Source organism: Pinus tabuliformis, chromosome 1_1 (genome assembly GCF_031772625.1).
Source record: "Pinus tabuliformis cultivar Carrire ecotype Pingquan chromosome 1_1, CPIR1, whole genome shotgun sequence".
NCBI classification, from domain to species: domain Eukaryota; kingdom Viridiplantae; phylum Streptophyta; class Pinopsida; order Pinales; family Pinaceae; genus Pinus; species Pinus tabuliformis.
Window position 1 is genome coordinate 668633022 of NC_142297.1, and position 72089 is coordinate 668705110.

At 36.6% G+C, this 72089-nt stretch overlaps 1 pseudogene; it reads left to right on the plus strand.

The window, feature by feature from the left end:
- Positions 1–26923: 26923 nt before the first annotated feature.
- On the plus strand, positions 26924–27842 carry LOC149215176 (uncharacterized; annotated as a pseudogene).
- The last annotated feature ends 44247 nt before the right edge of the window (positions 27843–72089 follow it).

The following is a 72089-nucleotide window of genomic DNA, read 5'->3' on the forward strand; positions in this document are numbered from 1 at the left end:
GACAAGGTATCAAAAAAAATTATTTATTTATTAATCAATTTAGATTTGGACTTGTCAAAAAAAGTTATTTATATATTAATCAATTTAGATTTTTAACTTATTCCAGGTTCACTTTCTTTGGATTTTACTTTAGAATTAGAATTTAATGATATTGAAGAATTTTTTTAATAGAATAACATATTTTCTAATAAAATATTATAAAAATACGAGAATCAAACTTGACATAAAATACATTAAAATAAGTGGAAATAAATTACCTATGCAAATAAATTACACATATATTATAGATAATTTTAAAACATTCAAATACCTAAAATCAAATGTTCAATTAAAAAAAATCAATCAATCAATTTTACCAATCGGACAACGCAAAATTAAAAGTAGTTTTAATAAAATCAATCAATGTTACCAAAATAAAAAGTAGTTTTAATAAAATCAATCAATTTTACCAATCCGACGATTTAAAATAAAAAGGTAGGTTTTATGTGTAATAGTGAGATTTCAAATTTTTAGTCTTTTGAGAGAGTTTAGTTGGTCACTATGGTTCTTTGGTTTCGGTTTGCGTAGTTTTATTAGCCTTGCTCAGAAAGTTATGGAAATTTTGGTTATATTTGGAGAAAATCTGACAAAGATTTTTGTAAATCCAAGTTATAGTTGTTAAATTTCAAAATTTTAGGTGTCCTACACATTTTGATGGTGCTGAATCCATTTTCACCATCAAAAACACGATTCAAACACTATCTTTATAAGATTTTTTGAACTTTTTTTTACCCGAATTCGAGCCACTTTTAACCGTTAGAGCAATTTCTTACTTCGTTAAACAACTCCTTTCAATTTTAAATCTTATTCGATAAAAAAAAATATATTTAAAGTGATAAAAAATAAATAATATAATTAAAAGTGAATCATTATCATTATAATTATATATATATATATATATATATATAAATAATTTTTTATATACAAGAGTGGTAGATGGTTCTAAAGGTTCCCGATCAAAGAAACACACAATCGTGGTAAATGGTTCTAAAGATTCCCGGTCAAAGAAACATCATTAGTTGATACATGACCGAGCTCTATGATTGGTTGGTTAATGGAAGACCAATTAGTTAGAATGGTTGGCCATTTACATAAAGAGAAATGGTGGTAATAGTCCTATAGATAGAATAATATAATCTTATAGTAAATTGAATGGTCTTTTTTAAATGTATTTTTATCCTAAGTTAATTAAATTTTTTGAAATGGGAAGGTTAGATTATATAAGTTGTAAAATGAAGTTGTCAATTAGATTTATTTTAGGTGGTTGTAAAGAATGATTATTATTTTTTTCACACAAGTTCAATTTTTACAAGTGATATGATGAGTTTTGTTGTAATTGCTTCAAGTCTTGTTATTGAGTTTACCAAATTTTTCAAGGATCAAGGACCAAAACATATATATTCTTCATATGAAATACAATAATTTTCTCATGAGGAAAAAACAACGAATTGTAAGATCAACTTACATCAATAAAAATGAAAACCAAAAATTCACTATATAATGTCAAAATTTATAAAATTATAATTTATTATTATCAAATACAATTTCCATCATTGAATTATTTCAAATCACAATAAAAGAAAATATAATTGGCTACAAATTAGACAATCGCTCGCTCTATAACAAATTTCAAACTTCAAATCCAAAATATTTTACATATACAATGTTATTCCTTATCTAAACATTAAAACTTTCATTTTCCTTCCTTTTTTTCTCTCTTAGCATTCTATACATATATATTCCTCATATCAAATATAACAAATATAATCAATATAAGAAATATAACTAATCTAGATCCATCTTAACTCCAATCTACCAAAGTTTAAGAGGGATGTGCAAACCTCTTTTAGAGTGGAAAGAGATTTGATCTCCCTCAACACTTGGTAGATCCAGAGTTAAGATATATATATATACACACACCATTTGAAAAAGAGCCCAAAAACTGCGAAGGCTAAATTGACTATTTTACTTAAATTTTATCAAATTATGAATTTGTTTTCTTTAAAATTGATTTTAATTTTATTTTTACTTATATGTAATGGGACCGAGTTAGAACAAGACATTACAACATCTCTTCCATACTATGTGAAAGCGCCTCTAGTGCAAAGTTATTTCTCATGAAAAAAAATACAAAATGATTGTGAGATCAACTTACACCAATGAATAGCCTGAAGAGTTAGCTCAATACCAATGAATAGCCCCAAGAGTTAGCTCAATTGGTCCAGTCAAGTATATTCTCGATTGAGAGGTCTCGACACTCTCAAAATGAAACTCCATGAAATGAGATTCCATTATTAACTAATAAGTAAATATACCTGATACAAATATTTTGTAGATGTGGTGCTTACCAATATTTGAAATCCATAAACCGTATAAAAAAAACTAATACCAATAAAAATAAAAACCAAAAAACCATTATATAATATCAAAATTATAATTTATAATTATCCAATACAATTTTAATAGTTAAATTATATCAAATAACCATATAAAAAATATAATTAACTACAAATTAGATAATCACACTCTTTATAGCAAATTTCAAACATCAATTCCAAAATAATTTACATATGCAATATTATTCCTGGTTTAGAACATTAAAACTTTCCTTTTTCTCCCTCTCTGCATCTTCGCTTTCCATCTCGAACATCCGTAGTGGTCATCAAGAATAACTATGGTCAAATAGGTTGTCATAATTTTGCCGAGTTATACACTTATTATCAATCCTATTATCCAATGATATAATGTCTTGTGAGTTAGGATCAAGAATAACTATGGTCAAATAGGTTAGCATAATTTTGCCTAGATGTAGAATTAATATCAATCCTATTATAGAATGCTTCTTATTACATGTAATTCAAAGTTGGGCAGGTAGAATTTTGTCTTAGGAAATTTTGATTTTTTGGCTAAGTTATATTGTATGGTTTCTGTCCATTATAATATATAAGAATAAATATGATAATCATATTATTGTTTAAAAATCCGTATATTTTATTAAAATACAAAAAATTTTATAAAAATATATATATATCTTTAGGTTCTTAATTTTAAATTAAATATTTTAATTATATAGTAATAAATTTATAACATGTATAATGTGGTATTAAGTTAATTTTAGGTTTACAAATGTCTAATGTCTTATTAAATTAATTTAAGGTTTACAAGTTTTTATTTAGTTTTTTTTTATAATTATATTAAATATGTGTTAATTAGAAAATGTTATTAGTTTTTGTTAAAGTTTAAATTATGATGATTAATTGATCACTAATTTAGTATTTGTTATATATATATATATATATAGCTTTTGAAGTCTTATTGCAAGTTTTGCTATTTTATATATATATATATATTCAAATTTATAGATTAACCAATGTTGTGTGTGTTTCAAAATCTTACCTTAATATATGTTTTGAATTTTTTCTACATTTTCAATTAACTAGTACTATTATGATTAGATTACATCAATTAATTGTTGTTGATTGGAATTTAACATCAATAAAACGTCAAATACTTGTTCTGCTGCTTAGCCACTACTTACCTCTAACATGCAATTATGCTTGTTGCCTCCTACATCAACTACCTACTTCTGACCTACAAGTACATTTGTCACATTCTACATAGATGGATCACATTTTTTGTCTTCTACATTGAGGTACTTGTCTTCTAACTCGCACTTACTAACTCTAACATGCAACTATGCTTGTTGGCTCCTACATCGGCTGCCTACTTCTGACCTACAAGTACATTTGTCATATTTTACATCGATGGATCACATCTGTTGCCTTCTACATTTATGGATCTTTCTTCTGACCTATAATTACACATGTTTCTTTCTACATTAGATGTACTTTTGATCCTACCAAATAATTATAACATTTAATCACTCTCATAATAAGACTCGCAAGTAGGTCTTACGTCAGTTACATAGGGAAACTGCCTTTACTTTAAATTCTCGTAGTCAAGGTATTGGTGGTTATATCTCCAAGTAGTAAGCTATAAGATCTGACAAAGATCTTAGTGTACCTTATTGCTGACTTTCTAGATTTCCTCCGTTTATTTGGTTATTTGTAGTAGAAGGCAATATAGGTAATGATGTACCATGAAAATGAGTGCAAAACCAATAGCTCTTGAACTCATTTGAAATTCATGGAGATCGTGTGGACCTTATTGAAAGGGTCTCTTGGGGTGGGTCCTTACAAGTGATGTAAGAAACTTGGAATCGTTTGGTTGAAAACGAAGGCCACTAATTTGTCACTTTACTAATTATAAAGCTAAGTAAGATCAAATATAAATCTGACATATATGGCATAAAAACATGTGGCCAAATACAAGTAAACCCTTTCATCTTGTAGGTAACCACCTCACTCAATAATATGCTTTCTAGTTCGGGAGGCCTATTGCTTGTGGTAGAGCAAGTAACAATTAACTCTATTGTCCTAGTTAACAACATAAGATGCATTGTCACAATTAATTCCACTTCTCAACATCATAATATCTATATATTTTGAGGGAAAACTTAAATCTAGGCATGAAATTATCAAACCATCACAAAAACATCAAAATAATATATTTAGAGAAAATAAACATTCCATTTTGAAGTAAGAAATGAACGTAAACAATCATCTATGGGTTCACTTCAAAATATTTTCCATATATTCATGTTAAATTAAGAGCATAATAATGCTAAAAAAGGAAAGAAAACCATCTTAGCCATAAAAATATCATCAAATATAAAACATGCATATCATGAAAGCTATTCTAGTGTACCTTCATCATCCTATGTTAATATTCTCTATCTTGAAAGAGCCAAGTGATGGTGTGACCTCTAACAGTAGTGGCATAATCGATATTGTACATGTTGATGTATATACTTCATCATGTGGTGCATGTGTCATCTCTTCACCCTCAGTTTCTTTTTTCTTTGGATCGTAAGAGAGCCTAGCATATTTTTCCTTATATTTTTTCTTACCGAGATCTTTACAATCTCCTCTGCCAATAATGTTCAAGTTGTTATGGACCTATCAACCTTCCCTATAGACACAAAACTCCCCTCAATTCATAACATACTTTATTTACCTTCTGTGCTAACACATGCCCCATTATTTGACAACTATTAGGAGTTGTTGTAGCCTTAGCTCTACCCTGACCCAATGACCAAAAAACATGAAAAATTTATCCATTTTTAAGAGCTACATCCACATGAGGAAGTTGATTCGACATTCTTACCCCTAGTGGACAAAATCCAACAAATTATATATTTTATTGATCATCAATCATGTCCAACCTTTGGAGGAGCAACTACAATCCTTGGTCCATGATCAACTGCCTAAGATTTAATTAAAGAGACTCCAAAATGCATTCGTCTCAAGGCCTATCATGTAAATACTTTTCCAATCATATTGTTCCTGATTGGGGGATAGCTAAAAATTTGCAATATTTTATTTGAATTCAGGGGTTTCATTAAATTATCTCTCCCAATAGGAAAAGGGATGGTTACATTAAAACATCATATTTTTCCTTGTGAGTCTTTCGATGGTAGTTTCTATTTACAATTTTGTATTTTTTTTTGTGGGTAGCACATATTACATGCACAATTAATTGTATTCACATCACTTGTGGGAGTATGGAAGAAACCAAATTAATTCTGAGAATAATGATTATATCAAAATACTCTTAATAATTTCACTCTCCCTGCCACACCTTTAAGGGGGGTAAATCACGGTATGAACTAGTTTGAACAAAGGTAATTTTATAAAATAAGCAAAAATTAAAACTAATTTCAATAACCATTATAAAATTTTGGCAACTTTGTACAATATATTACAATAAAATTAAAATATCTAACAATGTACTTAAGCACAAGTTGCATGATACATGATAGATATAACTTTCGAAAGATTAATTTATTATTATTTATAACATGTTAATAATAAAGATTTATTTAATTTCTAACTTCCTAGATGCCAATTTATTATTATTATCTCTAGCATGCTAGTAACAAGGCTTCTTTAATTTGTATTGTAATCCATCTCTTTTTCATTAAAATTATCATGTTAATGTTAATTTTTAGGTGCCAGCAATATATTTGTCTTTACATATTTATAAAAAAAAAATTTGATAAAAACATTATTATTTCTTAGTGTAAACTTTTGTGATTCATAATGTTTTAAAGAACTTTTTTTTGGATAAATCACATTAAAGATTTTAAAACTAATGCATTTCTAACAACAAATTGTGGTTCATCATTAAAATATGTGGTTTCTAATAAATCACATTAAAGATTTTAATAGTAACACGTTTCGAATCACAAATTATGGTTTATGATCGAACTGTGTTGATCTTAAAATCCTTAATGTAATTTATCCCAAAAAAAAAAAAAAAAAAAACTCTTAAAATCCTTAATGTAATTTATCCCAAAAAAAAAAAAAAACTCTTACCAACATTATTATTGTCACGGATACTAATATATAATTAAATATAAATATAAATATCTAAAAAATTATTATAAAATAGAATATGAAAAATAATAAGATTAATATTAGTTTATTCAACAAAATTATCCCGCACATATATCACACTTAATAATACTAAATTAATAGAAGTTTAAAACGTGAAAGAGGAATATTGAATCAAATTAAGGGAGATGAACACATTGCACAAACATCTCGATGGTTTTTTTTTATAAACTACTTATCAGTGTTTCCTGTCTTTTTGTATGGTTGAGAGTGTATTACAAAAGTCTTTGGTTTTCATATAATTTAGTTTGTACGTGAATAATTAAGGAAGGCTTTTGATATATTTACGAATAGTTGTATTTATTATTAATTAAAAGAAAATAATGGTGGGTTAGTATGAATTATGAAAGATATAGTGTAGATTGATATGTAGTTAAAGTTAATCTTAATATAGTTTTTTTTTTTATATTTTCTTTTGTAAGTTTAGGTAGGTCTTTTTCTATTTATAAAACGTAAAACTGAGAATACATACTAGATATAGGTGGCCTCAGCTTGCCTAATGGGAAACCAAGCTTTTTGGCCACCTAAATATAACATAGGTCATCCAAAATTGGTACGTCTGTAGTCTTTCTAGCCATGCTATGTAAACCGAGTAATTAAAAATAGAGTTTTTATCTACTGTTCCTATGAGCATGCAAAAATATAAAGAAACTTTCCACAAAAAGGAGCACAATTCTAATCTGAGAATAGAAGAAACTCAGTCTACTCATCCTGATCTTCCTGGTCTGGTTCCACCATTGCTGGGTCCGCTGCTGATCCCCCATGCACTGGTCTCTTGTTCGCTGCACCTGGGATGTATCTCTCTATTCGGTCCAATCTCATATCCTGTTTGCAGAGTTGGAATTGTATGGTCTGCAAATCTTTTTTGTAGTCCGACATGTCTCTAGTTATTAGAGCCATGCCCATTGAGACTTGTTCAACTGCCTTACAGAGTAGTCTCTTCATAAGCCAATAAAGGTGCAGTGTCTGTTTGTATTGAGACATTCTGCCCCTGGTGTTACCCGGGTCTGAAACCATACCCCTCCATTCTTCCATTTCCCCTCAGACTCCTCCTCCTTCACTTCCGCTTCCATATCTTCAATTGTTTCTCGGATACCTTCATCTGTATCTCTCATATAAGCCTTGGCCGCTTCCTGTATGGCCTCGTCCATCGGGCGTCGGCCTCTCCGTTTGCCCGGGGTATTACTATTTTGTGGCCCCAGGCAAGTATTTGGTTGTCCTTGGCGTCCGCGACCACACCCTTGACCCCATGCACGTCCTGCCCAAGCCATCTCCCTGCTACCCTTTATCTGTTCACAGGACAAACAATATTGGGTTAGAATAAAATCTTCTTCAGTCCAAATACCCATCCACTCTGGGTTTCTCTGTTTGTGATTGCATTTGCGTATACCCAGGTCTCTCGAGGGGTGATCCCCTCCCCTCCCTCTTTTCCTTGCTGTTTTTTCCTCACGTAGATTTTTGGTGTCCGCATCTCCTGTGCCTGTCCGCTCCCCCACTATGGTTCGACTATCCCTTTCCTGGGTATTCCTCATCATGGTAAAGCCATTAGCCATAATCCCAGCACTCTCTTCCCTCCTCTTATGTAGATTGGGTACCCTCGCTGTCTTGTTAGAGGGATCCTCCTGGGGTGGCGTTATCTTCTTGCTTGGGTTCCCTTTTAGGTCGCACTCCTAGTCCTACATTCTTATTTGCTCCTTGTTAGCTTCCCATATCCTACTACTCCGCCTGGTACCTCTTCCCCAACTTGCCATCCTCATCTCCTCTTTGTCTCTCTCATTGTTTCTCCTCATTTTACAGGTTTTAGGCTCCTCCTTCCCCACTTTAACATTGCTTATGCCCTTGTCCCTCTCCTGGTTCAAATCCCAGCTCTCAAACTCTGCCATTTCCTGGGGCACGGACTGGACATTCTTGCTAGCTCCCTTGGCAGGCCCGTTTTCCTCCCCCTGCCTCTGGTTCTAACCTCCCCCCCAGCATACTACCAAAGGCTAAATCAATAACAGGGAGACGACAGTTTACATACCCGGTGACACGTTCCTTGCTCGCTGTTGTATTGTTTGGCTCCCTCGTCCCGCTCCAACTTCGCCTCCCTCGCCTTCTATCCTTCCCCTTAGCCTTACTTCTTCTATACTCCCACATGCCACCACCCTTCTATCTCATCGTTCCATCCTCACTGTCCTCCCGACCTCTCTCTGGCCGACCATACCTTCTGCCACCTTTCCTACCTGAACGACGATACCTCTCCACGTACCTATTAGCTCTCATGTGAGCTAGTCCGGCGTGTCCTTGCTCCTTCATCTGTTTGACATCGACATTATGGCGCATTACAGCCTCCATCACCCCGATTGGGGAAATTTTTTTATTTTTTATTTTTTTTTTCTAAATTTTTAATAATATATATCATTTTTTTTTATAATTTTTTAATAATATGATTTTTCTTATAAATTGAAGAATTTGCAATTTTATATGGGATGTATTTGTTTTAAAATAAATTAGTTTTTCTAATTTTATATTTTCTAACTTTTATGTAAAGATGTAGGATTTTTTTACACAAAACCCTAAAAATACCCTAAACGAAAAGAAAATCATATTAACAAATTCTTAGAATTTTAAGAAGGAAACTTGAAAATTGAAAAGTACCGAGAATGCTTCCTATTAGCCACCAGGCACTCTTCCTCTTTCCAACACAAATATTTATAATAAATGAAAAGTTATGTGAGTATAGGTAGCATGCGGAACCTCTGCATGTGGCCACTCCGCATCAGTCTGAGGCTTCTCCTCCTTAGGAATTAACAGTTCCTCTATAGCCTATAGTTGGAGCTCCCTCTCAAGGGAAACTCGCATGGCCTTCTTCTCATCAAACTTGAGATCTCTACTCGACTGTCTCAATCATGAAAGGAAGACTTGGTGTACTTTCCCAAGGTACAACTTTTGCATGTGTCAACTTGCTCAAGTTTACCTTTGGGAAGTCCTGTAGATATCTGTTGCATTATCTTCAAAGCCCCATGATGCAAATGGCCCAACTGCCTATGCCACAACTCACTAATGTCTTTGCTTTGCACCAATTCTGATTTCGTACTCAATGTTGCACAATCATCTACCTTTAGTTTATAGATATTCTTCACCCGAATCCCTATCCTCTTGGTCCAACCCATGGCTATGTGTCTTAGGAATGCCTTTCCTTTACTGAAGGCAACATCGTAGCCCTTGTCCTCCAACATCGCGATCGATACCAAGTTCTTCTTCAGTCCAGACACATACATCATATTTGTCAAGGTGGGAGGAGCTCCATGCTCCCTCTAAAAAGCAACTGTGCCCACCCCTGAAACACTATACCTTCCATCGTCACCCATCTATATGCGCATCTTGAGGTCTTTCTCCTCCAAGGCATTGAATAAATTTTTATCACCGATCATGTGGAATGAGGCTCCACTGTCAAGATACCAGACAGAACCCATCATCGATGACACCATGCATGCGATGAGGGTGAAGTCCATTTCGAACTGAGAGGCTAATGCCTCACCTTCCGATCCTTCTGAGGATCCCTTCTTGGACTTCTTCGATGAGCAATTACTCGCATAATGTCCCATATTGTGACAATTAAAGCATCTCACTTTAGACATGTCACCCTTCTTCCCTCCATGAGAAGAATTCGATTTGAAATGGGAAGCCTTCCCCTTCCCTTTCCTTGCCTTACCTGCTAAGGCCAGATTTTCTTCATCATCATTCTTGGATGAAAAACCATCTCGTGTGCTCCTCCTGATCTCCTCCTGCATAAGATTTGACCACAGTCGTTCCCAATCTGGCAGTTTTTCCCTTCCATTCATAGAATCCTGGTAGCTATTCCAACTCTTTGGAAGGCTAAGGAGAGCGAGGCTCACCATATCATCATCGACAGTAGTTATTCCCACACTACCAAGCTCATCTCTGTAGGTGGTGAGCTTGTTCAGATATGTGGAAATAATATCGCCCTTCTCCATCTTGATTCTTCAAAGCTTATCCTTAAGCACCAATTTCCTCTCGTCGCTACTGTTCTGGTAGAGGTCCTTCAATGTCTTGCACATTGAAAATGGAATATCCTTCCCATGGAGACTCGAGACAATATGGTCTCGAACTCCCTCAAGGATGATCTGCCTCATTTTTGCCACACACTTCTTCCACTCAGCCAACTCTTGTGCATTAGTTGAAGCTGTCTTTAGGATTTCTTGATCAATGAATTCCTTCAAGCCATTGTCTTCTAATACAACCTCCATTCTATTTTTCCATGCTATGTAATTTGAGCTACCTTCCAAGGCATACTCGAGTCTCAAGCCATAGAACGCCATTGGCCAACCTTGAAGTATGATACGAATTTGATTTGCACCTGTAACCCCGAACTTCAAACTTCGAATTCTATTCTCAGTGTACTGTTCATAACTCTGATACCATGTAGAAAATTTCTACAAATCCAGCTTTGATACCATGTAGAAAATTTGATGTAGGTTAACCTCATAATACAATATAAATTAAAGCAGAATATTATAACCTACTTCTACTATCAATTTGCGGAAGCTTAAAGTTTGAGCTGAATAATATAACCAGAAGAAGAAGAATCAATGCACAATACACATGAAAATACTTTGGGGAAAGCCTCAACTAAAAACCCCACATTATTGTATTATCATACATGGTGGAAATACATAGGAATCATACAAAGCCTTAGCTCTCACAGCTAGCCAGCTCTCAGTACAATCCTCACAGATGCTCATAGGCAATCTTGGCTTCTCTCTAGCCTTCCTCTCTGCCCTCCAAACTCCTATTTCCTTGCGTTGTTCCTTGTGGATGATTTGCTTTCAACCAAGTGGAAAACCTATCTCACACACTTCAAAACTGCGCAACCCTCAAGGATTATATCCTTGACTGCATGCATGAGTTTTCTCCATGAGAAAACACATGCAACTGATAGTACACTATCCTTGACTTTAATCTCAACTAGGTCTTTTTTAGAATATACATGCATGAGTTTCTGATGAGGGAATCTTCAGTTAACTGGAGTAGCACTAGTTGAGTGCATGCATGCTTCAACTGACTGTTAACTCACCATTAGTTTCTCAAACAGTTTGGAACTAATTTAATTGGACTTAACTCAATAAACTGAGTTAACTAGTTACAACTCAAATATAACTCAATTTTATCCCCTTCATTTAAGGGATAACTCTTGCATGACTTCAGAAAGACTTCTAACTTGAATTTCTTCAACTAATTAATTATTTGCAAGTAGCTGTTAAGACTAAATTCGATTTCAATTCACAATTTAATTTGTCCTAATTGGAATATTCTTGTTGCCATATTTCAATATTTATTTACCCTATTTTTTATTATTATTAATTTTTTTAAATGCCATATATTAGTTTTATATTAAGAATTGAATGAATTACATATTTCTCTTTTATTTTATATATATATATATATATATATTTCATATTATATATATATATATATATATATATATTTCATATTATATATATATATATATATATAATATGAAATATATTAATTAAGGAGAGGGATTCTCTTGAATTTCGAGGAAAACCAAGTAATAAAGTATTTTTGGGACCCTGGAAAGAAGATGAATAATATGGTTAAAATGTAAAAACTTTTGTTTGGTTTTCAACTAATTAAGAATAAAAAACTTTCCAAAATAACAATTTTGAGAGATTCTCTTTATCACCATTCAACATTTACACATTGACTCTCTTCCTAAAAATAACGATCTAAACTTTCTTTTCCAAATAATCATTAAGACCTTGGGTTTCTTCCGCTTTTTACCACATCCTAATACATCAAAACAAAGAAACTAATGAATAAGCAAATCAGGCTAGTGTATTGGAAGCAAGATAGAGCATCATCAATGACAAGTACGAGAGAAAACCATCCCATGATAAACACCATGAAGGTCCCAATTCATTGTTATTTCTTTGATATTTATAAGATGAGGAGCATAAAAAAATAAATTTGTGGGAGTCCTTAGGTTCTATCATAAGTCCAATAGCCCTTTCAGAAATTTGAATGATCGATTAACAGTCATGTGGTATGGGCCTGTTTTTATAGCTAAGGTGGTAAGGCTGCAGGCATGCATGCCATGGGTCTCCACGCTCCTCGCTTATGGCAAAATCTGTGGCAGGACATTATTTCATTTATTCTCATATCCACATACCCTGTTCATTCAAGTCTACAGGGGAATGAACGTTAACAAAATACAAGGTTGATAAGATTTTTTTGGTGTGTGAGGCTTGAGCTTCCTCGTCTCAAAATTAATGCCCTCCGTAGAAAAATTCAATAATATTGAAATAAAAATAATGAATGTAATTCATTCGGTTTTTAAAATAAAATTAATATGTTATATTTAAAAAAATTGATTATAAGTGTTATATTGTCATGTATTTTAAATATATTAATAACAACAATGTTAATAATGAGATTCACGTATTAAATATTTCAATATTATAGTTTTTAACAAAACGATTAAAAGTATTTTGCATTTTAATTTATTTTTTTCAATGTACTTAATGAGATTTTTAAAGTGTTGGATTCACTCTACACTGGTTAGATGAATCTGTATTGTAATTTTCAATATTATAAATTTTAAACGGTATAATACACACAATCCAATGCTTAATGAAAATTTTGAAGTGTTAAATTCATTGTACATTTGTGAGCTGAATATGTACTGATTTACGGGAAATAAAAAGAACTTGACATAAAACAATATATTTTTTAAATATATTTGAGTCATTAAAAGATAATTCTATTCATGTCCATAAAAAAAATTAAAACAATTTTATAAAATATGAAAATTAATCAATTAGAATAACCTTGAGTAAACACAAAAAAAAATGGAGTGAATAATAAAGTGATTGTTTTTGGACATTCTTTTCAATGTTGCAAAAGAAAAGAAAAGAAAACACCTAGACCTAAATCTTTATAATATTTTAGAAATTGACCGATTTTTGGAATATTTTAAAATCTATCCTGCAGATTTTCTCTTCTTTTAATTAAATAGCTGCAAGAAAAAACGGTGTTACACAAAGCAATGGACCATTTTCAGTGCAATGCAGTGATTCATAGTACTGTAGCCACAAAGATTCGACAAGCAGCAGCCTTTCTACAGACGCGTACCACCGCAGGATTTTTTCTTCTGTCAATCAATTAAAGTAATGGCGGCACGCCGAGTATTGGCTCATTATCGATGCAGTGACTCACATACATGTGCAACATCTCCCTGCTACCCTCTATCTGTTCACAGGACAAACAATATTGGGTTAGAATAAAATCTTCTTCAGTCCAAATACCCATCCACTCCGGGTTTCTCTGTTTGTGATTGCATTTGCCTATACCCAGGTCTCCCGAGGGGCATCCCCTCCCCTCCCTCTTGTCCTTGTTGTTTTTTCCTCACACAAATTTTTGGTGTCCGCGTCTCCTGTGCCTATCCGCTCCCCCACTATGGTTCGACTATCCCTTTCCTGGGTATTCCTCATCATGGTAAAGCCATTAGCCATAATCCCAACACTCTCTTCCCTCCTCTTATGTAGATTGGGTACCCTCGTTGTCTTGTCAGAGGGCTCCTCCTGGGGTGGCGTTATCTTCTTGCCTGGGTTCCCTTTTAGGTCGCCCTCCTAGTCCTGCATTCTTATTCGCTCCTTGTTAGCTTCCCGTATCCTACTACTCTGCCTGATACCTCTTCCCCAACTTGCCATCCTCATCTCCTCTTTGTCTCTCTCACTGTTTCTCCTCATTTTACAGGTTGTAGGCCCTTCCTTCCCCACTTTAACATTGCTTATGCCCTTATCCCTCTTCTGGTTCAAAGCCCAGCTCTCAGACTCTGCCATATCCTGGGGCATGGACTGGAAATTCTTCCTAGCTCCCTTGGCAGGCCTGTTTTCCTCCCCCTGCCTCTGGTTCTAACCTCCCCCCCAACATACTACCAAAGGCTAAATCAATAACAGGGAGACGACAATTTACATACCCGGTGACATGTTCCTTGCTCGCTGGTGTATTATTTAGCTCCCTCGTCCCGCTCCAACTTCACCTCCCTCGCCTTCTATCCTTCCCCTCAGCCTTACTCCTTCTATACTCCCGCATGCCACCACCCTTCTATCTCGTCATTCCATCCTCACTGTCCTCCCCACCTCTCTTTGGCCGACCATACCTTCTGCCACCTTTCCTACCTGAACGACAATACCTCTCCACGTACCTGTTAGCTCTCATGTGAGCTACTACGGCGTGTCCTTGCTCCTTCATCCGTTTGACATCGACATTATGGCGCATTACAGCCTCCATCACCCCGATTTGGGAAATTTTTTTATTTTTTATTTTTTTTATTTTTATAAATTTTTAATAATATATATAAACTTTTTATAATTTTTTAATAATATAATTTTTTTTATAAATTGAAGAATTTTCAATTTTATATGGGATGTATTTGTTTTAAAATAAATTAGTTTTTCTAATTTTATATTTTCTAACTTTTATGTAAAGATGTAGGATTTTTTTACACAAAACCCTAAAAATACCCTAAACGAAAAGAAAATCGTATTAACAAATTCTTAGAATTTTAAGAAGGAAACTTGAAAATTGAAAAGTACCGAGAATGCTTCATATTAGCCACCAGGCACTCTTCATCTTTCCAACAAAAATATTTATAATAAATGAAAAGTTATGTGAGTATAGGTAGCATGCGGAACCTCTGCATGTGGCTGCTCCGCATCAGTCTGAGGCTTCTCCTCCTTAGGAACTAACAGTTCCTCTATAGCCTATAGTTGGAGCTCCCTCTCAAGGGAAACTCGCATGGCCTTCTTCTCATCAAACTTGAGATCTCTGCTCGACTGTCTCAATCATGAAAGGAAGACTTGGTGTATCCCAAGGTACAACCTTTGCATGTGTCAACTTGCTCAAGTTTACCTTTGGGAAGTCTTGTAGATATCTGTTGCATTATCTTTAAAGCCCCATGATGCAAATGGTCCAACTTCCTATGCCACAACTCGTTAATGTCTTTGCTTTGCACCAATTCTGATTTCATACTCAATGTTGCACAATCATCTACCTTTAGTTTATAGAGATTCTTCACCCGAATCCCTATCCTCTTGGTCTAACCCATGGCTATGTGTCTTAGGAATGGCTTTCCTTTACTGAAGGAAACATCGTAGCCTTTTTCCTCCAACATCACGACCGATACCAAGTTCTTCTTCAGTCCAGACACATACATCACATTTGTCAAGGTGGGAGGAGCTCCATGCTCCCTCTGAAAAGCAATTGTGCCCACCCCTGAAACACTATACCTTCCATCATCACCCATCTATATGCTCATCTTGAGGTCTTTCTCCTCCAAGGCACTGAATAAATTTTTATCACTGATCATGTGGAATGAGGCTCCACTGTCAAGATACCAGACACAACCCATCATCGATGACACCATGCATGCGATGAGGGTGAAGTCCATTTCGAACTGAGAGGCTAATGCCTCACCTTCCGATCCTTCCGAGGATCCCTTCTTGGACTTCTTCGATGAGCAATTACTCGCATAATGTCCCATCTTGTGACAATTAAAGCATCTCACTTTAGACATGTCACCCTTCTTCCCTCCATGAGAAGAATTCGATTTGAAATGGGAAGCCTTCCCCTTCCCTTTCCTTGCCTTACTTGCTAAGGCCAGATTTTCTTCATCATCGTTCTTGGATGAAAAACCATCTCGTGTGCTCCTCCTGCATAAGATCCGACCACAGTCGTTCCCAATCCGGCAGTTTCTCCCTTCCATTCATAGAATCCTGGTAGCTATTCCAACTCTTTAGAAGGCTAAGGAGAGCGAGGCTCACCATATCATCATCGGCAGTAGTTATTCCCACACTACCAAGCTCATCTCTGTAGGTGGTGAGCTTGTTCAGATATGTGGAAATAATATCGCCCTTCTCCATCTTGATTCTTCGAAGCTTATCCTTGAGCGCCAATTTCCTCTCGTCGCTACTGTTCTGGTAGAGGTCTTTCAATGTCTTGCACATTGAAAATGGAGTATCCTTCCCATGGAGACTCGAGACAATATGGTCTCGAACTCCCTCAAGGATGATCTACCTCGTTTTGCCACACACTTCTTCCACTTAGCCAACTCTTGTGCATTAGTTGAAGTTGTCTTTGGGATTTCTTGATCAATGAATTCCTTCAAGCCATTGTCTTCTAATACAACCTCCATGCTATCTTTCCATGCTATGTAATTCGAGCTACCTTCCAAGGCATACTCAGGTCTCAAGCCATAGAACGCCATTGGCCAACCTTGAAGTATGATATGAATTCGATTTGCACCTGCAACCCTGAACTTCAAACTTCGAATTCTCTTCTCAGTATATTGTTCACAACTCTGATGCCATGTAGAAAATTTCTACAAATCTAGCTCTGATACTATGTAGAAAATTTGATGTAGGTTAACCTGATAATACAATATAAATTAAAGCAGAATATTATAACCTACTTCTACTATCAATTTGCGGAAGCTTAAAGATCGAGCTGAACAATATAACTAGAAGAAGAAAAATCAATGCACAATACACATGAAAATACTTTGTGGAAAGCCTCGACTAAAAACCCCACATTATTGTATTATCATACATGGTGGAAATACATAGGAATCATACAAACCCTTAGCTCTCACAGCTAGCCAGCTCTCAATACAATCCTCACAGATGCTCACATGCAATCTTGGCTTCTCTCCAGCCTTCCTCTCTGCCCTCCAAACTCCTATTTCCTTGCTCTGTTCCTTGTGGATGATTTGCCTTCAACCAAGTGGAAAACCTATCTCACACACTTCAAAACTGCTCAACCCTCAAGGATTATATCCTTCACTGCATGCATGAGTTTTTTCCATGAAAAAACACATGCAACTGATAGTACACTATCCTTGACTTTAATCTCAACTAGGTCTTTCTCATAATAGACATGCATGAGTTTCTGATGAGGGAATCTTCAGTTAACTGGAGTAGCACTAGTTGAGTGCATGCATGCTTCAACTGATTGTTAACTCACAATTAGTTCCTCAAACAGTTTGGAATTAATTTAACTGGACTTAACTTAGTAAACTGAGTTAACTAATTACAACTCAAATATAACTCAATCTTATCTCCTTAATTTAAGGGATAACTCTTGTATGACTTCAGAAAGACTTCTAACTTGAATTTTTCCAACTAATTAATTTAAAATAAATAAATTAATTAAGTGCAAATAGTTGTTAAGACTAAATTTGATTTTAATTCACAATTTAATTAAAAAACAAATTAAATTGGAATATTCTTATTGCCATATTTAACATTTATTTATCATATTTTTTATTATTATTAATTTTTTTAAATGCAATATATTAGTTTTATATTAAGAATTAAATGAATTACATATTTCTCATATATATATATATATATATATATATATTGAAATATATTAATTAAGGAGAGGGATTCCCTTGAATCTCGAGGAAAACCAAGTAATAAAGTATTTTTGGGGCCTTAGAAAGAAGATGAATAATATGGTTAAAATATACAAGCTTTTGTTTGGTTTTCAACTAATTAAGAATAAAACACTTTGGAAAATAACAATTTTGAGAGATTCTCTTATCACCATTCAACATTTACACATTAACTCTCTTCCTAAAATAACTATCTAAACTTTCTTTGTCAAATAATCCTTAAGACTTTGGATTTCTTCCTTAATAAAGCTTTTTACCACATCCTAATACATCAAAACAAAGAAACTAATGAATAAGCAAATCGGGCTAGTGTATTGGAAGCAAGATAGAGCATCATCAATGACAAGTACAAAGAGAACCATACCATGATAAACACCATGAAGGTCCCAATTCATTGTTATTTCTTTGATATTTATAAGATTAGGAGCATAAAAAAATCATTTTGTGGGAGTCCTTAGGTTGTATCATAAGTCCAATACCCCTTTCATAAATTTGAATGATCGATTAATAGTCATGTGGTATAGGCCTGTTTTTATAGCCGAGGTGGTAGGCTGCAGGCATGCATGCCATGGGTCTCCACGCTCCTTGCTTATGGCATAATCTGTGGCAGGACAATATTTCATTTATTCTCATATCCACATACATACATTGTTCATTCAAGTCTACAAGGGAATGAACGTTAACAAAATTCAAGGTTGATAAGATTTTTGTGGTGTGTGAGCTTCCTCGTCTCAAAATTAATGCCCTCCGTAGAAAAAATCAATAATATTGAAATAAAAATAATACATGTAATTCATTCGGTTTTTAAAATAAAATTAATATGTTATATTTAAAAAAATTGATTATAAGTGTTATATTGTCATGTATTTTAAATATATTAATAACAGAAAGATTCACATATCAAATATTTCAATACTATGGTTTTAAACGAAACGATTAAAATTATTTTGCATTTTAATTTATTTTTTTCAATGTACTAATGAGATTTTTGAAGTGTTGCATTCACTCTACACTGGTTAGATGAATATGTATTGCAATTTTCAATAATGAGATTTTTAAGTGTTGCATTCACTCTACACTGGTTAGATGAATATGTATTGCAATTTTCAATAATGAGATTTTTTGCAATTTTCAATAATGAGATTTTTAAGTGTTGCATTCACTCTACACTGGTTAGATGAATCTGTATTGTAATTTTCAATATTATAAAATTTAAACTGTATAATACACACAATCCAATGCTTAATGAAAAATTTTGAAGTGTTAAATTCATTGTACATTTGTTAGCTGAATCTGTACTGATTTACGGGAAATAAAAAGAACCTGACCTAAAACAATATATTTTTTAAATATATTTGAGTCATTAAAAGATAATTCTATTCATGTCCATAAAAAATAATAAAAAATTAAAACAATTTTATAAAATATGAAAATTAATCAATTAGAATAACCTTGAGTAAACACAAAAAAAATGGAGTGAATAATAAAGTGATTGTTTTTGGACATTCTTTTCAATGTTACAAAAGAAAAGAAAACACCTAGACCTAAATCCTTATAATATTTTAGAAAATAAAATTTATCTTGCAAATTTTCTCTTCTTTTAATTAAATGGCTGCAAGAAAGAACGGTGTTACACAAAGCAATGGACCATTTTCAGTGCAATGCAGTGATTCATAGTACTGTAGCCACAAAGATTCGACAAGTAGCAGCCTTTCTACAGCAGCGTACCAACGCAGGATTTTTTCTTCTGTCAATCAATTAAAGTAATGGCGGCACGCCGAGCATTGGCTGCAGTGACTCACATACATGTGCAACAGTATGGTACCCACATCAACTCCACCAGCAACAGCCTTTCGACAGAACAGCACAGTACCAACGTAAGGTGCACGACGTAGAACATGTGGAAGTGAAGAACCGTATCGTACCCACATATACTCCTCGAGCAGCAGCCTTGGGACAGAAGAGTACCAACGCAACACTCGCGAGGAACTGCAGCAAATGACGTATAATAACATGTGCACACCGCCATAGGAGAGGCCAGTCGATATTTAGGGACTTGAATGCATATTTTTCCTTGAGGAGATCTGCCTATTTATTTTAATAGTAGATTTTGGAAATATTTTGAAATTTAATAAATAGTAATATTTTATAGGTTTATTATTAAAATATATTTATTTTATTTTTAAAAGGAAAAACAATAAATTTATATTAGCATAGAAGTTGTTATATCTATTTAAGACTATCAACAACCTATCATTAATTTCAGAGATCACAATGTGGAAGTCACATTGTCTCGATCAAATAAAATGGAAAAAACATAACTCCCAACTACCATGAAGACCCTAGGAACTCCTCTGTGCATGTTGATCATATAAAATAGAGAATGCAAAGGTCAAAACTAAACCCATCTGCACCTCCTACATGACAAAATGGAATGCAAATATGCCCCTGCATAAGGAAACATGCAAAACAAAGAATGACAAGATCAAAAACAAAGTCTGACTGTGTCTCCAAAAGGACAAAGAGGAAAATTGTTCTTCATGCAAAAAACAATGATAAAGCTCTGTTTGAGGCACTCATAATGAAACAACACAGAATGTGTTGAAGTCCCATGCTTGGAGAGTTGTTCCGCCATTGAGTTATGCTCTCTAAAAATGTGGTGAAAGGAAACAGAGAGAAAGCTAGCCTTCATAGAAGTGATTTTCTCCAACCAGTGACACAAAGACAGAACAACTAGAGAGTAAGGACCCAATGCCAAGTCGATTGCCACTTTTGAATCCCCTAAGATAAAAATCTCATCCACAACTAGCCAAGGGCACAATGGAAGACTCCTCATGAGGGTAACACCTAAAACTGCATATTAGTGCTCAATCCACCAAACTAAAAGAAGTGATAATGTGAGGGGGAAAGGGAGATGACTGCTCAGCATCCGCACAGTCCACCCATAAAGGCACCATCGAAGAAACCAATAAGAAAAATATGGGCAAGGGGTTCGAAGGACCAACAACGCCTGGAGCAACTAATTTTGTGAGACCCAATCTCCAAAAAATAACCAACGATTCTTGGAGAATTAGTTCTCAAATCTGAAACAACATTATCAAATATGCATGCATTCTAACAATGCTAAATCCCCTAGAAAATTAGGTTGTTTATCACAACTTAGCCGAGTCTACATCAAAAGTGGTCTAAGAACATGTTTTAAACCTACTTGTTTGAATGATTAAAGAAATAGTGGTAGCACTAGAAGCAAACTAGCAAAGGAGATACTAGCAAAGGATCTATGGAGCAAGGTATTATAGTAGGATCATATTTGGAGGATTTTGAAAGAGATAATTTTCTTTTGTTTTGCAATTTTTATTAAGTTGAAGATTGAATACCACATGGTGAAATTTTGAGGAAAAAAATGGAGATTTTAGGAGAAATAAGAACAAAATGTTTTGGAATCAAGATTGCAATGATGAAGGAAAAACCAGCGAAATTAAAGATACAAAGCTCTTGAGAAGAAAAGGCAGTGTAGGTTTTCATTATGACGTAACAATTCAGAGGTATAACAAATGGTTGTAGGAGGTTGAAAGAGTTAATTCACTCTTAAGGAGGATTGTTTGAAGAGTACAGGGAAGAAGTACTTTGGAGGATTGGTTCAGAGGAGTGGACCAAAAGGAATTTTTTGAATCATAAGATGTTGGTATATGTCTTATAAAATAAGTATGATGTTTTTTCTTAACTCTGGTCATCAATAATTGTGTTTGTAGGTAACATAGAAGGAATATTGGTATCAAACAGTGTAGTGGTGAAGTTATGGAAGAGAAAGGGTGAGCAAGAAGAGCTCTCAAGTGGAGGAATTGTGACAAAATTCCAACAACAAGTTGAAATTTTTGAAGAGAGGACAACAAAGTTCTCAAGGGAGGAACAAAGAGGTGAGTGGATGAAGATGAAAAATCTTGACAACTTTGAAAGCTGGGGAGCAGGCGTGCTCTAGAACAGGGAAAAAGGAGAGGTTTTATTACAAAGAACCAGAAGAAGATAGCTTCCAATAGTTGAGGTTGGGTAGAAGTTGCAAAAGGAAGTTACATAGTGAGTCTGAGTATAATTTCCAAGAGAAATAGAAGAGAAGGATACCAAGAGGATAACTTGGTACTATGACAAATGGCAGAATTGTTGCAAATATGGAGAAGGCTTGTTGCAGCTCACAAGTGGATAAAGAGAGTTCACAGAAGAAGGAAAGAATGGATACTAATGGTTATGTTAAGGTTTCAGAGAGAAGAGATCATAATCAGAAGAAAGGAAATTCCAAAGAAGTTGGCATAAAGAGGATGAGTGACGAGGAATTTGAGAAGGATATGGTTGAGTTCAGAATAGAACTCAATCATTTGAAACAGTTGCTACAAGAAATCCAGGAAGACTAGAGATATGGCTAGATAATGAAGTAGAAAATGGTGAGATGGCATCCATTGCAAAGGAAGTTGAGGAATAATATGTATGACAGGTTGAAGGAAGAACTCAGAGCAGTTGAGTATAAAATGATTATTTTTTAACACAGTTTATTTCTTGATGCAGAAGAAGTCAGAAATGTTGACGAAGAATTTATAGACAACTTGATGGTCTATGGGATTAGTTTGGATCAACATGAAGATGAGGCAATTGAAGCATCAAATGAAGAGCCTTATATTTTTGAATTTAACATTTTGTGTATGAATGCGAGATTGGTAGGTGATGGTCAACATTTAAATGATGTGCTTATGCAGATTGATGAAGAAATAAGACTTCTCGAGGAGATGGTTGAGATGGAGAAATTTTGTGAGAATGTGCTTATTTACTTTGAAGATGATGGATTTAATAGGGAAGTTGTTATGATAGAGGAAATTGAAGGAGAACATACCTTAATTCTTGTTGTAGAGGAAGATGAATCAACATCACCTTGTGGAAATTATGTAAGTATAAAGATGAGATAAAATCATAAAGTAGATAATTACTTCATGAAGACATGCTTGAGCAAATTTCAATACTAATTGAAAATCTCATTTCAGAGGGAGAAAGCATAGATGGAGATGAGATAGAAATTTTGGAGGAATGGTTGGTAGGAGATCCAAGCAATGGATATTGCATGGAGGACATAGGCACAATTCAAAGTGATTTAATTGAATTGTATGAGGAGTTGAATTTCTTGGAGGAGTTGATAGAAAGCCAAAGACTTCATATTTAGCTTGGAAAAATAGAGTTAGAGGAAATTGCATTAAAATACAATGAGGAGAGGCTTACAAAATATGATCAGTGGATTAACAAGATTTTTATAGCTCTTATGACAGAAGAGGATATGCAGCAACTTGAAGACAGTGACAACAATGAAGTTCAGCCAAAGGCAGAGGTTGATAGAGTGATTAATGAATTATGGATTCTAATGAGGAATACATTCAGGATAAGATACTACAGGTAGAGGAGGATAGATAACAAGAAGATGCAATTGACTAAAGAAATTTGTATCAGCAAAGCAAATGGGTAGCAACAGCATAAAGTGTGGAAGCCTGGAGAATTAAAGGCAAACGAGAAAAGTAACAGATCAGATAGGCAGCTACGAACTAAAGTTTGGGATCTATGAGGACTTCATCAACATATGAAACACACATGGTCAGGAGACACGGTATATGAAACACACATGGTCAACACCATAAAGTGATTAATGAATTATGGATGCTGATGAGGAATACATTCAAGAGAAGATACTATAGGTAGAGGAGGAAAAATAACAAGAAGATGCAACTGACTAAAGAAATTTGTATCGTCAAAGAAAATGAGTAGAAACAGCATAAAGTGTGGAAGCCTGGAGAATTAAAGGCAACAGAGAAAAATAGCAAAGCAGATAGGCATCTACGAACTAAAGTTTGGGATCTAGGAGGACTTCATTAGCATATGAAACACACATGGTGAGGAGACCATGAATTTTTTTCACCTTGGGAGTATGATGTAGGAGCATCTTACCTCCAAGTCAAAATACATTTTGATTAGACTTAGGGGTATTTTGTTTTCATGGGAGTTTGTTCCTAAGTGAATATAATTATTTTTATTTCTTATATTTTTGAGGAAAATTAGAAGGAATTGTGAATATTGTAATAAAATATACTTCTAAGAAGAGATATCGAGAATGTTGAGTGAATTTTGAGTTAGTTAGAGGATATGTGGATCTAGAGGATCCTAGAATAAGGGTTTGTTAAGGATTTCATGGATCTAAACTAATTGTAGGTTAGAATCCTCCTTTATATAGTTATGTAAATTGAAGAAAAAATGTATGTAGAAGGAGGAGTGTTAGAGGAGAGTCGAGGAGATTGATGAAGCCAAGGAAAAGGATGACCATAAGGCAAGAAGGTCCAATTGTATTGTAAATCGGGCTAGAGCACTAAAAGGCCTCACATGTAATGATTATGCAAAAATTGTGTGAATATTAATGAAATTAGTCACTTTGTTTGACTATGAAAAGACTGTGTGAATCCTATATTAATGTATGGATTTGGGCATGTGTATTATATTATATACGAGTGTGTGAATTAAGAGTGTTGCATGTGAATCAAAGCTTACGAAGGAGAGCATTCAAGAATGCAATTTAAATGTAGAGGAATTGATTTCGTAGAGGAAGTATAAATCCTTTAGAGAAGGGCCAAGAATCCCTTTAAAGTTGTAGAAGTTATCAAGTTATCATTGATCAACATAGTGGATCGAGGATCTAATCCAATCATAATTGTGCAGTGGGAGTGCTTAAAGACACAATGAAAGCATGGAGATCTAGAGATTATAAACGATTAGAGGAGGAGTGCTAGTGTAAGCTTGAGTTAGAAACTAAGCATTGAGTACAAGCAAAAAGGAAATCTTAAAGACATAAGGTCGAGATCAGAGTACAATGTACCAGAAGCCGAGCATGAAGTAAAATAGAGAAGAGTGAAAGACCTAGATTTTTTAGCCTCGACGAAGAGAACGTCAATTGACGAAAGCCAAGAGACAAAACTTAAGTTATGTTAGAAGATTCCATCACTTGATAGTGTTAGGCTAGAGGTTCCATCCTGTAAGGTTGATAGATGAGCGCATAAGGAAGCATTCAAGCTCATTAGACACTGGGTTGACGTGGAGGTCAACCAATAGGAAAAGAATCGGGATGACTTGGAAGCCTGATGTATGTAACAAGAAAAGTAAAGTGTGACACTAGTACTGTTGACTCATCCTGGAGGAAAGGGCATGCGCATATTGATGGGAAATGGGATCAGTGGTTGACGAAAATATTTCCATTTCCCATCATCCATCTCCTAGAGAAGGAAGCATTTACACAAATAGGAGAGGACCAGACCACTAAGGACCGAGTAGATGTAGCATGTGGACCAAGTAAAGTATGGGAAGGTGACTACAAAGCAAGCCAAGTGGTTTGGGGCATGCATACATGCTTACATCATCCTGGAAAGGAAATCCCGGAAGTAGTGCTTGAGTGCATAGTTTAGGAAGGTCGAGATGATGTAGATTTGGGCTTATGCCTAAAGTGGCAACAAACTCCCGACAGGAAATATAGAAGTATACCATTTGATTAATGGGTTATCTCGAAGGATAAACGCTATGTGCAAATGCTAAAAGGGCTGGGACCTGGGTTGTATAGGAAGGTCATATGAAGGACCTTTTACTTGTGCTATGTTATCAGAAAGCTTGGCTACAATTGCTACTACAAAGGAAAAGTGATCTGAATGGAAAGTGACATCCACCCTTGGTAGTTACCCATTGCCTTTACCCATGGTATTTTCCCATGGTATTCACTCATGGTATCTGCCCATGGTAATTACCCATGGTATTGTAACTAAAGAAACCTATAAATAACAAGAGTCACTTTGTAAGAGGACATATTTGTCCACACAATGTAGATGGAGTAGTTTTCTTTATTTTAATTAAATGTTTCTTTATTTTTTTCCAGTGTTTTTGTCTTCTCTTTGGGTGTTTTCATCTCTAGGCTCCCCACATCCATATCAATGGTATTAGAGTGAGTGATGAGTCCATGGAAGTCATGTTTTTTAGGGTTTCTAGTGAATATCCTCAGATCTAGATCTAGATCATGTTTTCTTGTAACTCCTAAAACTCTTTTCTATGTTGCAAGCATCCTTCGGTGGTGGGAAGCTTTTTGTTGGGTCGCATCATTAAACATCACCGATTCTGGAAGAATTTGCATCTGTTTACATGTGAGGAATTAGGAAGCTTAATTTTATTCTCTATGATCTCACTCTCTATGATATTAGAGGCACGCCTAGAGTCACAGTTAATGTTGGTTACAGGAACCATCTATTTTTGTCAAGTTCTAAAACTAGGACTAGGTTTCCTCCTCCACAACACCACGCCAAATAATCCCTCATTTACATTGATATATAATCAATTGCGACGATGGATCTTATATTTTGAGTTTCTAGGGAGAGAAATTTGGCCCTTGGATTGTCATTGATATTATCCTTCTTCTTTTTTTTTCTAGTTACAATGGTGACCAATTGTCAGTGGGGCTAAGCAACAGGCAACTATTTCTTCTTTGGTTCTCCAATCCAATAGGCATATTCTTGTAGACTTTTAAGGAACACCTTCGTCATTTCTACTTTCTCATATGATTGGTTGGCTTTATTTCATCGGTAATGTTTTGATACGATGGACGAAGATGATAGCCTATGTATGGCAGTTCACCACCTTCAATTCAAATTCAATCAAGAGTGGCTTTGTTGGCTTGTGAAAATAGGGAGCTATATTTGCAGGAGAAGCAACTAGACCATTAATCGAAGCCTCGGAGTGTGGATGATTCGCAAGGGTCCCTTCAATTAGACTATTGGATTTACCAGTGCCAGAGGCGAAAAGGGGATTCGAAACTGGGTCGGGGAATATTGTGAAAATGAAATTTCATGTGAAGTCAAAGTCAGAGTTGAAGGTGATGAGTATGGGGGCAACATCATTGTCAATGTCATGGAGGCCTCTATACTTTGTATAGAGCCCAACGTTGAGGGACTCGTTTCCTGATGGCGACAATACACCCTTCTCCATCACTAAGATAATTTCACTATGCTTGGCTCACCTTCATACTTGTCGGTGTTGCCGTTGTTGTCGGGGTGCCACTCCAGGACTTCCTTGGGCACCCATTTTTGGTGCAAGGACATACCCAATGAAAACCATAGTAGAACTAAATAGCCTTATGTCAATGCCGTTGCAGAAGAAGTGTTTCACAATGATGATTCTAGCGAGAGAAAGATCTGGCCACATTATTTTCATGTCGTTCTCTTTGTATCATATTTTTCTCTTATTTTTTCCATATTTTGTCTGCCATTGTGGGATTCTAGTGGTACCTACAATCCCCATATTACTATGAAGAGTATTATCTTTAATGACTTCCATTTTGACAAGGGATTTGATTAGACTGGTTTTCCCACGATGATAATGTCAACAAATTCCACTCTAAATCTCAGCGTCTACAACCCTACCAAGTTTTTTGGAATTCATGTGGTCTCCTCTCCTATGTATCTTATGTGCAATGAGCCGTCGAATATTATAGTGGAAGGAGAGAAGGTTCCTCTATATGGGGCAACTAGGAACTTGAGAAGTTCTAATGAAAATGGGGAGATTCCATAGATCTTGTATTTATCATATAGTCGAAGGATTATGTTTTAGGTAAACTGGTTAAAAAAAATTTCTATAGACATATTCACTGTAAAATTGTACTGGATTCACTTAGACTGACGAGTATCATTCAAGCTTTGGAGACTTTGGAATGGTCAATATGTTTCAGATATTTGGAAATTAAAGAAAAAGTATTGTGATACATGTATGTGGTATCATCTACCACAATGTTCCCACTACTTTATATGCAATAATTGTATGAAGCATTTGAATCACCATTTCCCATGCGTAGGGCAGTCCATTGAACTGTGGAACTACTATTCTTGATTTATGTATGTTAAGAAAATTATGGTAGTAAATGATGTTATAGTCTCAAAATCCATGTCAAAAACACCTGCATCAATTATGCTCATATTGTACAGATTAATTTTAGTTTGTTTTGTTGGTGGACTTACAGTAGTTTATCTCTATTTGATCATTACAAATCAAAATTTTAGATATCAAAATGATAGAAGAGAAAATCATTACAACAAAGGAGTAATACACAATTTTAGAGAAGTATCTTTTACAAGCATTTTTCCATCAACGAATTTTAAAGTTTTTACAACATCTCATTGGATAGTGATAATTTATAAACATAAGCCACAAGATTTTTGCAAGGCAGACAAACAAGAAAACTATTTCATTATGGTTATGGGTAAATGACACAAAACCCTTGCCACCGAAGTCTATTTTCTAGGTTGCACATTGTCATCATCACAATTAGCCACAAGCATTACATGTTATCCCTAATGATGAGCCCCAGTATTGTAACAAGGATGTTGCAACTCCTAGGGTGACCAACTTTACTTTATCAACCCAAGGTTCGTACAACCTTGGAGGTGGTAGTGTTATATGCATACAGATGCAACAATCTACTCTTGTCACTTCTCAACTAGGGCGATAGACCACTAGGGTTTCTCAAACCAGTCTTCTATTGACTAGAAGGAGGATGACTACTGACAGTGAATGTATATCTATCTTTAATGCATAAAGGAAACGCTTTCCTATGTTAATGAAAAGAAAGTGCTGAATAGAAAGTGCTTTGAAATGACATGAAATTACCTAGCTAAGAATTAACACACATTACTTGCAGAAGAGACCTAATTTAACCTTGCATTTTATCATCTAGTTCTCTAGACTAAGTAAGAATGGAAATTATCCTAACATTGTTAACTGATGTATGCATGAAATAGCTAAATATTGTAGAAGAGATTCTTTCGGTTTTCAATTTAGAAATGTAAATGTTAAGCTAAACAAATTGATCTTTTGCATGGGAAGAAGGTAAGGAAAAACTGGTCGAAAATGGCATTGAGGGGCATGGAGGTCAATTTGAATGCCTAACCTAGGCTATGATCATCATTTCTGCCCAAAACAATCTAAAACAGGCTGCTACAGGGTTTCCTGTAGTTGCTACAAGATGTCCTGGTTTACTACAGGAAACTTAGCTGAAAGTTGTAGGAAGGAAGGGAAGGTGAAAGGAAGTGTTGGGAAGGTTTATGATGGTGGAATAAGGTATGGGTAAGGTGCACACTACCCAAGTATCAACCCAAATATTCAGGACGGTTGGATTTGCTCAAGGTAGTTGTCCATGGTGGCTTCAAAACATAAATCAGAATTGGTGATTGGTAGGATTTGGAAAGAGGTGTAGAAGACTTAGATGAGGCTGGTGGAATGAGTTCCTCCCTGCAGATCAAAAACTATTGCAACAACACATATCCATTCTTCATTTATGCACAACTTTATGTAAATGTGGAAAATATGAGTTGAATTTGAGAAACTGATTTATTGATGGCTAATGGATCAAATCTATGGAATGGAATTCTTTATAATCTACAAAAAACTCAAGAAACCAAAATGACAATTGCAGGTACTTCTAAGAAATCATTAAGAATGATATACTAACAAGAAATCCTAAGCTATATAATAACCAAAAGATAGATTTGTTTTTGGGGTTGTGGAAGTGGGGCCATCAAACCATGATCCCATGACGGAGATGAGGATGAGGCCACTGTCACAAGATTTTCTGAAGTCTTTTCTTTCACTACTGTAACACTAATCTACTTCTCCAACTAATGGAAGCAAAACTAACCAATCATTCAAAGACTTGTAAATTAAACAAAATAGAGATAACTTTAGCAGCTAATATGTGCTTGTAATATAAGGATACATGTACAAAAAGAGGAACCTCTGTTGCTAGGGTTGGGCCCTAACCCAAGAGCTTCAACCCTCTGAGTCAACTCAGTGCTGGATCAAAGAAACCCTTTTCATTATCACCAAAATGTCAAAAATAACATGAGAATAACAGTCACAATATCTTAGCTCGAAATTGCCTCTTGGCTACAATAAAAATTCGAATCCTAATGAGGCCCTAGGCCTTCTTATTTATACAACTGAAGCTACCAACAACTTCCTTAAAATTAGGGAGGCTTGGCTTCCAAATTTGAGATTGACTTGTCTTCAACTATCACTGGCTTGGTTGCTAATGAACTCAGTGGGCTTGGCAGCTTATAACTTTGAGCTGATGAGATCTGGTGGAGGAATCTTTGAGTGATTGAGGAGTTAAGGAGCGAGACTCGATCTCATAAAATCCCTCTTGCTTGTCTACTTCGATTTCCTTCTCTTAAATTAGCCCAAAACTTCTCCAAATCTTGCAATTAATGCACATTAGGCTACATAACATAACATCTCACCTTTACCCTTCTCACTAAGAAAAATATAATAAAATATGTAAATAAATGTGATAAAAGTTTATTTTGATAAGTTGGAGAGTGGCATTAAGGCCCATATAATTTACCTATTAATGAGCCTCATCATCACCCCCTACTAAAAGTGTTGCTCATGTTCTGAGCAACTTAGTCTATGTCCATATCTTTCATAGATATTGTGGCCTCTCTGACATCCTAAGCCTATGTTGATGGAGTTTCCTCTTATGGATAAAACCCTGCATGTTTCTCTATTTCCTCCCACTACTTTCTTTCCTCTTCCTCCTTTCTACCTTCTAGCATACCCAATAGCAAGGGTGGACTGAGTTTCAAACCAATCCAATTGATTTTGAGTCTCTGCAGTGCATTCTTATATAGTGGGGTCCTTTCTAGTGCATCTCTCATCCTTTCAGGGGAATGATACTCCCTGATCCTTAGGCTATATGGTAGGGTGCCCCATCTCCTTTTGCATGCTTTCTAGATTTCACTCTCTAACAATCTCAAGGTGTTCTCAAAATGTGTGATTGCTTGCTCTTGTGTAGCTAGGTATCTTGGTGCAAGCTGGGGATCATTGGTGATGATGTTGTGGGTGCTAATGACAACCATTGAATTTATTTGTTCTTATCTGATGTAAAGGGACTCCCTTTCTTCTCTTTCCAACACCCTCTTCACCTCCTTAGCCCTGGCCTCCTCATGACTCATCCATGACGCAAGGGCCATTATTTGTAAGTCCCCTAACTTTGTATTCGGGTCCCACACTTTCAAGTATGCTAAGGCCAAGTTGTGCAAGTAGAATTGAGATATATTGGCCTTATTCTCTAGGGTGCTCTTGTCACATAGTTCAATGAACTGCCTATAGTCTTGGAAAGGCAGAGTCCCATGTTTTTCTAGTGTCTTTATCTGGAATTGTAGCCATTGATATTTGAGGTACAAGGCATATGATTTTGGTGGCATCTTGCACTAGAGTGCCTCCATGGAGAGGCTTTCCATGGTGGCCAATTGGCTTTCCTTTTCCTATAACTATCTCCTTAGCCATGTGTTTTCTACCTCTAGTTGAGATCTCATAATTCATTCCATATCTCTTATCTTACTCAATTATCTGACCATCTCTAGTATCTTTTCTTCCATATGACCCACATCCTCTACCTTCTTTGATTTGGTCCTTTGCATCCATCAAAGTTTCCTTCCTCACTCTTTATCAAGCTCAAAGAGGAGAGGGATGGCAAATTTTTGTGGTATTACTCTGCCTCCCTCAATGAATCTGTAATAAGAGCTCATATTGGGTTGTGGGCTAGGTTCTTGCAGCTCTTGGAACTCTCTTTTAGATGTATTTGGAGAAGTTTCCCCCTCCTACACTTGTGTGGGTTCTTCCTTGCCTTCCCTATGTCCTTGTTGTCCTTCATACTTATTTTTCTGTGTTTCCTATAGTGTTGATAGAGTTTCCTGTAGGACTGTTTGAGGATCCTGTAGAAGGCTTTTTCCTTTCTGAAATGGGGTCAAAGGTGCCTTGTCTTTATTTGTTGATTCTAACTTGGTGACAAGCCTCCTAACATAGGTGATGGGAGACTTTGGGGAAGCTTTCTTTGATGTGCCCTCTTCACCTTTTATTTCTAGGGAAACTAGCTTTCCTTGCTCTTTTAGTGAGTCCTCAATTATGATTGGAGTCCTGGTGGGTGTTTGTGGTTTCCCTTCTTTGATACTAGTGCTCCTCCTTATTTTAAAATAGAGCGGGGTCTGCCTCTGTCTTTTCCCTTTTGACTTGATAGGTGTGTTTAGGGAATTTAAGGCAGCAGTTGCCTCCCTCTCAGTGGGTTCCGGAGACAACCTTGGAGATTCCTCCCTTTCCTTGGTGTTTTCCTCATGGTTTTCTTCATCCTTTTGTTCTTTCTCTTCACTTTTCTCCTCTTCTCCTTCTTCTTTTCCATCTTCTTCCTTTGTTTTACTTTTTTCTTCCTCCTCTAGTTCTTCTTCTTCCTCTTCAGGTTCTTCTTCATCTTCTTCTCCCTCCTCTTCACCACTAGAGGTATTACCCCTATCATATTCAAGGGCTTGTATTTCAATCACAACCTCTATGTCCATGTCTCTAAATGTGGACCATTGAATGGGGATTCTTAGCTAGCTCAAGGCATCCTTTAGTATTAGCTTAATAAGTCCATGGTGTGCCAATTACTGAAGTTTTCCCTCTTGGACCTTTAGGCTCATGTATATTATTGATTGTAATAATAATTTGCGTACACTGAGTCTTTTTTCAGTGGGTATCTCCTCTCCAAATATCAACTCATGAATGAGTCTAAATTTATAGCCATAGATTATATTGAGGCTCCCTTCGCAAGAGATTTATTTGAGAATATGATAGCTCACGTAATTCCAAGGGTAGGGAAGGATTTCCCTTCTTATCCCATTTTTGTCCTCAATTGGGTCTTCATCCCTTAAGAATAATTTTTTCTTTGCAAAAGTGCTTGCAGCCTTATCCTCCTTTCTCCATGGCATCCCCTGAGGAAGTGTAGTGATTCTGATAATTATTTCAGGATTAATTGTAATTAACACTCCTCTAACCACAATAGTAGCACTAATTCTAGCCCGAGGGTTAAGTGCCATGAAAAATTCTTGAGCTACATCATCATCATACCCTCTCAGCAGCTCAAACAATCCCAACCAGTTACGCCTCCTAAAAATTTCTAACACAAGGGGATGGAGGTGTATCCTGGATGTCTCTGTGGTTTCCCTTCTATTAAACCCTCCTGTCATGTCTCTTTTCTGGTTGGCTGACTGTAGGGAGTTTGGTAGGCTAGCCTTAGTTTTTAGGGTGACATAGAGTTAATAATAGTGGTGAATGGCTGCAATTTCTTTCTATCTCCACACAACTTTTAAATTGTTCACAATTCTTTTAAAATTCCCAAGCCCACTGTAATCACTTAAAAAAACTCATATTTTTCTATTCTTAGCTATCAATTCAAAGATTGGGCCACCTACCTATCACTATAATGCTTTGGATGAGGAGAATTTTTGAGTAGTTGGACCCTAGGCACCCCCTTTCAGTGTTCTCTTTGAATTTTCAATGTTTCCTGTAACTCCCTACATTTCCTGTAGTTGTTATTGTAGTTTTGTTTCCTGTAGGGTGGTTGAAACAACTTTTCCTCCTCGATGGCTCTCCAAGGTAGTCCAGATATCCTCTGATATCAAAATGAACAAATGGTGCATGAGAGTTTGGAATGTTTTATATTTATGGTCAATTCCTTGAAGAGTTGAATTGGTTGGCAGTGTACGAGATTTCCTCTTTGGGATCATTGGCCCATTGTTAGTTATCATGCAACTTCCCCTCGTAATCATCACCCAATCTCACAAAACTTAACTCGACCATTTTTTCAACTCATTCTTCTTGATGTGATATTTCCACGTGTCATGCTAACTAAGAGTTCACTTTCTTTTTTTCAAGCTAAGGGTGTGTTATAGACATTTTTGTGCCTTACAGATATAAGCATGAAATTTCCATAAACCAAGGGATCCTAAGTCCCTAAAGATGTTGTTCCAGCTCCTAAAGAAACAAGGTCAACAAATTACAGCTTCTCCCAGAAGTTCTCCACCAGAAACTGCTCAAAACTAGTCAAATCAGGATCAATTCAGATGCTCCACTAGCTGCCTGTGTTGCAAAGCACCCAAATACACTGACTAGGTGCATTGCAACACAGGTGAATGCACTACCAGGGTGAATTGAGCGGGAAATGACAAATGGCAAAGTCATTCAACGAGGTGGAAAGACAATGGAAGCTTCCAGAATCTTCTCCAATGACACTTGCCTCACTGAATTCAACCAGTGATGAGTAAGAGGCTCTCAGTCTCCAAGTGGAAGCAAGAACTGACAGAGAGAAGCCACAAGTCAAAACATAAGCTGACTCATCCTCTTTGCATACATCTATATATGGATCCCTCATCCCAGAGATCCAGAGGCTGGAATTTTGTACTTTGCAGAGAATTGCTGTTGGTTTTGAGATTGAGATTAGTGCATTGGGTGATTTATGCTTTGTTGGAGGTGAGGAAGGGATTCCTTTGCTGGGAGGTAGATGCTGGATCGGGACTCACTTGGTTGTATCTCCTCTTGGATCTTCTTATTATATCAATAAAACTATTTGAGTTTCTCCTACATGCTTGTGTATCAATGATGTTTTGTTATATTTGCATGTTTAGCTTAAATCTGATCCTAAGCTATTTATGAATGTAAATCTATGTCTTTTGTGTAGTTTTCCTCTTCTGTGATCTTGCAGGAACTTGGTGAAGCTGGGAAAGTAAGGGAGAAGGCAGCGGGAAGCGAACAAAGAGGAGAGCGATTGCATCAACAAACTAGCGCAAGACACAGGTTAGTTACATCCTTCCTCTTCGTTTACATTTCATAAAGAAGAATACGAAAGTAGTTTTCCTTGTTTGTTGCTAAGGCACTGTCACACCTTAGAGTGGGATAGGGGCGTTATGAGTAGATACTTTTCCCAACAACAAAATGGCGAATCCACTGGGGATCGTGTCTAGTTAGTTTATTTGTGTTTCTATTGTTGTTCATCTCATAAACGAAGGAGTGGCGAATCGAACTGCATTTGCCATTTACAAATGCAAAGTAGAGATCTGCTACTCTAGTCCATTCACTGGGCCTGTTTATGATCTGAACAATTGATCCACAAATGCTCTAATTGCCCTTTGTGATAGCTCTTAGTCCTCCTTTAAATCATCCCTCTAATTGTACCTTACTGATAGCTTTTATCCGGCCAAAAACCATAGATTAAACTGCAAACCGTGACCCAGAACCCAGAGAAAATTCTCGTTTCTGCTTCAGCGCAGGCTCTGTGAAGAGACTCTGCATTTCAACGCAGGTCCCGAGAGGGCTACCTGCGCTGCAATTCAGTTTCTCTGTGTAGCAGGTGCGTTGATCAGCCTAGCCCTGCCTAGCTGAGGTCCTTTGCTCACTTTTTCCAGTTTTGCCTCTGATTTTTGCAGCCTGTTATCAGTGTGTGTACCTATCTGAAAACCCCTTTTCTTTGCCTTAATTCCGCCTCAGTTGTATAAAAGAAACTGTATTTGTTTTTGTGTATTTGTTACGTCATTTACAGTTTCCCATTGCAAAAGTAAACTGATCATACTGTCGCCCTTAGATCTAGATCTGTCGTAAGTGTCGTTTTGATCTTAGGAGAAAGTTTGTTTACTGTTGACAGTTGATTACGCTTTTACTTTTGTATTTGGTTTGAATTTGTGAATTTATAGTGTCGAAACAAGTGTTTACTTCAAAATCATAAAGTTTCGTAATCGTCTCTACTTTTTGATTTCGAAAAGAAGCTTGTTTGTGTTTTTCACTTGAAATCGAATTCAAATTTGTACAACAGCGTTCTTTTTAGGCATCAATATTAAGAAAGTGAAAAACAAATACATGCATATGTGCATTTGCATTTTGACAGTTTGTATGGTTTGATTTAGGAAAAGTGCATTTACAGTGTGCTCTTTGCTCGTTGAGAAAAGATTGTGTCTTTCTTTTCCCCTTGTAGCTAGGATTTTCATTGTTGAAAAGAGATAAAAGCTTGCTTATCATCTTTAGACTGCATTTAGGAATTACATCTACATCTCGTGGTGATCCAAAAAGGAAAACTTCTAAGAAAGATCAACCTAAAATAAATTGAATGAACTTAACAACGCTTTGTAACTTAACGCACAACATAGAGGTCTAGGCTAGAGACGTGTTCCGGCGTCGTAAAGCCTGGTAACTGTTGTCCTCACTGTTGGTTGGGTGATTCCTCCACTGTGAGACGATAAGTGCCAGTACGGATTGTGCTCCCATGTACCGTTGAGTATATATTGGGAGACCCCTATAGGCTTAAAACCTTTATCCATAGGAAGCCGTGTCGGCCGCCCTACTGATCGCAATGCACTGAACACAGCATTCGGGAAGATTGACCGCCTGTACCTTAAAAAGTATTATGCGGTTTTGCGATTGGTTTGGCACACCCTCTACCTAGATCTCCAGAGCCGTCCCTTTCGTTCCTTTTCAGACTCCTTAACGGAAAAGGTCCATCTGAGCACTTGTCACTTCAGGCTCATTAAAAATTGAAGGAGACTAGAGTCATCTTTTGTTTTTTCTCGACTCTTAAAAACTGAAAAAACAAGTTGTGTCTAAAGCGTCTAAAATTCATTTAATTCGGAAACATATTTCCCCTTTTGTATTTTAGTTGATCGAGTAATCCGCAATCGTGGAAGAAAGTCAATTGAAACCCCGTCGTTCGCGGAGGCTTACGAGTCAACCGTCTTTCTCTCCGGAATCGAAAACAGTACGGACAAAGCAAACTCTTTTAACCGGTTCGAAATCTCCTATTAAAGTTAGAACAAGTGTTCCAACAACATCCGAGATTCCGGTTACTCCAAACATTTCTGGAAACCCTGCCTCTACAGAAGAAGTTCAACAGTCACAGAGGGACAGTGATACTGATCCTAGTCTGAGAGTAAACACTTGTGTTACTGAACCAGTTCCATCTGCAACCGGTTCGGAAAGTCTTGCTCTTCGAACATCTGTCGCTGTCGATTCAAACCCTTCTTCGACACCAGAAATATTTTACGGACCTGACGGTCTTCCCCTTCCACCTGGTTTGATTGCGATAGAGGAAATTGTAGAAGATCCGCAAGCAAGTACTCCATCACACTTTGGAGTCGGGGTCACTCTATTTCCTTCTTCGTTAGAAGTTGGTCTACCACCAGCGAAAGTTCATGTGGAATCACTAGGAAATCTTTTGGATAGACTCCAAATGTCTGAACAACCGTCAACATCTAGGACTGTGTCGACTGACACAGCGAAAGCAGAACTCCCTGCTGTCACTCCGACAATGTTTGCCGGCGTACCATCTGTCCCGACTAGCTCACAACCACTAGAAGGAGTCCATCCAGGGGCTATTTCGATAGTATGGTCCATTCCTGTTTGTTCCTCCGGAATAATATCCGGCAACTCTTATGTTGAGTCTCGACAAATTGATCCATTTGGAGGTCAATTTGGGCAATCCAGTCCCCAAGGGCAGACAATCCCCTTGAGTTCCGGATTACCACCGTATGGGGGGCAGTATGCCCTTTCATTACCCCCTCCGGGAGGATATCCATACGGGAGTTCACAACAGTATTCAGGTTATACTGGAGTTACATCAAGTGGTTGGGTACCTATACTACCCCAACAACCAAGGGTTGTATATTCGATGCAACAATGTGTACCTGTGTCGAATATACCTACTACACCGGCTATTTTGACAGTGTCACAAGTTCAAACGCTGCCTGTTGTATGTCAACCTCAGATTTCTCAGGTTGTAATGCAACAGCCCCTTGATCCTGTGACTCAACCACAATCGCCAACTGGTGGGGCGACACAAGTCCAAATGGGTACAATTACCCCACACTTTGGTCCAACGGTTAGTATAGCGCAACAGAACATGGCTTCATAACCGTGGCTGGTGCAATACCAACAACCACAATTCCAACAAGTATACCAAGGTTCTGAGCAGCAGATCTTTGCGAACAGTGGACAGCCGTACATTCAAAACGGTCAAAATCAACCATTTTACAATGGTCATGTCCACCAACCGTATCAGTCATACCAGCATCAACTGCATTATGCTGGTATGCAAAGGCCAACTGATCAGGCGATTCCATCGTATCCTGGGTATGCTTCACCTAACCTGAATCAACAATTACCATTCGTGGCAACTTTAGAGTTACCTGATTTACACCAGTTAACAAACGATCCAATTGCTTACGCCCCTTGGTGGCTAGCGATTCCGCATAAACTTCCATCAGATATTCCTAAATTTAATGGAAATCCGGGTGAAGATCCATCGAATCACGTGATGACATTTCATCTATGGTGTTCATCAAACACCCTAAACGATGATTCGATAAGGCTTCGCCTTTTTCAGAGGACGTTAACGGGTCCAGCAGCAAAATGGTATATTGAATTGCCTAGAGCTTCGTTCGACAACTTCAGTACCTTAGCCACAACCTTTTTAACCCATTTTCAATTACCGATAAGGTATGAAACGGGAACGGAACTCCTCACCAACTTCAAACAGACAACGGCCACTCACATATCTGATCATATACATGAGTGGCGACGTCGTCGTAGGATGGTAAAAATGTACGTTCTCGATCAGCTATTAGCTGAATGGTTTATCAAGTCTTTACTGCCGTCCATCACGAAAGATGTGGCAAAGGGGGGAGTCGTAATGGAAGAGCAAGTTATAGCTCGTGCACAATATCTGGACTTGATCTATACTCAGTCCGGCACGCTTTACGACAAAATACTCGACGCCCCTAGGTCGGAATCCTCAATTCCTCCTCCTCCTAAATCAAACAATGACTCTCACGCCGGCGATGGCGTGATTGCCACGACAAACGCGAAATCAACAAAGGCTACGTCCAAGAAAGCCCGTAAGATTTCAGATCAAAATGCAAAAGACGAAATTCTTGCTTCGGAAGTAAATGTCGTATCAACAGATAAAGGCAAAGAAACCAAACAACTAGGAAGCAAGAAGAAACAAGGTAAAGGGAAGAAGAAGAAACAGGATGAGTCATCTCCTGAAAAAACTTCTTCAAACCCTCTTGGAAATAGGAAACCCCCCTCAGGGTGTCAGATATGTGATGAGAATCACTGGACGAGAGAGTGTCCATACAAAGCTGAGCTTAAGAAATTCTTTAAAAGTTCGAAAACCTCAGCAGTGTTAACCGATCCGTTTCCGAATCTAGGAACAAATCTGGTTGATAGTGGAAATGCTTCCCCGTCTCAAGTGCTAATGTTGTCAATTTCAAAACAGTAGAATGATGCTTTGATTTCGACAAGGAACAAAGATTACGGGAATCCGCAGCTGTCGAACGACAAGGATAAAGATCAACCAAGTAGTTCGACAACAACTTCGACAGAAGTTGTACCACCCATCATTCATGAATTAACAATAAAACCGCCAAAGAGAGTAGTACACAAGTCGACATTTAATCCTCGCGCTAGAGCGGCGCAGCATTATAACATAGTGGAATATTTGGCCCAATCGCCATCCGCTATGTCGACTCTTGAAGTACTACAAAATTGTCCATCCCAAAGGCAGGCTTTGTTATCAGCCATTGGTGGGGTTGATCCAAAGGATTCCAATCTTGTATCCTTTGACCACAAAGGGTACAATCCTCAGTTACCAGCTCAATTAGCTTTCCTTGTTCAAGTGAAAGCCCTCAACAAAACTGTTCACCGAACAATTATTGATGAGGGGGCATCTACATGTATTATGTCGATGAGCTGTTGGAAAACTTTAGGATCTCCAACCTTGTCGCGATCTTCGACGACGTTAAAAGCATTCGACGGAAGGACATATACCACGTATGGTATCCTAAATAACTTGAAGGTTGAACTAGGGGGAAAACAGTGGAAATATATGTTGAAGTCATCAATGGGAATCTTGATTACAACATCCTACTAGGAAGACCATGGATATACGCCATGGCAGCTGTTGTGTCGACCTATTTTAGAAAGATTGCATTTCCCTTTCAAGGAGGGATTACAATCGTCGATCAACAAAACTTCCTCCCTAATGGTTCTCAAGTTACAGGAAGCATTCCCATGATCCATGGAAGCCCCCATTCGCTTCAGAATATCGGAGTAGGCCTACTAAAAGATCCTATACTAATGGGAACTTTCGCTCTTCCACCTCCAATCAATTTGGCGGAAGTAGCGTCGATAGGAACCTGCAATATGATATCTTCCATAAAGATCTCAGAAAACAATATCAACATGGATCATACAATGGTTTTTCCCCCAAGCCCGATAGAAGTATTATAGCAATCAATGTTTCTAGCATGGGAGGCAAACCCAAATCAACGCTCATCAAGCGTTTGGGTAGATAGGTCTAGAGAATATGGTACCCCTTCAGATCCTTGGTCGCGAGTGCATGGAACCGACGAAGGAATTGTACAATCAATGTTGATTGAAGGAGCCCCATGGAGTGATTGCCACCATCTTTCCCTTCTTCCAAATTCTGAAGAAGATACTCATAATGACCTTTATCATCCTTCAGTTTTTGAATTCCTCTCAAATACTGTAAATATGGTGGATTCCTAGCGAAACTTATCCAACATTGAAGAGACTATAGCCATAAATATCTCGACTAAAACAGATGTTGTAGAGAATATTTATGTTGGCAAATGTTGTTCTCCTTCAGAACTGGAAATATATAACGCTCTTTTTCGCGAATTCAGAGATGTCTTTGCTTGTTCATATGATGAAATTCCAGGCATTGACTCGAGTATCGTTGAACACGAAATTAAGATGTATCCAGATGTCAAACCGGTACGACAACGGCTCAGGCAGGTGCACCCCAAGAAAGCCGTTGCCATTAAGGCAGAAGTTGAAAAACTTCTCCATGCTGGTTTTATCTACCCGGTTCCATTAACCGATTGGGTATCGAATATTGTCCCTGTTATGAAGAAACAGGGGACAATTAGAGTGTGTGTCGATTATAGGGATGTAAATCAAGCTTGTCTGAAAGACAACTACCCTACACCCTTCATCGACCAGATAATTGATGAATGCGCCGGATGAGAAATCTTTTCATTCATGGATGGATTTTCCGGGTATAATCAAATAAATATCCACCCGCAAGACCAGTCAAAGACTGCATTCATTTTTCCGTGGGGTACATTCGCATATCGAAAATTACCCTTTGGTTTAAAGAACGCAGGGGCGACATTTCAGAGGGAAATGAATTATGCCTTCCATGACATCAAGAATATCGTTCAACCATACCTCGACGACCTTCCGGCTCATTCGCGAAAGCAGACTGATCATCCGCAGCATTTAAGAGCGATATTTCTACGTTGCCGACACTACAAGATATGACTCAATCCGCACAAATGTGTATTTTGCATCGGTTCTGGTTGTTTACTTGGATTTGTAGTCTCCAAGGATGGGATTCGTCTCGACCCGTGCAAGGTCCAGGCAATCATAAATTTGCCTCCACCTTCAAATTTGCTTTAGATTCAGAAACTCCAAGGGAAAGCAAACTTTCTGAGGAGGTTCATTCCAAATTACGCCGAAATTGCTAAAGGTTATACAAGTCTTTTGAAAAAGGAGGTACCCTTCGTCTGGGATCAGGTTGCGCAAGCTTCCTTTGATTCTTTAAAAGATTCCTTAATAAAAGCATCATTAATGTACGCCCCCGATTATCAAAGAGATTTTAACCTGTATCTGGCTGCAGCAGATACAACCATCGCAATGGTTTTAGTTCAAGAAGTCGATGGAATTGAACACCCTATATATTATTTAAGTAGAAACTTAAATGATACAGAAAGCAAATATTCTTATGTTGAAAAACTAGTGCTTGCAGCGGTTCAAGCAATACAAAGATTTCGACACTATGTCCTCTTTCGGAAAACTACCATTCTGTCAGATTGCAACCCCATGACTTATATATTGTCGCAACAGTTGCTGGGGGGCAAATATTCAAAATGGATAGCAATCTTTCAAGAGTTTGATCTGGAATTTGTAAAATCCAAGTCAAAGAAAGCTCTAGTTTTTGCAGAATTATTATGCGATCTCCCATCGTTGTCCAACGATGAAACATCAGAAGAATCAATCGTGGATGAGAATTTGTTTCTGATATCTACAAGCAATGAGTGGTATGGAGATATAATAATTTATCTCCAAACCCAAAAGTTTAGGCCTAACACCTCTCACTCTGAACATAAACGTATACGATACCAAGCAAAAGACTACATGATCGTCGGTGACACGCTTTACCGTCGTGGTATCGATATAGTTCTGAGAAGGTGCCTCACCCATGAGTAGGCCGAAAAATCCCTGAATGAGTGTCATTCAGGGGCCTGTGGGGGGCATAAATCTGGCTATGCTACAGCACAAAAAATCTTACGAGCAGGATACTTCTGGCCAACAATGTTCAAAGATTGCATAACCACAGTCAGAAGTTGCCATGCTTGTCAAATTTTTGATAGCAAAACCAGAAGACCACCCGAACCGTTACAACCAATAGTTGCTTTTGGGCCATTCGCCAAATGGGGCATCGATTTCATGACATGTAACCCCACCTCGACCGGGGGGCATGGGTATATCATAGTCGCAGTTGACTATTTTACCAAATGGCCGAGGCGATGCCTACATTAGATAACACTGGTGAAACAGCTGCCCTTTTCTTTTTCAATCATATAGTCGCTAGATTCGGCGTACCACAGGCTATAGTCACGGATCATGGATTGCATTTTTGCAATCACATGATGCTCGAATTAGCTGCCAAACTAGGATTGTCTCACGACAACTCTACTCCGTATTATCCACAAGCCAACGGACAAGTTGAAGCGATCAACAAGGTCCTGAAGCGTATGTTGCAAAGGATGATCGGAGTTCACAAAAGAAGGTGGCACCTAATCCTGTACTCAGACTTGTGGGCTTATCGAACATCGGTAAGGAATGTGACCGGGTTCACACCCTTCCAACTGGTATACGGCCTGGAAGCAGTCTTACCAGTCTAGTGCGAAATCACGTCTCTTAAACTCGCAATCGATCTCCTCCCTGGAACTTCGGAAGAAGAGGCCCATTTCTTGGAATTAATCCAATTGGATGAAACCCGTCGTGATGCCGCTTTGGCTAACGAAGCCCATAATAAACGAGTCAAGGCGCAGTTCGACAAAAATGTCAAACCCCGTGTCTTCTCGGAAGGTGACTTGGTCCTGCTTTACGACCAAGAATCCGACAAATTGGGAGCGGGTAAATTTAACTCTTTATGGATGGGCCCCTACATTGTTAAAACGGGTATTAGCAAAAGGAGCCTACGAGTTGATGGATTACGACGGAATTCCACTGGCGCAACCTCGTAATGGGTTGTAACTCAAGCGTTACTACGCCTAGTAGTGACCAGTATGCTTTTGTTATATTTTTGTTTTCGCTAAGAGTGTTTGTTTTGGTCGAGTAATCCACCTTTTTTTTTACATTTATTGCAAATGTCGAACCCATTGGGACCATGTGTTGGATATGCCGACGGAGCGAGTCGTAGTTCGCGGAACCTGTCCTCCGCAGCCTGGGCCATTTTCGATCCAAGCGACGAGTTAGTAAGTTTCAGAGGTGTATGTATTGGTCAATCAACAAACAATATCGCTGAATATAGTGCGTTGATAGAACTTCTCTCTGATGCCATCACTCATGGTATACGCCGGCTAATCGTCAGGCTAGACTCACAGCTCGTAATACTACAACTCAATGGTATATATTTCGTCCGAAACCCAGCTATTTGTCGCATGTTCCTAAGGGTTAAGATTTTGGAAAGATAATTTGATCTTATTCAATACCAGCATATTTCCAGAAACTTAAACACATTAACCGACTCATTAGCAAACTATGTGTTAGATAGACATTTGCAGCATTTATAAAAAGAGACACATCATCAATGTTCTACATGTGGATCACATAACTCAATCAGAATAAAACTCCGAAAATCAAAAATACATATATAGCTGTTTATGGTTTACATATAATGTTCTGTAACCAAGAAAAAATCGGTCACATGACCTGAAAACTCAAAATGCTAGGGGTCACCCTAGTCTAATGATGCTCGTGATAGTAAGTCACAGCCTGTGCGATCATGCGTAAGAGATGAGTCCATCGTCTAGGCACACCAGTAGTATGTCATTGTAACTGTAAAGGTAGCTCGTCGATCCTCACATCTGGAATACCGAGAGTAAGGCTCTCAACCTGCTCTTGCACAGCTGTGAGAGTCTCGGCCACATCAAGGTCACGAAGGATAACCCTACCGGCGGCCTCTCCTGCTGGGGCAGCGGCTGGCACTCTCAGGCGAACTACTGGACGAACAGGACCAACATCTGCATGCACACATGAGTTTGATTAAAGTCTTGATAGAATAAAGCACAAGGAAATTATAAATAAAAACAATAAACAATGATATGGTCAAATATTTTACCAATAACGCCCCACTGCTCGCCATCCGGCAGTACTAAATCCGGATCACCCCGGAAGTCCATGCCGGCATATGGATACTCAGAATAGACCATCTCCTGACGATCAAACCACCTGAAGAAGGTATCAGAAAAAGAAATCTGAGATTGACCAGCATGCTTAGACATATGGTCAACCCATCTCTGCATGCGTGGTTCAGTAGGAGAAGGTAAGTCGAGTGCAATGTACTGCGACTGCATCAGTGGTATCTTCTCCAAGGCAAAGGCGGTCAAAATAGAACCGAACCCAAAGTTCTTCAACCTCCCGTCGTTTATCTTGGTCAACTGATTTTTCATCACAAGAAGTACTGCATCACACCAGTTGAATATTTTCGGTTGGAGGCATTCCAAGGCATGCTGCATATAGGATCTGTTGGCTACATGAAGAGACGCACTACCGGCCATCCTACCAAAAGTAAACAGGATAGATCTAAGGGACCTGTCAGTGACATCACGGATGATGATCTTGCCGTGTTTACTCGGCTGAGATCCTTCCCTGCAATACTGGCGGACATAATCTCTCACAGAGTCACTCCCTCGGGCCGAACCTGACAAAGAGATGGGGGCACCCCGCCTCGACAAGCCAGTTAAGAAGTAAATGTCTACTGCAGTCAAGGGGATAGATTTTCCCCTAATCTGGAAAACTTGATTGATAGGATCCCAAGCATCGAGCAAATACTGCAGTAGGTTGATCTGCTGTCTCATGCTAGAGATGCGGAAGAACTTTAGCAAGCCACAGTTCCGCAGCGCATTCACTGTAACCGGATCATGTAGGGCAATCATGTCCTCTTCTTCATGTTCTCATTCTCGCCATGTAAGGGTCATTTTGCTCCAAGATCTCTGAAAAACAAACATGAGAGGAGTTAGATCCTGATTTTGATGAGAAACAGGCAAAATTTTTTATCAAAAAATGTGCAACAAATCCCTTTTCTGTGCCCAACGCACCTGCACAGTGTTCCACCTGCATTGAATGTCAAACTTCCTTCATACTGGTTAACATTCAGCGCAGGTTTCGATATGAACAGGGTGCGTTGATGGCAGAACGAACCCATCAAACCCCAGGGGTTCAGAAAAGCAGAGAATGAAGCACAGAATGCAGAAAGGAAACCATGAAATGAAAGAGCTCATGTTTAGCTCCTACCTGGTCCAGACGGCGCCGAGAATCGTCCACAGAATCTCCCGAAATTAGCTGATGAAAATCAAGGGGGAAGAGGCACCTCCAAAGCTCCAACAAACCAAGTTCGAATGAAATGGTAAAATGAGAGGTAAAAACACTTTTTAATTACTTTTTACGTAGTTCAAAGTAAAATATTAGCGTTTTAATCTCATTCTCAAGAAAATGTTGTTCATTTCTAACTAGTTTGATGAAGCAATTGAAAGTACAGTACTATCTTTGAAAGGACGAAGCTATTTATGGTAAAAAATCAGAACTAGACCATGTTATTGAGCAGTTTTAGCGCATAGTTCAAGCTCGTTAAAAAATAAACATAAGATCGAGCAAATGTTTCCACCTGCATTTAAGCTCGTTAAAAAATGAACTACCCTCCGGTAAATAACCACCGTGAATGAAGCATTTTCAGCCATTAAAGCCTTGGTCGTGTTTGCACCATCACCTCCACTTTTCCATTGGCCGATCATGCACCTCCATTTGATTGTTTACCCATTTTTAGGAACAGCTGCGAAGAGTGATTTCACTAGCCATCCTTGTGACACTGTCGTGATTGGAAAATTCCAAACCTTACCTGGAATCAGCTGCTACCCATTTTATCACTCGTTCCTCAAAAGACGAGTCTTCTTTAAGCTCTTTTCATCTGACTCGTAAAATATGAAAAGATTGCCGAGTTTTGGCCTTCCAGCTCGTTAAAGCGACAGGAAGTGCTATCCCTCCGCTAGATTTTAATCTTTTTGGACCTGAGGGATTATTGCACAAAAAGATCGAGCGCTTGTTTTGTTCGGCTCGTTAAAACTATCGAAATTTCATCCCTTCTGTATTGTTTTATACTTTTTCGGACTTAAGGGATTAGATGACGAAAAATGAATTCCAGAGTTACCTTTACGTACCTTTTCAGACTCCCTAAAAAGGAAAAGGATCGAGTTATCTTTGTCGTTAAACTCGTTAAAAACATTAATAGCGACAAACTTGTCTTTAGACGAGAACGAGTTTCACTATCGCTAGGCTCGTTAAAACATAGCGATGGGTTTGCCCGAAGGGAAAATTATAGAACAAGCATATGTTATCCTCCTTAAGCTTGACAAAAATAAAGAGGTACTGGTCAGCAACGACTGGGGAAAAATTGGGAAGAAAACTCAAAGAAACTTTATTGGTAGCAAGTCGGTCTTGAACATAACACTTCCACTCCGTTCCTGAGTCGGGTTGGGTTGTTTCATTCACCGGTCACATCACCATGGTCTCGCCATACCATCCACTTTTGGGGTAAATGCTACCAATCCATCATATAAGTGTCGCCGACATGTTCAAGAGAAGTCATCCAGAGAAGTCACCCGTGTCCCATCCACTACCATACATTATACTTCATTCTTTCATGACCGCCATCCTGAACCATATATCATCAGATTGTTTTCACCTCCATCAAAATCATTTGCTCCGTTCCGTGTCACTGATGTGGGATTCATCAAGGCCCTCCTTTGACGGATCGCTTCTTGTCGACATTAGCTCATTATCCAAGAAGTTGATCTAGGAACACCCCTTCAGTACTTTGAAGCTTGCATGCCTCAATGGCAAGTTTCTCACTTCCCGCGACAGGTATACATCAATGACCTTCGACCGAAAGATTTTGCGTGGTGTTCGACGCCAAGTCCTTTATTCACACCACGTGAATTGTACTGCAGTACCTTGAGGGTCATTATCATTATCGGTGATTCCTCTCGCGCTTGTTAACAGTTTACATCATTGACTGGTAATCAAGCGATGTCTTTCCATGTTCGACTTCAAAAAATTTCTCACATGGATCGACTTGTACTTAGAGTGAAGATCGGACGAGATTGAAGACCCCGGATCTAGTTTCATCCATCCGGGCTGCGATATATATTCAGAAAAAATAAAAACATTGACATGTACAGCATTGCAACACAGATAATCATCCTACCAAAAGGATGATGACTTCATCAGAATCATCAGTCTACCATCAGACGATTGTCTGTCCTATGTACATAAAAATGGATTTATAAAGATGAGCATGGGAATGCCCGCCTCAGCTAGATCATGAAAATAGTATGAAGATGATGTATTGTATTGTAACTTATTACAGGTCTCCTCCCAGTATTTAAAGAACTTCGGATCCTCCTAATAAAGCATTTCACCCGATAAACGGCCTCATACTTTAGGGGGCAACTGTTATAGAAATTTTTGTGCCTTACAGCTATAAGCATGAAATGTCCATAAACCAAGGGATCCTAAGTCCCTAAAGATGTTGTTCCAGCTCCTAAAGAAACAAGGTCAACAAATTACAGCTTCTCCCAGAAGTTCTCCACTAGAAACTGCTCAAAACTAGTCAAATCAGGATCAATTCAGATGCTCCACTAGATGGCTGCGTTGCAAAGCACCCAAATACACTGGCTAGGTGCGTTGCAACACAGTGAATGCACTACCAGGGTGCGTTGAGCGGGAAATGACAAATGGCAAAGTCATTCAACGAGGTGGAAAGACAATGGAAGCTTCCATAATCTTCTCCAATGACACTTGCCTCACTGAATTTGACCAGTGATGAGTAAGAGGCTCTCAGTCTCCAAGTGGAAGCAAGAACTGACAGAGAGAAGCCACAAGTCAAAACATAAGCTGACTCATCCTCTTTGCATACATCTATATATGGATCCCTCATCCCAGAGATCCAGAGGCTGGAATTTTGTACTTTGCAAAGAATTGCTATTGGTTTTGAGATTGAGATTAGTGCATTGGGTGATTTATGCTTTGTTGGAGGTGAGGAAGGGATTCCTTTGCTGGGAGGTAGATGCTGGATCGGGACTCACTTGGTTGTATCTCCTCTTGAATCTTCTTATTATATCAATACAACTATTTGAGTTTCTCCTACATGCTTGTGTATCAATGATGTTTTGTTATATTTGCATGTTTAGCTTAAATCTGATCCTAAGCTATTTATGAATGTAAATCTATGTCTTTTGTGTAGTTTTCCTCTTCTGTGATCTTGCAGGAACTTGGTGAAGCTGGGCAAGTAAGGGAGCAGGCAGCGGGAAGCGAACAAAGAGGAGAGCGATTGGATCAACAAACTAGCGCAAGACACAGGTTAGTTACATCCTTCCTCTTCGTTTACATTTCATAAAGAAGAATACGAAAGTAGTTTTCCTTGTTTGTTGCTAAGGCACTGTCACACCTTAGAGTGGGATAGGGGTGTTCTGAGTAGATACTTTTCCCAACAACAGGGTGGTCAAGTTAACGAGTCACCTCCAACTTATAAAATTGAACTTTTTCATATTCCTACGCTTTTATGATATCGTACTTAGGGAATAATTCAGATGAGGTGTCATACCTGTGCCTTCCTTCACTTGGTTGATTCATGTTGGAGTGTGACTCTGTTGTGCTTCTTTTTATTTAGGTAAGTGCTTTTCCTTGGTCACTTTCCTGTATATTTCTTCCTCTTGATGTGGTTGTCTTCTTTGTTATTGTGTGTAGGTGCTTGGTCTCTGCTGCTACTACTAAGCTTTGGATAGGAGTTATATTGTCTGCAGGGGTGTTGTAGCTCTTTGGTTGCATGGTTGTTGAAGGAGAATGCATGGAGAAGCTTCTTCTGTGAGAACACAAGATGTTATAGGGTTTCCTACAGTTACTACAGGAAATCCTATAGCTGCCTTTTTCAACATTTTTTTGCTTTTTTTTTTCACTTGGAGGAGGAATGGGTGGTGATGTAAGAGTGGAAGGATGGAAATGGAGGACATGGAGAGGTATGTGAGTGAGGCCAATTATGGCATGACCTTTGGACTCTCTTTTCTATTTTTTTTTTTTATTTAGTTTTTTATTTTTCAGAGTGGTTTTTGATGGACACGAAGGTTGGTATGGTCATGAGCTGGTGTTAGGTGAGAAGTGGTGAGGTGTATTGTCCCTTATTTCAACCTAGAATGGGCATGCATCATTATTTCCCAATCATAATTTCATTCCTGTAGTGTTTCAGGACATCCTGTAGTACTACAAGAAACTCCTATACTACTTACATGAAACCTAGTAGAAGTCAGAAAATTGCATAAAAACTAGTTTTTGATGCCTGGAAGTGAGGATCGATGATGGAGACATAGTAGGCATGGGAGATATGAATTGAATGTGGGAAAAATGGGGTGAGACATAGTAGACATGGGAGATATGAACTAAATGGGGGAAGAATGGGGTGATTCTTGGATTGTTGTCCCCTGAACTCTGAGTCCTTTGTTCCATTTAAAAACCCGTAAAAGTCATAGAATTTTATTAGTGGGCAGGTTTTAGGTCCCTGCCATGGCATTTTTCTTTTTTTTTCTCTTCCTTGTTTTTGAAAGACACACAGGTCATCTCAAAGGAGGTTTTCAACCTGTCTGCTTGCCCTAGGTGCCTCAAGGGAGGTTTTCAACCAGAGATCTCTTTATTTTCCTTTTTTTCACTCTTGGGCTGTCTCAAGGAGGTTTTCAACCCAAAAGTTGGCCTCAAGTGGCTCATAGAGGTTTTCACCTAGATCCCTTATTGTTTTTTCTTTTTTTCCTTAAAAAAAAATTAAAAACAGCCTTTAAGAATTTGGTGAGTTGGAAGTTAAGACATTTCCAAGCACATTCACTTCCTTACTGATGGTATTGATGAACTCTTCCCTTGACAGAGGTATTTTATAGGCTTTCAATCTGTATCCATTGACAAGCAAGGGGATACCTTCTTCATTAATGGTCCTTATTTGCACAGCCCCATTGTCATGAAAATTTTCTATCAGATACAGGCTCAGCCGCCTGGTCATCAATTTTTCTTTGAAGTCCTTGAACCTAGATTCATATAGCAGAGCCCAATCACCTTCTTGAAAAAAATTGTCTTTGATGTTTTTGCCATGCCAGACCTTTCTTTGTACTTGAGTAACTTCTATGTGTAGGAGGGCCTGCATCCTGAATTCATCTAAAACATTGAGTTGGAGCAACCTCTCTTATTGTGCCTTTGTAACATCCATATCCAACTGCGTTTCCATTCTCAAAGTGTTGTACTCAAACCCAATATAGAGGAAAACCTTCTTCCTATATACCAAGTCATAAGGGGTGAAGCCAATGATTGCCTTCTAGGTTGTATTATAGGCCCAAGTGGCCTCCACTAGTCTGTCAGCCCAATATTTTCTAATGTTGCTCACAACCTTGGTGAGTATTCCTTCCAATGCTCTATTGGTAACCTCTACTTTTTCATTGGCCCGAGGATGATAAGGAGTTGACTTCCTGTGTTTGATCTTATGTTTCCTCAATAGATTTTCAATTAGGTGTGAGGTGATTGAGCTCCTTGACTCGTGACTAGCTCTCCAGGGTACCCAAACTTGTAAAATACATTCTCCCTTAAGAACTCAACCACTTTCTCTTCGGTTTCTACCTTGGTAGCCTTGGTTTCAACCCACTTTGTCAAAAAATCAGTGCACACAATTATGTACTTTTTCTGCCCTGATGGTGGATCAATGGGCCCAATGAAATCCATGCCCCACTTTTCAAATGGCTCAAGAGTCACTTGAGGTTGCAAATGCATCTCATCCTTGGGAGTAAGTTTCCCCATTCTTTGGCACTGTTCACATCAACTGGTGTATCGTTTTGCATCTTGATGGAGAGTGGGCCACTAGTAGCCAGCTTGCAATAGCTTGAAGGCTATCCTCTTGGATGCAAAGTGACCTCCACAAGGCCCATCATGATAGGCTAGAAGGATGTTAAAGACTTCTTCCTGGCTAACACATCTACTCAAAATTTGATATGGGCCTAGCTTGAAGGGATTTCCCTGAATCCAAGTGAATGGGGTGCTTTATCTTATAGTTCTGTTCTTTTCCTTAGAGAATGCTTTTGGAGGGAACTGTGCAGCCACTAAGTAGTTGGTTATGTCAACAAACCATGGAGAGAGAACTAAAATAGAAAATAAATTCTCATCTAGCAGTTGATCATCAACCATTCCTTCCTCACTTGCAAGCAAAGCAAGTCTAGACAAAAAATCTGAAACTACATTTTCTCTACTAGGCTTATCAATGATAGTTAGATCAAACTGTTGTAATAAAAGCAACCATATAACAATCCTAGCATTCACATCAGGCTTGTTCATCAAATATTTAATAACAACATGGTTAATATTTACAAAGATCTGGTAACCAATGATGTAATGTATAAATTTATTCAAGGAATGGACAACAACTTTGAGCTCTTTTTCAGTCACAATATAGTTCAATTTAGCCTTGGACACATTTTTGCTGATGAAATAAATGGCATAAGAACAATTGTCATCTATATGGCCTAAATTTTCTCCTATAGCTTTGTTAGATGCATTAACTTGGATGTTGAAAGGAAGAGCCCAATTTGGGCCTCGAAGTATGGGTGCAGTAGTCAGCTTTTCCTTCAAGGTTTCTAGGGCCTCTTGGCAGCTTTCTAACCAAAATAATTCAAAGTCCTTGGCCAATAGTCCAAACAAAGGTGAGGATACTTTGTTGAAGTCCTTTATGAATCTCCTATAGTATCCATCTAAGCCTAAGAAACTTCTAACATCCCTCTGCTTCTAAGGAGTAGGGACCCTCTTTATGATAACAATTTTATTTGGGTCCACTTGCAGTCCTTCCTAGGATATTGAGTGACCTAGAACAATCCCTACATTTATCAAGAACTCACACTTCTTAGGACTAAGGGATAGGTTCATTTCAATGCATTTATTTAATAATTTCCCCAAGTTAGAGAGAGCCTCCAGGAAATCACACCATGGGGAGTGAATTCATCCATATAAATTTCTACAGAGTCATGGACTAGCTCTGCAAAGACGCTCAGAACTACCCTTTGAAAATTGACAAGTGCATTACATAATCCAAAAGGAAGGACCCTATAAGCAAAGGTACCCCAAGGACAAGTGAAGGTGGTTTTATCTTGGTCCTTTGGGCTGATCTAGATCTGACTTTAACCACTGAATCCATCCAGGAAAGAGAAGAACTTATTTTACGCAAGGCCATCTAAGACTTAATCAATGAAAGGTAGAGGGAAATGACATTTTTTGGTGGCTTTGTTTAGCTCTTCGCAATCCACACAGATTCTCCATTTTCCATTCTTCTTTGGGACCAGAACTAGAGGATACACCCACTCACTATCTAAGATGGGGTAAACGAACCCTACATCCAACAACATATGCAGTTCTTCTTTAACTATGTATTTGAGGGCTAGGTTCATTCTCCTCTGAGGTTGGCACTCTGGCTTGCAACCTTCCTTGATGTAAATGTGGTGAGTACACACCTAAGGGTGCACTCCCTTCATTTCCTTATAACTCCAAGCAAAGGCATTAAGATTTTCCATTAGCATGTCACATAACTCCTTTTCCTGATGTGCATAGAGAGGGGTTGATTTTCAATGTTTTAGCTAGACCAAATTCTATCATCTTAACATGATTTTGACTTGAGTAAGCTAGGTACAAATCTGTCCAAGGGCTATCCTCAACTTTCTTTACTAACTCATCAAGAGACATGGTGTTGGGGGGTTGATTATGGAGGATTTGATCAATTAGGTCGTCTTCATTAGGTTCCCCCCCTCCTATAGTAGCATCTAGGGTACATATTGGGTAAGATGTGGTAGACTAGACTTCATCTTCCTCCTCCTCTTCCAACCATAAAGGTAAGTCATGCTATAGAGATGGTTGAGTAGGAGGGTACAAGACCAATTGTTTGGACAAATGCCCATTTTTAATGGTCATATTCCCAGCCCTACAACTTATGTAAACATCAACAGTGGCTAGTCATGGCCTTCCAAGGATGAGAGGATAACCATTGAAGTTGTCTTAGGTTGGATAACTAAGTCAGCAGGGTATTCCTAGGAATCAATGGAGACCATCACATCCTCAACAACTCCCTCAGGAGCTACTGTGGATCTGTCTGCAAGCTGCAAGACTGTTGTGGTCTTCTTTAATAATCCTTGGAGATTCAATTTAAGCATATTCTCCTTAGTCGTCACTTCGATGGCAACCTAAAGATCAAACAAGGGATGGGGGAAAATGATACCATCGATGTGCACATCTACCAAAGGAATCCCAAGATCTAGATACTTTAGGCAAATCACTCTCCCCAACATTAAGTAAGACAATTTTCCAATGACATTAATGGTAGGGGTGTCTTTCTTTCTCCTCTAGGAATTTTTGAAGCATTTCTCCTTGATCAAATTGTTGCATATGGGGACATCCTTGATAGCTTGGAGGAGTGATATTTTAACACACAAGTTTTTCAATTCACTTAGTAGTTTAGTCTCTTCTAGGGTGTGCTAGCTAGGATGGATTAATCTCTCAGGAAAAGGAGGTGGATTGGTTTAAGGAAAAATCCCTTTCTTTTCCTCTTCAAGCCCCTTAGGCAGAGATGGAGGTTGATTATTTGGAAGCAGTCTTCCAAACCCGAGGTTGATTTCTTGAATTTCCACATCATAGGTATGGTAGGATGTCTCTCCACTATAGACACATTGTGCTTTCTTATTGTTCGGGTTTGGATTTGGTTGAGAAAGCATCTGAGGTTGCTTAGGTGGAGTAGGGTGAAGGAGATGTGGCTGAGATGGAGGTGGAGGCAATAAGGGTGGAGGCCTCTACCCTTATGATGGTGTATTCCATTGAGGTTGTGGGGGAGCATATGGATGAAATGATTGATTAGTAGGTTGGGCATGTTATTGAGGTGCAAAAGACCAGGGAGAAGGTGTGGACCATGAAGGATGAGTAGGAGGACACCAAGGGGGAATGAATTCATTCTGGTTAGGGTTGTAATATGAATAGGATGCCCCTTGCATGCCTTGCTGGAATGGTCGAGGTCCTTGAGAACTCCTTTGGTTGATATATCAGAGTTGTTTAGTCACACCTTCAGTTCCTTGATACACAACTTTAAATCTAGGCAGAGAAGGACACTTGTTTTTGGAGTGGTTCTCCTCACAGGCCGAGAAAATATCTATAAGATTCAATGGAAATTCATTTCTAGGGTGCCTCCTGGTGCATCTAGGGAAAAAGATTGTTAAGGCTCTTTCTACTTCCTCCTGCTTCCTCTTGATTTGCATGGTGTCCATTTGCAGAGCAAGGCTATGTAACATTTCACTCTTAAAGTCTTCCAACATGTTCTCAATTTCACTTTTGATGGATGTATTGGAGGAGGATGAACTGGCCAAAGCTTGACTACCCCTACCCTTATTTTAGGCTAATTTAGAATGATTTTTGAAAACTTTCTTGTTATCGTCATAAGAAAACTAGTAGATGTCCCCTCCCGACAACATGTTTAGGGTTTCTAGGAGATCTTCCCTGATCCCTCTAAGAAGTACTAGCTTGAGTGATTCAAGATCAAGGGTGCATTTGGCCCTTCTGTAGCTAAGTTGGAACCTTTCCTCATAATCTTCCAAAGATTCATCATGTCCCAAGGTCATTCTAAATATTTCCTCTTTGGTTTCTTTGGACCTACAATAATCCCTATACTTGTTGTTGAAGGCTTGTTGCATTTGAGCCAGTTAGTGATGTTTTCCCCAGGTAACCCCATGAACTAGCGCAAGGCTGCATCCTTAAGGGGGGATGGGGAAAAATTCAACTTATGGTTGTTAGAGGTATAATCATAAGTTCTGCAGATAACAACAAACTCAAACAAAAAGGTAGCAAGCTCCTATGAGGTTAAGCCATGGAAGTGAGGAAGGGAAGAGGGGCTTATGTTTTTCATCCTAGCATCTCCATTAGTTTCTCTAATGGGAAAAGCACCCCCATTTCTATTTTCATGCGTGGTGTAGGTTGGTGGAATGGTTTCTTCTTCTTCTTCCCCAATAGGCTCTTCAAAGATCTCTGGTTGTTTGCCCAATAGGTCCTCTAGCTCACAACCACCGAAGAAGAAGGAAGGTTGGCTATTTGATGGTATGGGGGTATTTGGAAAAAAAATTCCTAAGTTGTCTCTACTCCTATGAGGAATGAAAGAAATTTGTTTTTTTTGTTTTTTGTTTTTTTTGTTTTGTTTTTTTGTTTTTTTTGTTTTTTTTTTTCCTTTAGTTTTTTTTTTAGAACTACTTGTAGAATGGAAAGGAAGCAAAAATTACAACTATTTGTTGAATGGAACTACTTGCAGAATGGAAAGGAAGTAGAAATTACAACTATCTATTGAATGAAAACAAAAGGAAAGCAGGAATTGAATCTACCTAAACACCTCCCCGGAAACGATGCCAAAATGTGATGAGTCCCAGTGTTGTAGGAAGGATGTTGCAACTCCTAGAGCAACCAACTTTACTTTATCAACCTGGGGTTCGTACAAAATTGGAGGTGACAGTGTTATATCCACAATAAATGCAACAATCTACTCTTTTCACTTCTCAACTGGGGCGATAGACCACTATGGTTTTTCAAACCAATCTTCTATTGACTAGAAGGAGGCTGACTACTGATAATGAATGTAAAGCTATCTTTAATGCAGAAAGTAAATGCTTGTCTATGTTAAGGAAATGAAAGTGCTGAAGAGAAAGTGCTATGAAATGACATGAAATTACCTAGCTAAGAATTAACACACATTACTTGCATAAGAGACTTAATTTAAACTTGCATTCTATCATCTAGTTCTCTGTACTAAGTAATCATGGAAACGATCCCAACATTGCTAACGTTAATGTATTCATGCACTAGCTAAATATCGTAGAAGAGAGTCTTTTGGTTTTCAATTTAGAAATTTAAATGTTAAGCTAACCAAGTTGATATTTTGCAGGGGAGGAAGGTATGGGAAAACTGGTCAAAATTGGTATTCAAGGGCATGGAGGTAAAGTTGAAGGCTTGCCCTAGGCTTTGATCATCATTTCTGCCCAAAACTGTCTAAAATAGGCTGCTACAGGGTTTCCTGTATTTGCTACTGGATTTCCCGTAGTTACTATAGGATGTACTAGTTTACTACAGGAAACTTAGCTGAAAGTTCTAGGAAGGTAGGGACGGTGAAAGGAAGTGTTGGAAAGGTGTCTGATGGTGGAATAAGGTATGGGGAAGGTGCACACTACCAAAGGATCAACCCAACTCTTCAGGATGGTTGGATTTGCTCAAGGTGGTTGTCCACGGTGGCTACAAAACAGAAATCTGAAATGGCGATTGGTAGGATTTGGCGAGAGTTGGAGAAGACTTAGACGAGGCTGGTGGAATGATTTCCTCCCTGTAGATCAGCAACTCCTGCAACAACACATATTCATTTCTTCATCTATGCACAACTTTATGTAAATGTAGAAAAGATTAGTTGAATTTAAGAAACTGATTTATTGATGGCTAATGGATTAAATCTATGGAATGGAATGCTTTCTAATCTCCAACAAACTCAAGAAACCAAAATGACAATTGCAAGTGCTTCTAAGAAATCATTAACAATGATCCACTCAACAAGAAACCCTAAGTTATGTAATAACCAAAAGATAAATCTATTTTTGGGGTTGTGAGAGTGGGGCCCTCAAACCATTATCCCATGAGGGAGATGAGGATGAGGCCACTGTCACAAGATTTTCTGAAGTCTTTTCTTTCACTACTGTAACACGGATATACTTCTCCAACTAATGGAAGCATAACTAGCCAATCATTCAAAGACTTGTAAATTAAACAAAACATAGATAACTTTAGCAGTTAATATATGATTGTAATCTAAGGATACATGTAAAAAAAGTGAAACCTATGTTGCTATGGTTGGTTCCTAACCTAAGAGCTTCAACCCTGTGATTCAACTCAGTATTAGATCAAAGAAACCCTTTTCATTATCACCAAAATGTCAAAAATAACACGAGAATAAAAGTCACAATATCTTAGCTCGAAATTGCCTCTTGGCTACAATAAAAAGTTGAATCCTAGGCCCTAGGCCTTCTTATTTATACAATTGAAGATACCAACAACTTCCTTGAAATTAGGGAGGCTTGGATCCGAAACTCGAGATTGACTTGTCTTCAACTATCACTGGCTTGGCTGCAAATGAACTGGGCGGGTTTGGCAACTTGTAACTCCGAGCTAATGAGATCTAGTGGAGGAATCTTCGAGTGATTGAGGAGTTAAGTTAGGAGAACCAATCTCCTAAATCCCCTCTTTCTTGTCTACTTCGAGTTCCTGCACCTAAATTAGCAAAAAAACTGCTCCAAATTCTGCAATTAATGCACATTAGGCCACATGACATAACATCTCACCTTTACCCTTCTCACTAAGAAATATAATAAAATATGTAAAGAAATGTTAGAAAATTTGATTTAATAAGCTGGAGAGTGGTATTAAGGCCAATATAATTTACCTATTGATGAGCCTCATCACCTATCCTTGGATCTTCGCTCATCACGGTTATGGGTCAACCTCACAAAACCCTTGCCATTGAAGTCTATTTGTCTAGCCACACACTGTTAGTATGACAATTAGCTCAAAAGCATTACATGGTATCTCTATCCTTGTATCTTTGTTCATGATGGTTATGGGTCATCCATAAACCAATGGTTATGGGTCAACTGCGCAAAACCCTTGTCTTGAAGAAATCATGGTTATAGGCCATCCACAAGCCTGTTGTCACGGGTCAACCGCACAAAACCATTCTCTTCATTGGATCATGTTCAACAACAACTTCTCAACAAGGAAATATATGCAATGGGGACCATTTCTTCCTAAGGAGGGAGGAATGATCTAAATAGAAAGTCACATCCACCCATGGTAGTTGCCCATATTATTTACCCATGGTATCCGCCCATGGTAATTACCCATGGAATTGAAACTAAAAGATGTTATAAATAAAAAGCCTCACTTTGTAAGAGGACATGTTCGTCCACACAATGTAGCTTGAACATTTTTTTTAATTAAATGTTTTTTTATGTGTTTTTACCTTCTCTCTGGGTGTTTTCAGCTCTTGGCTCTCCACATCTAGATAAAAGAGGGACTTGTATTATAATTCCTCATGCAAGCCTTTTATATAGTAGAAGTCGAGGGCACAGTGGTTGTTAGCCAAAGTTTTGGGTCCGCGTATATTATATATGGAGAACTTTTGGCTCTAGTGGTTATAGTTAAAAGCTCTTGAATTCGGTGGCTTTAGAAAATCATTTTATATACCCTTATGGATCCTCCCACTTAATTTTAAATGAGTAAGTTTTGGGCCTAAAAGGGATTTATTTCTTGGGGTGGATTAATGGAAGCGTCTGTCAAATTAAAAAATCTAGGATGTTGATCAAATCTTAACTGAGATTGCATCAGCAAAGGTAAGAGGATGATGGCATAAGTGCTAGGATAAAAACAATTAAAACAATATATTTTAATGGATTTTAAATTTTTAGATGTAAATGGGCATGCAACTATAAGACGTGGTAAGGCATGTGTACCACTGGTAAAATACCTAGTAAAGTCTAAAGGTAAGCCCAGATGATGAGATGGAACATATTGAATTCTTGGTTGCCTTGGTTATAGGCTTTAGGGGAATTGGTTCTCGACGGTGAACAATGAAGGCTTACTTGGTTGCTTCGGCCAAATGTGGTCAAGGAAAAACCAAGTCAAGTTTAAAGGCAAGAATGTTAGGTTAAATTTGACTTGGTCATAGAGTCATTTTGATACCATAAATAATGGATTTGTTGTTGGCAGCTTAAGCGCCCAAGGTTGTCGTAACCAATAGTTTTTCCCATAGTTTTAAATGTGATATAGCCTATTTAATAGATTGAAAACCCCATTATAAGATTCATTTTGGTTAAAATATAGCGCAACCATATAAATTAAATGTCATTTAAACGTCAATAGGCATCACTCCATGATAGATATCAAAACATTTACATCATGATACATTTCACATTTTCATTCATTTAGCTTTATTTGTCCCTAATTATGCGTGTAGTGTCTACTCTAAACATTGGATGTTTCAGGCTAGTACACATATTTCACTCCAAAAAACTATCAAAGATCATTAAAATTAACTAAATTCACCCCACTTTACTATGGATATTCCTAACATCAAAATAGGGTTTAACTAAATTCACCCCACTTTACCATGGAGATTCTTAACATCAAAATAGACTTTGTTACCATATAATAGGCCAATACCATGAATTATCAACACCACATATCCTAAAAACCATAACTCAATTTCACTTAATTAAATAAAATAAAATAAAACAAAAAAACATAATTAATTTTAAAATAAATTTGACCCCTCTGATATAACTACTAATAAAAATATTTCATAATAATTAATAAAAAATAAAACTTTACCTTTTATCTATTAATTATTAATAATTAAATTAAAATTGTAAAAACTTTTTTCCAACCCAACCCAACCCAACCAACCTAACCTAACCTAACCTAACCTAACCTAACCTAACCTAACCTAACAATAAAATAAAATAAAATAAAATAATATAAATAATAATAAATATATTATGAATATGGCAAATACTTTAACATCTTTTGATTTTTTGAAATTTATGCTCTTAACCTGAAACCCATAAAAGTTAAGAATCTATCATGTGAGGTTTTCAATATTAATCTCTTTTCAAACGACTTCGAGGTCAATGCGTTATTATTTGAGTTTTTGGAAGGATAAGATTCGTGTTTGATAAATGGAAAACTCTCATAAAGTATATGGTATGGCATGTTTTTAAATGAGAGTGCAATTGACTTCAAAAGTTTCCTGATGAACCTTTCACTTCATGGGAAGGGTGATATGTATGCAGCACTTTCTGTGATTTTAATCACCCAACATTCACTACCACCCTCCCCCCAAAATGGTAGACAAGATGGGATTTGAGGCCTTGGAATATATAATTAAGAAAAAGAGGGGCTGATAGGGTGATTAATAATAAAGAATAAATATTAAAAAATAACAGATTTAATTAATTGAAATGGTTAATGTGATTTGGAATGAAGTTGGTAACATTAATTTGGATATTTGTATATGGATGATAAAAATAAATAAAAAAGATTTAATTTAAATGGTTAATGTGATTTAGAATGAAGTTGGTATTATTAATTTGGATGTTTGCATATGGATGATAAAATTTATAATGTGTATATTTTAAACTCAAAATTGGTTATTAACCCACCTAACTTGGGAGAAAACTAGTTGGCATTATGAAAGTTTCTAAAGACAAGGAACTAATGACTAGAGCAATGTTGGAGCTGCTAGAATTATATTTATTTTAAGTATAATGCATTTGTTTGAGAATCTTTTATAGTTTGATCATTTGGATTATTTTCATCCTATAATCAATATAGTTTTGTGTTTGAATCTAATTTAAGTAACTTGGGCATGAGAATTTTATTGTGTATAATCTAAATTCACTCTATAAAAGAGGAATATTGAAGAATTTGTTGGTATTTACCAAATATATGCAGAAGCAAGATTGTTGTAGCATGCCCAACAAATAGGAAGACGCCTTAAGAATAAATATCACTACAAAAGTGAAGTAACTTTTTGGTAGTTTTATGTTAAATTTAAGTACATCAACTTTTTTTCGTCATTGAGAAAAGTATGATAGTTTATTAGACAATGCTTGCTCAATGTTTTTTTATCTTTGAGAAAAAGTATGATAGTTTATTAGAGAATGCTTGTCCAATGTTTCATAACAAATGTGGTTTTCATTTGGGAAAGAAATGAAAAAGAAAGTAGAAATGAATAATTCTAGATATTATTATCAATTTAGGAGTATTTATGTTAGAAATTGTTTTTCCTCAAGGTATTGTAAACATAGTGAAAACATTTCCAGGTATAATTATGACTTGAAGTTTGTGTGCCTAATGTTTGTAAGATATTATAAATGAATCCTATACAGTTTACATGACTTGTATCTTTTTACTTTATGTTATATATGAATAAATTTGGTAAGAAATCCATTGACTCGGGTAACATGAGAAATAAAAACATAAATGGATTGTTTTCTCCATGTATGGTTTAAGCTTATGGCCATTTGGCACATGTTTGGAGAAATTCCTAAATAAGTTTGATGTAATTTTGAGCAAATAAGAGTCTTTTATTACTTGTAGAGTTTATTTTCTATCAATATGGTTACGTGATTTTATCCTATAAGAATTTTGGTGCAATTAAATTTGGAAATATGTGTATGTGTGTGCTGATGTGATTTTGATAAAATGAGTTTCACTAACTTTAAAGGGAATCCATATGCTATGAACTTATAAATCCCACTTTGAGTTCAATATCAAGGTTTTTATAGCCAAATTTTGTGATCTAGGTAATTTTGAGAAATAGCTTATAACCCTATGGGGGTTTTCTACTGTAATCTTGAACGCAAAATTTTTGCATACAATCTAAACTACTCTAAGGCTATCTCAACTAAATTGCCTCTCTCTTCAAGAATTGGGGGCTTCCATGACTTTCTCTTCAAGAATTGGGGGCTTCCATAACTTTTTCCAACTTTCCTTCAAAAAAATTATCAAAATGTCACACCCAATTTTTTTTGGGTATCTCTATCTCAATTGTTTGTATAATTTTTTCCATATTAATTGTTTCATGAAATTGTTCAACTAGAAAATTATATTTATTACATAATTTTTTATTAATTACTCTATGAAATTAATTAGATATATCTAAGAATTGAGTTCATGACACCTAATGTCTAAGTTATTAAATGCTCAAATCATTATAAAAATTCAAATGGTGTATGATTGATAAAAGGTCTCCATTAATTGCTTGATTCTTTGAATGCTACTTCACGTGAATTAAATTCTAATGGTTAATGAGTTAATAAATTTCTCACACTATAAGTAGGTATATATATGGACTTTTTGATAATTTTTTCTCGTGTCCTAAGTATGAAGTTGTTTAACAAATTATAAGCTTCATATTGTTTTTCTAACTACAAAGCTTTTGAAAGGATTTAAGCTTGATAATACTATAAGTTTTAATATGTTACAAGTTCGTTGTAATGCAAATAAAATGTATTGAAGGAGGAATATATATATATATATATATATATATATATATATATATATTTTAGTTGAGTTTTGCAATTTATTTTTAATATTGTTTTATTCTAGAGCTACCCTTGCTTAGTGTATTCGGTTCACTGATATGGTACTAAGGGTCACTATAGCCCATGTTTTCCTCTACTCCTAAGGGTTTGTGCATGTAACCACAAATACATGTCCTTTTAGTAAAATGTGAATCACTTCTAACCTACGATATCTATCAGATTTATCACCGTGTAACATAACGGTTTACCCAGTGCTATAAGATGATTAAGATGCTAGTATAATAGTGTCTAATGCACCATCACAATATGACACAATAAATTGTGATGTCCCTTGATAAGTGTTTTACTTCTAAACTTTCATCATAAGGGAAAGTGTTAGTGAAGTATAATTGAGTAGCCATTACGTACTTTGATACTTTGTGATATTTATATCATTTTTCTCAAAACCTTCTCTAATTCTATGATCAAAATTTGCAAGAGACTCATATTGTTTCTAATAGATGATGTCGATGTGTGAATAATATTTCCCTATTCGTATAAGAACTTATTCTTAACTTTTTGAAAGTAATCGGGGTAGGATGCAAGCATTCAAACCAATAAAAAGAATGTTCACTAAGGGAGTTTTGAAAATAGAAAATCTTTAACTAATAATCATTTTTTCTTAGAGGAAGGAGTTTTGAGAAATTCTCCACAATTTTCATATATTCTCTCGTGTAAAAAAAATATACCTCGGATAATATATAAATGCTTTAATAGAGGGAAAAAAATAGTAGACTTGAAGTAGTATTATCCGCCATGGAGCACTCAAAATCTTCTACTAATGATTATATAGCTACTAATATTTCTTTAATAGATATCACATCTACCATATCATAATGATTGAGTCCACATTATGTATAAATGAGCATCATAGAACTGACAATATAGATGCACAAAATTGAGATATAGATGAGTGTTCAAGATGTACGAAAACTCTTGAATGGTTTCATCCCACCACTGGTGGTATTTAACCCTAGATATTGGAAATTAAGATTAAGATGTAGACAATATAAAGAAATTGTCATTACAATTTACCATATAGACTATTTTGCACCATATAATTATAAAATTTATATAATAAACTTAATATTATTGTTAAAATAACCTATATATAAATATAAATATAATAATAATGTGATAACCATAACCAATAAAACATTAAATCCACATTAAATCATAACAAATTTAATGTGCAATAAAACATTAAATCCACATTAAATCATAACAAATTTGATTTGCACTAAATCAAGTAGTACAAAAACATCTTCACTAACGGACGAGTGCAAGAAATCCAAACATTAAAAAAACACAAAGATGTTGTTTATTTTTACATAACCAGTAAAAAAACATATTTCAATGTAATATAACACATATGATAAACATCTCTCAGATTATTACTTTTTATTAGGAAATTAGGATTATCCATACAATCTTACGCTCACATAAACAACGTGATTAAAAAAAACAAATTAATTCGTGAAATAAAAAATAAAAATAATTATTTTATTTTCCATTTTTACTAGGAAATTAGGATTATCAATACAATCTTACGCTCACATAAACAACGTGATTAAAAAAAAAAATTGTAAAATAAAAAATAAAAATAATTATTTTATTTTCCATTTTTACTGGTTGAATGGTAAAAACTAAGTTTTATCCCGCCCACGGGAAAATGCAAAGCATTGAGTGCGTGTAAATGTACGACAAATTAAATGTGAAATTCCTTGGAAATGTACAGAAATTCCATGAAAAATGAGAATTTGACATCCAAACTTCGGTAAGTGGTTCTACAGATCTCTCATTAAATAAACATTATCAATTGATGCATGAACATTATATGATTTGGTTGATTAGTTAGTGAACTATTTATTAGTGATTATTAGTTGCTTTATTATTGTAACCTCTTAATGATAGAACAAACTAACCTTATAGTAAAGTGAACTTCTTTTTTTCTAGTACATCTTCTTCATAAATTATTATAAAATAAATCTATAAATTATTGTGAAATAAGTAATTGTGATTTCATTAAATGTTACTTTATTGTCATTTTTATTATTTGATATTTTTCTCAAACATAAATCAAAATCTTATAAATCTACTCAAAATTTTAGTATATCAAATATTCATATAATAAAAATATAAAAATTATACTAATATTTTTTATTATATATTAACACATAATATTTTATATTAAAAGACCTTATATCTTATGCATTTAACCGTATAGTATTTTTTTCATAAACACTATTAAAAAAATGGCTTATTATCAATGTAATTAAATCTAATTGGAGAAGAAAATAACATTTCTCTCCCCTACTAAAATTATATCCAATTAACATCTTATTTTTTATTTTTTAATATGTTATATATATTTAAAAAATATTATATATAATTAATTTAATGATAATATAATAATATATTTGTAAATGATTAGAAAGAAATATTAAATAAAATTTAAGTGGATGGATTCATTGCACATAGATAAGAAAGGTATTTTCTTAAGGTGAGTCCTTTAACACGTTTATTTTATCCTTATTTTCACGAGAAAAGTCTTTGTTTTTCATTTAGTTAATTAAGTTGGTTTATAAATAATGAAAGGGAGATTTGTGTTTTTCATTTATTTATATATGAACGTAATCATGTTATTATTATTATTAATTAATAAGATTTTTTTGGTGTCAAATTATTAGTAAGTGTATTGTGAAAGGATATGATGAATATATATGTTAAAAATATTTATTTTTTAGAAATCATAAATTTACCTAGAAAAAATATTAATAAAATAATTTAATAATTAGCAAAAATAAATATATAATTAAAATTTATTAATATTAAAAATAAATTTATAAATTTATCAAAAATATTTTGATAAATAAAAAAGGAAAGTCATTAATATCTTTCAAAACATTTTTATGATTATTGATATAACTAATTATTAAAATTTAAATAAAACTAATAATACACTATGTAAAAAAATTCAATGTCTCAACAATTTATTAATATAGATAATTATCATTCATTGTAAGGACTAAAAGATAAAGAAATTTATTTTCATTATGTAAACCAGAACTATGTGGTGGCATGTCATTGCTTATTTGTATACATGATTCATGTGCATCTAGTTTTTAGTTCATTTAGTGATGATGTTATGTTTGAAGGAGAAAATGAACTTATAGCTCTAGTTCATATATACAAGGAATGTTTAGACCTAAGTAATTACTAAAAACAAAAAATTTAAATAATTGAAACTAAAACCAAACTATTCCATTTTAGTTTCTAATCTCAAAGTATTGAATCTTAATTTCTAAATGTACTTTTATTAATTGTTGTTAATTGAAGAAAAACATGGTATTTTGATAGTATCATTTTTTTTCATGAGCTCATTCCATTTATATTGTTGTATATTTGCCTGGAATTAGGAAACATTTTTTTTTCGCAAAAATTACTTTTGGGTATCTTTTTGCAAAATGACATTTGTGTTGTTGTTTTTTTGTTTAATTGTATACTATATTTACAGTTATTAGTTTGACATTTGACATTTGCTAATTTGCTAAAAGAAATAAGTAAACAACTACAACAATTTGACATTTGCTTCACTTTGCATAATATTGGCAAACAAGAATAGATAGTAGAAAAGGATATTTGCTAGTTATTAGTTTTCAGAAGTTTTGTTGTCTATGTCATAGTCTCACCAAAGGTTCTAGTATGAGTTGCATTGTAAAAAAAATGTACATATGTTGTAATATTTGGAATAAGAAAACAAAGAGGTGATTGAGTCTGACGACATGGATTGTAGAGCTAAGAAAGGAGAATTTATGGTAGGGATGATACAATTTATTGTGAAAAGAAGTAACCTGAACTTGACAATAGACATTAAAGGCTTAGTGCTCCATGAAGTAAAGGAGATGGTTTGTGAAATAAAATGGCCTTAGGAAAATATTCATGCCCATGCTTGTTTGAAATAATACAAGGAAAAAAATGTAACAAAATTTATGGACTGATTTCAAGACCAAGAATACAGTTGTAAGGGAGGGACACGAAACTTGCTCCAAAAAACATTTGGAAGAAATAATGTTGATAACAAAATTTAGGGATTGATTGCAAGACCAAGAATACAGCTATAAGGGAGGGACACTAAACTTGCTCCAAAAGAAAAAAAAAAAGCATTTGGAAGAAATAATGTTGATATAGGAAAAGATTCAATTTTGCTGCAGACAAAAAACATAGATATTGTATGCTTACAATTTGTAATTAACGGATTATGTTGCATTGTCAATGTGATAAATATGGCTAAATAGCATGTGGAATATGTGTTGATTTGAATATATCTGCAATGCAACTATGAACCGATATTTTCCTAATTTGTATATTGATTGTGGTTATGATTATGCATGGGCACATGTGTCCTATGGTTTCATGAAAAAGTAAATAAGTTAATATAGTAAACACCACTAATTCCAGAGTACTGAAGTTTAGATTGAGCAAGAATCGCATAACAATTTTTCGTAAATGCTTAATGATATCATAAAAAATTCAATAAATGAAGTTAAGAACCTCAACGATCTATTCAAATTGCAAAACAAATTCAGTTAGAACAATTGGGTTTTGAGATTCTTTGTATTAATGTACAAATCTATACCAGAGACGTTATGTTTGATAGACGGTCAATGTGCAAATTATGATATCTATTACAAAACACTGTGGTGAAAGATCAAACGAATGTACTCGAGTCAATTATGTCTTGTTATAGTGATTTTACAGGTTATAGCCTTTATTGTGTTAGCCTCCATTCCTACCACGAGGAGCTTGGCAATGAAGATTGCAAGTCCCTGCGAATAGCCAAATGTCTTGGTAACTCATGAGCAGTGCTAAGTAGCTTATGAAAGAATTCACATGCATTCTAATATAGTTGGTGTGTAGAAGGTGAGATGTAAGACCAATGTAAGGTGTCTTCAAGCTTATGTCAGATAAGAACAACATAAGTGCCTGTGCCACCACGCGAGGAATTCGCCACCCAAAGATGAATAAGTGCCACTAGATAATAATCCCTCAATGTAGTTATCACCCAATCTCATAAGGGGTAACGCCATGGAACGTCTTAGTATGAATTCGACAGAGTGGCAAGGTGCTCATTTAGATCTACTGAAAGAATGAATTCCTCAGAGTAGCCCCCAATCGAGAGCATCAGTTGAAGCTATTTCATGCAATAGCAAACCCGATCTTTAAGGAAAGTGCATAAATGTAGACTAAAGAGTATGTGTGGTGCAAAGCCAAAGGGCCATGGAACAACCATTCTTGAAAAATAAGAAAGGATGTTCAGTGTGGAGCAATGGGGAAAATGTTGAATTTATAAAAAGAATTAGATAAGGCTTATCCTATTTCAGTTAGGATCGTGGTTAGGAAAACTTATGATTGGTCCTGCACAATTCTCCTATTGTGTGATTGCAGAATGCACATGGAGTATCTGCACGGTTTAAAAACGAGGTGGGTAATGGAGAGTTTGTAGGACAAAGTAATAATTGCATAACAACATAAGAAAAGTAATGTCTAAAGCCATTTAGTTCAAGGTTGGGCGGCTGGGCCATGTTTTCTTGTAGTCACTCCAAGTTCCTAGTCGTGTGCTCAGGAGGTCCAGTTGTAGGGATTTTATATTTTTTTCAAAATCTTTTTGGATTCACTGTCTAACTTTGTATTGGCTCAATTGCATAGTCGCGAGGTCAGACAGGTGGGAGGCGGGATAGTCAACTATTTTTTTTTGTTTTATGACATGTATTCTATCGTGAGCTTGACTATACTATACTCGAGTGGTTTCATTAGGTCGGTTAGTTTAACAGTCGACAATAGTATGTTGGTAAAGCATTTCAGGAGCAGGGCCATTATGGGACACTGATACCCAATAGTGTCCATTGATTACCATGAGCATGCTATGACCGGTATGATGGTTTTGAGGTAGGGATATGCCTTGGTTTTTGGACCTTTTGATGCGAAGAAACCTTGCCAAGGGATGGACTTCCCAGGATGGGGGTGCTAGCGGAACTTGGAAGGTGTGTGACTACATGGAAGGGGGCGACTGGATTGCCCAACGGACTATGTAGAAGAGAAGGGAAGGTTGAGGATGGATTTGTTTTGGTCATTAGCATTGCCAAATGGAATTGGATTCACATTGGGAGTGCACCCTGGAAAAATGAGCCAGTAATTGTTCACTTAGAGGACAAGTGATGCGAGATTGTAATGCTAGAAATTAAATGTAACTTTGACTTTGACAGTGGATTTTGGACTTCCTCGGAAGGAGGTGAATCCTGGTACTACCTTGAGGGTAGAGGTGTGAGCCTCTAAATTCCCTTGTTGCGGATACAAACATTGTATCCTTTTATTTTAGAAAATGTGCATGAGTGTATATGTGGTTGTTATTGTAAATATCGTAATGAGTTGTGTTATAAAGCTCCAGTAAGAAGTGTGTTGTTATGTTTTTAGGAGGATGACGTTATAAATACTACAACAAGTTCTGTTATAAATATCCATAGATAGTATGTTTTTTTTTCAGCGATTTCTTGGTTGTAGGTGTCATTAAACACTGAGGACAGTGTTCCCCCAAGCGAGAGGGTTTTGTAACATCCCTGGTAAAATTCATGTAAGAAAAATATAAGACCAAGGTCATGAGACACATATTCCACGTTGAATGGTGGGGAAAACATCCTAGTGGGGTGTCACGTCGGTTTATTAATGTCTAAGGAAATTAGCAAAGGCAATGACAAAAGCTTTGGAAAGGAAAAGAGGCATTAATTGGAATTTTATTTACAAAAATAATGGAAAATAGGAGAAAAGGAAGGTGGAAGGTCACAAGATGCATGTGAGGAAGAAAACGAAGGAAAATAATAGAAAATGAAGAAAATAGAGGCCTCATTGTTATGAAACCAGCTCAAGAAAAGATAAAAAATATAGATCAACGCCTTAGAATTCAGCCTCTTCGAGGGGGCAACCTCCTTTACATTACATAAATGAACAATTCTTGGATGATTCAAATGACAAAACCTCCTTTCTATATATAGGAGTCTAAGGAGTCATAATATAATCCAGCCGACCTAACAATAATAATATAAAGCCACAAAAATAACAATAGAGGGATTCTATGGGGCACAGTAATAACAATATGGGGGCAATAGGGGCACAACAATATTAATAAGGGGTATAACTACAATAGTAATGGGGTAATCACTAGTATTATAGGGACCCAACATGCCCCTCTCCTTCAAAAAAGTGTTGTCCTCAACGCTTGAGTAGTTATGGATACTTCTGCATAAAATTCTCATCCTCCCATGTGGAATCTTCAGCGGATAAGTTCTTCCACTTGATAAGATACTCTAAAATTGATCGATTTCGTAGCTGTCGAGTTCTTGTTTCTTTGACTGCTTCCGGTTCCAATATAAATTTTCCTTCCTTGTCAAGTTCTGGCAATATTGTTTGAACTGGGAGCTTGTCACCTATAACCTTCTTTAAACATGAAACATGGAAAACTGGGTGCAATCGAGAAACTGCAGGAAGCTCCAATTTGTATGCCATAGTACCAATCTTTTGCAACACCTTTTACGAACCATAATACTTTGGTGATAATTTATTATCCTTCTTAGCTTGCTTGAGGGACATTTGCTTATATGGTTGTAGCAGTAGGAATACCCAATCACCTACATCAAAACTTCTTTCACTGCGATGTTGATCTGCCTGTTGTTTCATTCTATTTTGTGCCAACATGAGGTTATCCTTTAAGAGTTGGAGGACTTGTTGTTGATGTTCGATGTGATGTTCCACTGCCTGAACCTTAGAATTTTCTCTTAAATATGATGTGATGGATGGTGGTTGATACCCATAAAGTGCCATAAATGGGGTCATTTTTGTTGCTATATGGAAGGAAGTGTTATACCACCATTCAGCCAGAGGCAACCATTTGACCCATTGTGTCTGTTTATCAGATACAAAGCAACGAAGATATCCTTCCAAACATTTGTTTACTATCTCAGTTTTCCCATCAGATTGAGGATGATAAGATGAGCTATGAGCTAACTGAGTACCAAGACAAGAAAATAATTCTGTCCAAAAATTTCCAGTGAAAATGGGATCTCTGTCACTTACAATAATCTTTGGGTTTCCATGTAGCTTTTGAATTGTTTCCATAAATGCAGTAGAAATTGTACTGGCTCTAAATGGATGTGATAATGCACAAAAGTGTGCATACTTGGTAAGTCTGTCAACTACCACCATGATGACACTCTTTCCCTCAGACTTGGGTAAACCTGTGATAAAATCCATTGAAACCTCCTCCCAACGTTGGCTTGGAATGGATAAAGGTTGTAATAGACCCGATGTCTTAATTGTTTCAACTTTATTTTGTTGGCAAACCAAACATTCCGCCACAAACTTTTGAATAGCTGATTTAAGGCCATCCCAAAAAAATTCCTTCTTAACCCGATGGTAAGTTTTTAAAAATCCTGAGTGCCCTCCTAAGGGAGAAGTGTGCAATTCCATAAGAATGTTTCGTTTTAGCTGGGAATTCTTACAAAGGTATAAGCGATCTTTGTACCATAACGAATCATTTTTCCAGCTAAATGTATCAGACATACTGGAATCTTGTTGTAACTTTCAAATAAGTACCCACACTTCTTCGTCATTCTTCCATTCCTCCCTTGCTTTGTTTATCCAATCTGGTTGAATAATAGAAATGGCGCACAACAATGCTTCCACATCCTCATCCTTTCTTGAGAGTGCATCTGCCACCACATTTTGCTTCCCTTTTTTGTAGATGATTTCAAAGTCATAACCCAACATCTTTGTGACCCACTTTTGTTGCTCTTCAGAGGATAATCTTTGTTCTAAAAAGTATTTAAGGCTATCATGATCCGTTTTTACCTTGAAGTGTCTTCCCATTAGGTAGGGTCGCCACTTCTTAAGTGCATGGAGTATTGCCAACATTTCCTTCTCATAAATATCTTTGCTTAAAAACTTTCCCTTGATTGGATGACTTTCAAAAGAAATGGGTCTTTCATCTTGCATTAGAACAACACCAATTCCATTTCACGAAGCATCACATTCCACAATAAAGGTTTTTGTGAAGTCCGGTGTAGCTAAGACCGGTGCTTGGCACATTGCCTCTTGAAGATGTTCAAAGGCCTTTGTTGCTTTCGGAGTCCATGAAAATGCATCTTTCTTCAATAATGTTGTTAGAGGTGCTGCTATTCTCCCATAATTCTTAACAAACTTGCGATAATACCCTGTCAACCCAAGAAATCCTCGCAGAGGCTTTATGGATGTGGGGATTTTCCATTCCTTAATGGCTTTAATTTTGCTAGGGTCTACCTTAACTCCTTCATGAGATACAATATGACCCAGATATTCCACCTCCTGGACTCCAAAGAAACATTTGGATCTTTTTGCATATAATTGTTTCTCCTCCAATAGTTGTAGCACCCTGTCAACATGTTCAACATGATCCTTCCAAGACTTGTTGTAGATTAGTATATCATCAAAAAATACTAACACAAATTTTCTAAGGAATGGTTTGAAAATTGAATTCATCAAACCTTGAAA